General features: G+C 41.9%; 1 protein-coding gene across 1 annotated transcript; it reads right to left on the reverse strand.

Moving 5' to 3' along the window:
* Nucleotides 1-13,828: 13,828 nt before the first annotated feature.
* LOC115123508 (neuronal acetylcholine receptor subunit beta-2-like) lies at nucleotides 13,829-31,326 on the reverse strand. Its single transcript, XM_029652850.2, has 5 exons — nucleotides 30,908-31,326; nucleotides 21,989-22,134; nucleotides 21,695-21,849; nucleotides 14,438-15,446; nucleotides 13,829-14,216 (listed from the first exon to the last, which is right to left on the reverse strand). Exons 1-5 carry the CDS (start codon nucleotides 30,957-30,959, stop codon nucleotides 14,061-14,063), a joined length of 1,518 nt encoding a protein of 505 aa, XP_029508710.2. The 5' UTR covers nucleotides 30,960-31,326; the 3' UTR covers nucleotides 13,829-14,060.
* Nucleotides 31,327-72,089: the final 40,763 nt, after the last annotated feature.

Here is a 72,089-nt window from a genome sequence, read left to right on the forward strand (position 1 = left end):
AGATCTACACAAAATACTCAAAATACTCACAAAATACTATAATGTCAAAGTGGGAAAGAAATTTTACAAATTTGAGCAAATTAATACAAATGTTCTAACTAAAATATACAGTAGTTGTTTATAAAGTATTCACCCTTTTTGTTTAGGTCTAAATTAGTTCAGGAGTAAAATGTTGCTTAACAAATCACATAATAAGTTACATGGACTCACTCTGTGTGAAGTAATAGGGGCTGACGTGATTTCTGAATAACTAACCCTTCCTCTGTCCCCCCGTATGGACAATATCTGTAAGGTCCCTCAGTCAAGTACTGCATTTTGAGCACAGATTCAAGATGAAGGAGCTTTTCGAAAGCCTAATAAAGCAGGACAGTGATTGGTAGATGGGTAACAATAACCAATCAGACATTCAATATTCCTTTAAGCATGGCCAAGTTAATAATTAGGCTGTGGATGATGTATTTAACCAAGCAGGTACATGAAAGATGCAGTCTTCCTTCTGAACTGAGCTGCAGGACAGGAAGGAAACTGCTTGGGGATGTCACTTCCCACAGTGGTGTCAAGTTGGCTGGACGTCCTTTGGTTGGTGGACTATTCTTGATATACACAGGAAAATGTTGAGCCTGAAAAACCCAGCAGCTTTGCAGTTCTTGACACAAACCGGTGCGCCTTGCACCTACTACCATACCCTGTTCAAAGGCACTTGAATGTTTTGTCTTGCCCCTTCACCCTCTGAATGGCACATAAACACAATCCATGTCTCAAGGTTTACGAATCCTTCTTTAAAATGTCTCCTCCCCTTCATCTACACTGATTGAAGTGGATTTAACAAGTGACATCAATAAGGGATCCTAGCTTCCACCTGGATTCACCTGGTCAGTCTATGTCATGGAAATAGCAGCTGTTCATAATGTTTTGTACACTCGGCGTATATTAGTGTTTTCTTTTTCATTAATAAAATAAAATGTAACTTTGACATTATAGAACATTTTCTGTAGATCAATGACACAAAAAAAACACAATCGAATTAATTTCAATCCTACTTTGTGACGCAACAACGTGAACAAATATAGAGGGTGTGAGCACTTATGATACCTACACTCTTAGAAGAAAGGGTTCCAAAAGGGTTCTTTGCGGAGGGAAATGGTTCTACCAAGAACTGTTTTGATCTGAATAACCGATTTTGGAAGACAATGATTCTTTGTAAGGCAAATGGTTCTACCTAGAAGCTTTAACATCCTAAGAACCGCTTTTGGAAGAAAGAGTTCTGTCACGCCCTGACCTTGGAGATCCTTTTTACGTCTCTATTTTGGTTTGGTCAGGGCGTGAGTTGGGGTGGGCATTTCTATGTTTTGTGTTTCTACGATTTTCTCTCTCTATGTTTTGGCCGGGTATGGTTCTCAATCAGGGACAGCTGTCTATCGTTGTCTCTGATTGGGAACCATACTTAGATACCCTTTTTCCCACCTGTGTTTGTAGGAAGTTGACTTTCTTTATGACACTTATGGCCTTAAGCTTCAGGGTTTTGTTTTGTAGTGTGTATTGTTTTGTTCGGCGTCTTTTTCTTAATTAAAGAACATGTACGCTGACCACGCTGCACCTTGGTCCGCTCCTTTCATCAGCCGTGACAAGTTCTTGGATTATTCTTTGGAAGGCAAGAAGGGTTTCTTTGAAAAGCAAGAGGGGTTCTACATAGAACCTTATGTAATATTTCCCAGCATGCTCTATTGCAGAATTATTTTCAGAATTGTTGTTTTAATGTTTTTTTTTTTACATGTACATTGATTGGTTGATAGATTTCATGCTACACAAAGATACATAACAATATGTTTTTAACTAAACAAATCTGTTAGGAAATGCACCTGTTACTTATTACACCCATTACTGAGACAGTTTGAATACTGAGTCCAACCAATGACCACTTCCCTACCCTGGAAGTCATTCTGAATGCAGATTGTGGACGATAAAAAAATTCCACTGGTTGGAAATCCTGACTGTCTGGATTTGAATTACACTTAACTTTACACATCACTTTTATGGAGGTTTCTAGGTGAACCATATAAAGAGGGTTCTATGAAGAACCTTACATGGATGGTTCTAGATAGAGCCCTCTCCAAAGGGTTCTACCTGGCACCAAAAAGGGTTCCCCAATGGGAGAAAAACCAAAGAACCATATATGGTTAGAACTTGTGCATATATGGTTAGAAAGTGTACAATGTATATTCAGTGTGGGTCCGTGTGGGTCCGTGCGGGTCCGTGCGCGTCCGTGTGGTTCCGTGTGGTTCAGTGTGGGTCCGTGTGTGGCAGCTGGTATCAGGATACTACGCGAGGTGACATCCCAATGCTTCTATTTTCATACGGCGAAGCCCGAGAAAACACACACTCTACCTCTCCCTCTGCACACACAGCCGGGCCCACACTCCACTATTGAAAAACAAATAACAGGCGTCACCTTAGACAGCTCAGACGCAGCAGAAAGACCCCGAGGGCAAGGGTGCGAGGGTGGGCAGAGATGGATAGAGAGGGAAAAGGGCAAAGGCATTTAGAGCAAGGAGCCTCACTGACAGGACTGTCCACACAAATATACACATCAGCACTCTGTCACGCCCTGACCTTAGAGAGCTTTTTATGTCTCTATTTTGGTTTGGTCAGGGTGTGATTTGGGTGGGCATTCTATGTTCCTTTTTCTATGTGTTTGTATTTCTTTGTTTTGGCTGGGTGTGGTTCTCAATCAGGGACAGCTGTCTATTGTTGTCTCTGATTGGGAACCATACTTAGGTAGCTTTTTCTCACATGGTTTTCGTGGGTAGTTGTTTTCTGTTTAGTGTTTTGCACCTGACAGGACTGTTTCGGGTTCGGTTATTCACTTGTTATTTTTGTCTAGTGTTCAGTTTAAATAAAAAGTCATGAACACTTACCACGCTGCGCTTTGGTCTGATTCCTCTTCATCCGACGACGACACCCGTTACAGAACTACCCACCACCAACGGACCAAGCAGCGTGGTATGGAGGAGCAGAGGGTTCAGACCTCCTGGACATGGGAGGAGATACTGGACAGAAAGGGACCCTGGAGACAGGCTGGTGAATATTGCCGCCCGAAAAAGGAGCTGGAGGCAGCTAAAGCTGAGAGGCGGCGATATGAGGCAAGGCAGCGCAGCAGGCACGACAGGCAGCCCCCCCAAAAAAATGTTGGGGGACACACGGGGAGATTGGCGGAGTCAGGCGATAGACCTGAGCCAACTCCCCGTGCTTACCGGAAGCAGCGTGGTACTGGTCAGGCACCGTGTTATGCGGAAAAGCGCACGATGTCTCCCGTGCGCGCTCATAGCCCGGAGCACTATATGCCAGCCCTCCGCAAGTGCCATGCGAGAGTGGGCATCCAGCCAATGGCGGATTGTGGCAGCTCAGCAAGCTTGGTCTCCGGTGCGCCGTTTCAGCATAGGGTATCCTGCGCCGGCTCTGCGCACTGTGTCTCTGGTGCGCTGGGACTGGTCAGTTCATCCTATGCCTGCGCTCCGCCCGTGCCAGGCTAAAGTGGGCATTGAGCCAAAGGGAGAGGTGTGAGTGGTAAGCACTAGATCTCCAGTGCTCCCCCACAGCCTGGTTAATCCGGTGCCTCCTCTACGCACCAGGCCTCCTGTAGGTCTCCCCAGCCTGGTGGGCCCTGTGGCAGCCCCACGCACCAGGCTGTCTCTGCGTCTCCTCCCTCCAGTCCAGACCCTCCAGCGACGCCCTCCAGTCCGGAGCCTCCAGTGTCGCCCTCCAGTCCGGAGCCTCGAGAGGCGCCCTTTAGTCCGCATAAATCAGGTGTGATATTGTGTACATTCAACAAGGACGCATGGCAAATAAAAGCATACTCGACCAAACAAGGGTGCCCAGTCCGGGGCCCGCTACGAGGGTCCCCAGTCCAGGGTCGGCGGCGAGGGTCCCCCCTCTAGAGGCGCCACCTAAGTGGGCCAAGCCAGAGGTGGAGCGGGGTCTACGTCCCTCACCAGAGCCGCCAACGCTGAGAAATGCCCACCCAGACCCTCCCCTATAGGTTCAGGTTTTGCGTCCAGAGTCCGCACCTTTGGGGGGTGTACTGTCACGCCCTGACCTTAGAGAGCTTTTTATGTCTCTATTCTGGTTTGGTCAGGGTGTGATTTGGGTGGGCATTCTATGTTCCTTTTTCTATGTTTTTGTATTTCTTTGTTTTGGGCCGGGTATGGTTCTCAATCAGGGACAGCTGTCTATCGTTGTCTCTGATTGGGAACCATACTTAGGTAGCTTTTTCCGACATGGTTTTTGTGGGTAGTTGTTTTCTGTTTAGTGTTTTGCACCTGCCGGGACTGTTTCGGTTTCAGTTATTCACTTTGTTATTTTTGTCCAGTGTTCAGTTTAAATAAAAAGTCATGAACACTTACCACGATTCCTCTTCATCCGACGACAAAATGAAAAATGGAAATAGAAATCCCTGTCCTACACAGGAAAATACACAGAGTGCACAAAACATGAACACAAAATATTTAAGTGCCTTTGAAAGGGGTATGGTAGTAGGTGCCAGGCGCACCGGTTTGTGTCAAGGACTGCAACACTGCTGGGTTTTTCACTCTCAACAGGTTCCAATGTGTATCAAGACTTGTCCACCACCCTAAGGACATAAAGCCAACATGACACAACTGTGGGAAGCATCGGAGTCAACATGTAATATTAGGAAGGTGTTCCTAATGTTTTGTACACTCAGTGTAGTCTCCATGTTTATTCTCTAGAAGTACACTGGGAACCTCAAGACTCATTACTTTATTGTACACAGTGAGTGGACAGCAAAGAGACGGAAGAGTGGCGCAAAACAAAGAATAGAAAGAAGAAGGGAAGAGATTAAAAAGCAGAAGATGGGGTGAGGTTAGCGGAAGACGATTGGGAGAAGACAACGGGAATAGAATTCCCCTGCAGCTGAAATATTCATACTCTTCCTATAATCTTGTAATGGGTATTATCTTCTATTTCCGTTACACCTACAATCACACACACACACACACACACACACACACACACACACACACACACACACACGTTTCCTGTCCCTCCTTACATCCAAGGCCAGTATTGGCTAAATTTGGATTCCTTCTTAAATAAGGCGATAACCGGGGGGAAAAATCGAGTTGCCCAGCGATACGCTTCCAGGCTGCTTCTCTCCAAAAATATCCCTCCATCTCTGGAGTGTTGCAACTATCTGCAGCCTAGTGCTGCCTAGTAATGTTAGCACATGAATAATATCTACAGCCTAGTGCTGCTGGGATCCAGCTAGGGTCCGCTCTAATCACACTCAAAAGACGCAACACAACTTACAAATGAAAGCCACCAAAGTAAAAAAGGCCATCGTGTTACATCAAGGCCCGAAATTGTAATGAAAGAAATCGTCTTAACAAGCTGACCTGTAAATGCAAACACCGACAGACACATCAACAGAATACATTGAGATGAAAGGCATAAATCAGGTGTGATATTGCGTACATTCAACAAGGACGCATGGCAAATAAAAGCATACTCGACCAAACAATGGCAAAATGAGGAAGTACAAAGTACTCTCTCCCACCCCCTTGGCCTCCACTGCCACCCCACAGCCCAACCAGCCAGCCTGTCACTCACATGCAGATCAGAGACCAGTGTTTATTCCCCAGTTATAACGCCTATAATGCTGAGCCATGCTGTTATGCGGCCTGCCTGTTGCCCACCAGCAAACAATGCAAATCCCTGGCTGTTCAAACCAGAGTTACCTGATAAAAGCCATCGCTGCTAATTATACTGCTTTTTTCCTCTCTTTCACACACAACACTCCTCCTCTTCCCTCGCTCCTCTCCTTTTCTCTTTCTCTCTTTCTCTGTTGCCTCTCTCTCGTTCTATCATATCTGTCTCGCTCACTCACCCTTTTCTCTCCCAACACTCCTCCAGCCTGTCTTTGCCCTTCTCTTCATGGCACTTACCCTCTCTCCCTCCTTCTCTCGTGGTGTGTTGTGTATCCTCTCCGTCCCCCAGTCTCACCTCCGGGACGATGTCATGGCTGATGTGACCACTAGTTGGCAGTAGTAGATGTTCAATCTGTTAAAAAGTCAAAGTGCACCCTATGTATATTTGGTCATGTATATTTGGTCAGTGCTGTAGGATTGTACAGAACACGCCTTACCAGCAATAAAAATGTATTTGTGTTTGAGGCCATGGAGCGATCCCTCTCTCCCTCTCTCCCCAAGTCTCACCGTGATGGGAGATGGCAGGAAGGCAGAGGTAGATCGATGCCTGTTGGCCCCAGCCGCTCAGCAGTTACACATGCAGTAATGCAGTAATGTACTTCATAAATATCGTCTCGAGAGCCGGAATGACGGATATAAATTATCCAACCATGTCTAGTAGAGGAGGAGGAGTTCAACGAGGGTCATTGGGGCCCATCGTTGTGGCTGTGAGTTACTCTTTACAGCAGGGGTGTCAAACTCATTCCATGGAGGGCCTAGAGTGTCTGCTGTTTTTTGGTTGTTCCTTTCAATTGAGACAGACCACCAGGTGAGGGGTGTTCTTTACTAATTAGTGACCTTAATTCATCAGTCAAGTAGAAGGGAGCAACGAAAAGCTGCAGGGTTCAAGATGGGACATTTTGGTGTCAAGGTAAGAGAACTTTGTGCACTGAATAAAATGGATAGAACCAAATACAATGCAATAAGAGTGTGTGTGCCTGAGTGAGTGTTTGTGTGTTTGTGAACCTACAGCTGTGGAGTATTGATCTCTGAGCAGAGTGAAATGGCCTGTGATACTCATTGGTTGGTTGGAGATGCAATGGACTAAGGGCCTCTAGTCTTTATGACTCTTCTCATCTCCGCCGTCACGCTTACTGCTCATCTCTAGGCTCAAGACCGTAAAGTGTGTGTGTGTGTGTGTGTGTGTGTGTGTGTGTGTGTGTGTGTGTGTGTGTGTGTGTGTGTGTGTGTGTGTTGTTTGTGTGCGTGCATGTGTGTGAGTGTGTGGGTACCCTGTCCTTTTTTTCTCTAAATAAATAGAAATGAGAAAACTGAATTAACGAATCAAATGCAGATCTATTTTATATGTAATTTTGAATAGGTTCAGATTTCAAATGGAAGGCTGTAAGCTTACTGTAAGCTAATGCACAAACTTCAATTACTGATTCAAATATTTGGAGTATGTGTTTTGGAAAACCCATTAGATAACCCATTAGATAACCCATTAGATAACCCATTGATCCCCCCCCCAGCCACTCAGTTAATGGGAAGGCATGTAGACGTCACTCGGTTTCATTTACGAGTCGTACTAATGTGTGTGGTATTTATGGGAACAGGCCAACTTCATACAGAGACATAGGAAGAGACAGAGACGTATCGAGGCCTACATACAAATGTCATCTACATCTGCGTTGCTTGCTGTTTGGGGTTTTAGGCTGGGTTTCTGTATAAGCACTTTGTGACATCGGCTGATGAAAATAGGGCTTTATAAATACATTTGATTGATTGATTGAAATAGTTAAGCACTGGCCTCCCGAGTGGCGCAGTGGTCTATGGCACTGCATCGCAGTGCTAGCTGTGCCATTAGAGAATCTGGGTTCGAGTCCAGGCTCTGTCGCAGCCGGCCGCAACTGGGAGACCAATGGGGCGGTGGACAATTGGCCCAGCGTCGTCCGGGTTAGGGAGGGTTTGGCCGGCAGGGATATCCTTGTCTCATTATGCACTAGCGACTCCTGTGGCGGGCCGGGCGCAGTGCACGCTGACATGGTCGCCAGGTGTATGGTGTTTCCTCCGACACATTGGTGCGGCTGGCTTCTGGTTTGGATGCGCATTGTGTCAAGAAGCAGTTTGGGTTGTGTTTCGGGGGACGCATGGCTCTCGACCTTTGCCTCTCCTGAGTCCATACGGGAGTTGCAGTGATGAGACAAGACTGTAACTACTACCAATTGGATACCATGAAATTGGGGAGAAAAAAAGGGGTGACTTTTTAAAAATGAAAATAAATAGTTAAGCACTGAATTAGTGACTTCCTCTCCAGAACAGAGAAACTTTGACAGATCCTTTAAAGATCAAATCTAACATTATACCAGCTGCTGCTTCCATCTTGCTGTGCTCCCGGAAGGGGGATTTTGAGTTGTTTCTCATTGTTAAGCGATTTTAAGGTAAAGAGTATTGTTTGTTGTGTGGTGTGGCAACATGGTGACCAACACATTGTGTTTGGAATGCATTTTGTGCTGTGTACTCTTAAAGCGGAAGGCTACGTTTTATATTTGCCTAGAGCTTTAGTATTTAATAGTTGTACATATTGTGATTAACTTTACAACTTTTTTGACGCTTCCTCACGCTTCCTCACGTTTGTTGTGCTAGTTTGCTGTGTATCACGCATCACCGGGGGCAAACTGCCCTCCAGGACACCTACACCACCCGATGTCACAGGAAGGCCAAAAAGATCATCAAGGACAACAACCACCCGAGCCATTGCCTGTTCACCCCGCTATCATCCAGAAGGCGAGGTCAGTACAGGTGCATCAAAGCAGGGACCGAGAGACTGAAAAACAGCTTCTATCTCAAGGCCATCAGACTGTTAAACAGCCACCACTAACATTGAGTGGCTGCTGCCAACATACTGACTCAACTCCAGCTACTTTAATAATGGAAAAATGTATCACTAGCCACTTTAAACAATGCCACTTTTATATGTTTACATACCCTACATTACTCTCATATGTATATACTGTACTCAATACCATCTACTGCATCTTGCCTATGCCGTTCTGTGCCATCACTCATTAATATATCTTTATGTTCATATTCTTCATCCCTTCACACGTGTGTATAAGGTAGTTGTTGTGAAATTGTTAGGTTAGATTACTCGTTGGTTATTACTGCATTGTCGGAACTAGAAGCACAAGCATTTCATGACACTCGCATTAACATCTGCTAACCATGTGTATGTGACAAATAAAATCTGATTTGATTTGTATTCACTGAACCTAACCTGTGTTGTGTATTCACTGAACCTAACCTGAGTGCTGTGTATTCACTGAACCTAGCCTGAGTGCTGTGTATTCACTGAGACTAACCTGAGTGTTGTGTATTCACTGAACCTAACCTGAGTGCTGTGTATTCACTGGAACTCTAGAAGTGTGCTGTGTATTCACTGAACCTAACCTAAGTGCTGTGTATTCACTGAACCTAACCTGAGTGCTGTGTATTCACTGGAACTCTAGAAGTGTGCTGTGTATTCACTGGAACTCTAGAAGTGTGCTGTGTATTCACTGAACCTAACCTGAGTGCTGTGTATTCACTGAACCTAACCTGAGTGCTGTGTATTCACTGGAACTCTAGAAGTGTGCTGTGTATTCACTGGAACTCTAGAAGTGTGCTGCGTATTCACTGAACCTAACCTGAGTGCTGTGTATTCACTGAACCTAACCTGAGTGCTGTGTATTCACTGGGCCTAACCTGAGTGCTGTGTATTCACTGAACCTAACCTAAGTGATGTGTATTCACTGAACCTAACCTGAGTGCTGTGTATTCACTGAACCTAACCTAAGTGCTGTGTATTCACTGAACCTAACCTGAGTGCTGTGTATTCACTGAACCTAACCTGAGTGCTGTGTATTCACTGAACCTAACCTGAGTGCTGTGTATTCACTGAACCTAACCTGAGTGCTGTATATTCTGGAACTCTAGAACTGTGTATTCACTGAACTCTAGAAGTGTGCTGTGTATTCACTGAACCTAACCTGAGTGCTGTGTATTCACTAAACCTAACATGAGTGCTGTGTATTCACTTGAACTCTAGAAGTGTGCTGTGTATTCACTGAACCTAACCTAAGTGCTGTGTATTCACTGAACCTAACCTGAGTGCTGTGTATTCACTGAACCTAACCTGAGTGCTGTGTATTCACTGAACCTAACCTGAGTGCTGTGTATTCACTGAACCTAACCTGAGTGCTGTATATTCACTGGAACTCTAGAAGTGTGCTGTGTATTCACTGGAACTCTAGAAGTGTGCTGTGTATTCACTGAACCTAACCTGAGTGCTGTGTATTCACTAAACCTAACATGAGTGCTGTGTATTCACTTGAACTCTAGAAGTGTGCTGTGTATTCACTGAACCTAACCTAAGTGCTGTGTATTCACTGGAACTCTAGAAGTGTGCTGTGTATTCACTGGAACTCTAGAAGTGTGCTGTGTATTCACTGAACCTAACCTGAGTGCTGTGTATTCACTGAACCTAACCTGAGTGCTGTGTATTCACTGGAACTCTAGAAGTGTGCTGTGTATTCACTGAACCTAACCTAAGTGCTGTGTATTCACTGAACCTAACATGAGTGCTGTGTATTCACTGAACTCTAATTCACTGAACCTAACCTAAGTGCTGTGTATTCACTGGAACTCTAGAAGTGTGCTGTGTATTCACTGGAACTCTAGAAGTGTGCTGTGTATTCACTGAACCTAACCTGAGTGCTGTGTATTCACTGAATCTAACCTGAGTGCTGTGTATTCACTGGAACTCTAGAAGTGTGCTGTGTATTCACTGAACCTAACCTAAGTGCTGTGTATTCACTGAACCTAACCTGAGTGCTGTGTTTTCACTGGAACTCTAGAAGTGTGCTGTGTATTCACTGACCCTAACCTAAGTGCTGTGTATTCACTGAACCTAACCTGAGTGCTGTGTTTTCACTGGAACTCTAGAAGTGTGCTGTGTTATACCTATTTTATTTTGTGTATTTGACCCACGCGACTTAAATGCGATATGTCTACTTGTGCATAGCAATTTTGGGCTCCTGCTTCCTTTTTATTAAAACTGTAATAACCGTGTAATAACGTGTAATAGCCGTGTAATAAACTATATATTTCGTAATTGTGTGATTCCATGGCCTCGTGCCCAGTTCAAGTCTACATTGGCTCTGCCGTACCCTTGCAACCTGTGGGCATAACGTGTGTAAGCATCAGTTAGGCAGAGAGTCTCATCCCTGCCATCTTAACCAAACATGAAGGGTCGTGACCCCAGAGAATACTTTCTAATGAAGTCTTTATCCCGAGCCCCGGACAATTCAGAGAAGAGACAAGCCACCCACAGCTATGCATTCCAGAAACGTACTGCCTTCCGTCTGACGACATCGAAGATGCCAACTGCTCGGAGAATTTGCTTAATTCTGTGAGTCATCAATCGGAAAATAAAGCCACTGAGGTTCATTTCGGAGAAAGAAATACCTCGAGGATATTGTTTGTCATATGGTCTGTCAGCTTCGATGAGGTTGTAAGTCCAATGCATGTTAACAAACTAGCCATATCTTTGGTCATAATGTTTTGTAAAAACCCTGGTGAGAAAAGGGTAAACAGCAGTATGTGACGTTATGTGAAACATAATTATTATTTTCTTTAAATAGGCCAGGGGTACTCAAATACAATTTTTTATTTTTTATTGAACCTTTATTTAACCTTTATTTAACCTTTCTTTAACCTTTCTTTAACCTTTCTTTAACCTTTATTTAACTAGGCAAGTCTATTTGAGAAGGTCCGGTCACACAAATGTCCTAGGAGGCAAAGGTCTGGATGGATAATATCATTTATCGGCGTAGTAACAAACCCCTATCTCGCAACTCATGCGACACCAAACTGTTCACACCCCTCTTGTTGGCAGAGAGAGAACAAAAATCCCACAAATGCCACAGAGCAACGGGAAACGTTGGCCGTTTTGAAGCTCATTTCCTGCTAGTCGACACGTTGTCCATGTCTTACGTGTGTTCATATGATCGTAGGAGCCGAATCCCGACCCCGATCGCCATGCTTGCCATGCTCTACCAACTGAGCCACACAGAACCACATCCCAGAATCCCGACCCCGATCGCCATGCTTGCCATGCTCTACCAACTGAGCCACACAGAACCACATCCCAGAATCCCGACCCCGATCGCCATGCTTGCCATGCTCTACCAACTGAGCCACACAGAACCACATCCCAGAATCCCGACCCCGAGCGCCATGCTTGCCATGCTCTACCAACTGAGCCACACAGAACCACATCCCAGAATCCCGACCCCGAGCGCCATGCTTGCCATGCTCTACCAACTGAGCCACACAGAACCACATCCCAGAATCCCGACCCGAGCGCCATGCTTGCCATGCTCTACCAACTGAGCCACACAGAACCACATCCCAGAATCCCGACCCCGAGCGCCATGCTTGCCATGCTCTACCAACTGAGCCACACAGAACCACATCCCAGAATCTCATCCCGTTATTTCCTTTTATTGACCCCTTTGACACGACATCAGCATCGTCACTTCCTGTAATTAAGCGAAACAGGTCACATAACTGGCCAGTGGGAATAAAAATACATGTCCCCTTCTTTTCACTGATGAAAATAAATACATGAAATGAGAACGGAACTTGCGCTTAACTTGAAATGTGTAAAGTCCGCCTTCCATTGGCTAGCAGTGACAGAGTGGGCATATACTGTATGACCGTGACAACAAAGAGTTTCACAGACTTGGGTAGATTTCTGAAGAATACAAAGCAATGTTTACACAACCGCTCTGGAAAATTGCTAGTGCAGAGCCAAACGCTGTTCAGTTTGACCGGTTTGTTTATGGGGTATCTGTGTATAAAATACTGTACATATTGCTGCTGGTTCCCTGGCAACCGTTGTGCGATTGAACACTGCTTTGACAAAACCAGCGTACTGTACCTTTTAAGAGATGCAAACCTGAGGGACAACAATTGTATGGTAATTTTGGGTTTACTTTACAGCTAGCTTTCCATTGGTCCCTCCCTCCTTCCAAACATAAGAACAACCATTTTGAACATAACATAAACCGGACAGTTTAAAAGGAAATTAAATCGCTTTGAAAGTCCAAGTGACTGACCACCTGGGGCCAGAAACAGTCCCAAATACTGTACAGTAGTACTCACTCAACACATTGTAGCGTGAGGGGAGACAGTCAAGGCTTCCCCTTTCACAGCAAACTAACAAGCCTGCTGGCGTTCCTGTCTAAAGAAATGTGTCTCTCCGTCTCTGTCTGAAGGCGTAATGTAATGTACGTGTGTCTGTCTGTGCTGGATGAGGACACACGGAGAGACTAGCGGCTTTGTTGACGTCTTCGTGCCAGTGTCAGACTCGTCGTGTGTGCATGTGTGTGTGTGTGTGTGTGTGTGTGTGTGTGTGTGCGCGTATCTTTGGGCTCAGCAAATGATTCAGGAACAGTGCAGAAAATATTGTCTCCTCTCCTTATCAAATGAAATACAGATAGAAAATAAAAAACAAAATACCCTTATTCGGCATGCGAGGCCCGACACCGTCTGGTTGCAACAACCAATGAGTTGTGAATGAATTAAACTCAGGCTGAACTAGAAAAAGTTGAACGAGTTGTAAAGGAGGGATTTGAATCAAAGCAAAACAGAGGAAGAAGGAGAGTCCTATCCTGAGTGGTTCCTGTCCTTTTGACCTTCTGTGGGTGACAGAGGGGGAGGAGAGGATAGAGGGATGGACTGATGTGGGGATGACGGTATGAGGGGTGGGGTCGCTTTGTTTCATAGACGATGTTATAGTTCATTCAATTTACAAAATGACATATTGATGTCCTTACCCTGTAAACAGTCTATGGACAAGGTATGACAGCAATCCATGCTTTGGTTTAATTCCAATGGCACTGTTTCTAAAGGCTAATGTTTTAGCATTTGTAGCACAAATCCTAATATCGGTACCATGACTTGAATGGGATTTGTGCTACAAATGCTAAATTATTAGCATTTAGAAACAGTGCCAATTGAAACTAAACCAAAGAATGGATTGCTGTCATACCTTGTCCACAGACTGTTTACAAGGTAAGGAAACCAATGTGTCATTTTGTAATTTGGATGAACTATCCCTTTAAGAGGGAGGATGAGGGGTGTTGGTTGGTGTTGTGGGGGCGGGTATGCTGTATGCGTACAGTATGTGAGTGTGTCAAAATGACACAGTTCTGTTTCAAGGTGTTGGTAAGTAGCTGTTTCCCTCGAGGTGGTTTTTCCCCATGAGGGTGTTGGGGGGGCGTCAGGGTCATGTTTCAGGTCAAAGGTCGTAGGTCAGTTCTGCTCCAGGTCATCTGCCGTGGGTGTGTTGTAGCTCTGAAAGAGGGGCTGCATGAACAGCCCCAACGTCCCGGTGATGCACACAAACACAAATATCCACAGGAACAGCCGGTCTATCACCATGGCAACGTACTTCCAGTCCTCGATGACCTGTGGCAGGAAACAAAAAGAGCGGTCCACGATTTCAGATTTGGAAGACAACAGAAGCACAACAATATTCTGTCAAAACTATTGAAAGGGCTCCGAGTGAATAGACATACAAACTGTCAGAGATACGACGTGATGTACTATATCCGCTGTAAATGTCACCTCAGCTCATATCATCTCAAGGCTATTGCTCCTCACACACACACACACACACACACACTCACCCCCTCATCGTTATCCTCGATCTTCATCTTCTCGGCGACGTAGCGCACCCCGTCCACTGCCTCCTCCACATCTGCGTGACACTTCACCGTCATCCTCTTCCTGAACTCTGTATTCTCTGACAGGTCACTGATCTTCCAGCCGTACCGCTTGGCCGACTCCTCATTCACATAGAAGGAGTCAGCGCTACCCATCCCAGACCCCCCTGCCACCCCCATCCCCCCCGCGGCCACCGCCACCGCCCCGTCTCTCAGCTTCAGGTCGGAGTAGGAACGCCGCTGGTGCTTCTGGCGGAACCTCTCCCGGATGTTGGAGCTGCCCGGCCGACGCATGAACAGGAAGGAGGGGAGGCGGTGCAGGAAGAGGCGTTTAACCCAGCGGGGCATGGTGTGTGTGGAGGGCGTGCGGTGGTGCACGTTGAGCACACACACACTGGTGACGATGGAGAAGGTGACCAGCACCATGGCAAACATCAGATACTTCCCGATGAGAGGGACAGCCAGGGACGTAGGCGGAACGATCTTGGAGATCAGCAGCAGGAACACAGTGAGGGCCAGGAGGACTGAGATACAGAGAGTCATCTTCTCTCCACAGTCAGACGGCAGGTAGAACACCAGGATGGCCAGAGAGGTGATGAGGACACAGGGGATGATGAGGTTGATGGTGTAGAACAGAGGCTTGCGCTTGATGATGAAGTCATAGGTAATGTCCAGGTAGGTGATGTCAGAGGGGTCTTCGTTCTTGCGTCCCGGAAGAGACACGATGTCCCACTCGCCGCTGGGCTTGAAGTCGTCGCGGCTGGCGAAGTCGCTGAGCAGGATCAGGTCGATCTCCGTGTGGTCGTAGGTCCAGGACCGGAACTTGAGCGTGCAGTTCTGCTGGTCGAAGGGGAAGTCGCGGACCTCGATCTTGCAGGCCGACTTGTAGATGGCGGGGGGCAGCCAGTACACCTCTCCATTGTTGGAGACCAACGCGTTGGAGTAGAATGACACCTCGTAGTTCCCATCCGCACTGAGGTGAAGACGAGACAGAAAGGAGTCAGAAGCAGCACATGTACACAGACACATATTAGAAGGATACTTTTTTTTTAAATACACTTAACTTGCACTTGACGCCCCCACCTCCCCTCCTAGCTCTGACTCTACTGACAGCTACGTTATTGAGGAAAAATTTACTTTCTATGCGGTTGTCCCACCTAGCTATCTTAAGATGAACGCACCAACCGTAAGTCGCTCTGGATACGAGTGTCTGCTAAATGACCAAAGTGACAATGTGAAATGAGACCTGGTAGTTCCTATCAGCGTTTACAAGACAGGAGAGCACGGGGAGAGAGAGAGGAGAGGAGTCAGAGACACCGCACAGATACATGCGTAGAAGTCGTCCGTTCAACACACACGATGAAACACACGTGAACAGTACCCACTATAACACAGACCACTCAAAAAGACAAAGGAACAGAAAGTTGAGAGACAACGGGTGGGAGGGTGGATGCCAGCGTTACATTAAGACACACACAGGAAGAGAGATGTTAAGTGGTGTTGTCGACTGGGCATTTGGGTTGTTGTGCTTGGGGACAAGGGACAGAGGCGGGGACAGGGGGGCACTGCGTCAGACAAACCCCCTGTCACAGGACAGGCCAGAATCTGCGGAGGTTTCGATTTTAGATTCTCACCAGGCTGCAGGTGTTGCATTATACATTAAAGTGTTGTCAATTATAGAGCAGGTCAGGAGGAATCCAGCCATCACACTGCTCTGCTCCTAACAACACACACACACACACACACACACACACACACACACAAACCCGATACTCCTCTATAGTCTCCGCGTGTTCTAAATATGCAGCTGCGTAAAAGTCTCTATATAGCTCTATATACAAACAACTATAGCTCTATACCAAAACAACTATAGCTCTATAAACACACAATTATAGCTGTATACACAAACAACTATAGCGCTATACCCAAACAACTATAGCTCTATAAACACACAACTATAGCTGTATACACAAACAACTATAGCTCTATACCCAAACAACTATAGCTCTATACCAAAACAACTATCTCTACACCCAAACAACTGTAGCTCTATACCCAAACAACTATAGCTCTATACACAAACAACTATAGCTCTATACCAAAACAACTATAGCTCTCTACTCAAACAACTATAGCTCTATACACAAACAACTATAGCTATATACCCAAACAACTGTAGCTCTATACCCAAACAACTGTAGCGCTACACCCAAACAACTATCTCTACACCCAAACAACTGTAGCTCTATACCCAAATAACTATAGCTCTATACCCAAACCACCTGACCTGGCCCGTGATCACACTCATCACACAGGCATTTCATAATCCAAATCTCCTCTGTACAGATTTCACAGTGCACATCTGTCCCCTCTCTCTAAGCCCTCATATCTGTCTCCTATTCCCGCCCTTCAAACTGTTATAGTAAGCACATCTTTACTTTAGCTGCTGCTATTACCACCTCCACCTTTCTCATGATGGGACTATAAGCCCACACTTCAATCAAGGTGTTACCAAGCTTTTCCTTTCACTCATTATCCTGATGCCAAGTGACAAGTAGGAGGAGATTATTCAGGGACGACATCACTTCAATGATTGCTAGATAGTTTGTGCCTATGTATTTATATGTAGGCTACGTGTGCCTTTTTCAAATGGATGTAGTTCTGTCCTTGAGCTGTCCTTGTCTATTAACGTTCTGTATTTGTCACACCCTGATCTGTTTCACCTGTCTTTGTGCTTGTCTCCATCCCCCTCCAGGTGTCGCCCATCCCCCTCCCCTGTGTATTTATACCTGTGTTCTCTGTTTGTCTGTTGCCAGTTCATTTTGTTTCGTGAAACCTACCAGCGTTAGGTCCCCTGCTCCTGTCTGTTCTTGCTCCTGTTTTCTAGTCCTTCCCGGTTTTGACCGTCCTGCCTGCCCTGACCCTGACCCTGCCTGCCGTTCTATACCTTGCCCCGCCTCACTGGATTATTGACCCCTGCCTGCCCTGACCCTGAACCTGCCTGCCGTTCTATACCTTGCCCCGCCTCACTGGATTATTGACCCCTGCCTGCCCTGACCCTGAACCTGCCTGCCGTTCTATACCTTGCCCCGCCTCACTGGATTATTGACCCCTGCCTGCCCTGACCCTGAACCTGCCTGCCGTTCTATACCTTGCCCCGCCTCACTGGATTATTGACCCCTGCCTGCCCTGACCCTGAACCTGCCTGCAGTTCTATACCTTGCCCCGCATCACTGGATTATTGACCCCTGCCTGCCCTGACCCTGAGACTGCATGCCATTCTGGACCTTTTGCACACTCTCTGGATTACTGACCTCTGCCTGCTTTTGACCTGTCTTTTGCCTGTCCCTGTACTAGAAATAAATGTTTGTTTCTTCGACACTGTCTGCATTTGGGTCATACTTGAAACCTGATAGTACAAACTGGCCCTGACGGACTCCAGCACACTCGGACCAGCTCCGCAACGCCCTCTCCTCCCAAGGAGCCACCATTGGAAGGCACAGGGAGCTGCTTTGTGGTCTCATGGAAGGGTTCCAGACCTTGGCCAAACGATATGACCGAGCGTTTAACACATTGCTGGAGCAATTCCGTGGGTTGTCGGTTGTGATCTCCCAGCCTACCCCAGTTTCCCGAGAATCCCGCTTACCTCCTCCGGTACGCTACGCTGGGGATTACAGAACCTGCCAGGATTTTCTCTCCCAGTGCTCCCTCATTTTTGAGCTGCAGCCCTCTTCGTTCCCCTCGGAGCACTCGAGGATAGCGTACATCATAACGCTGATGTCCGGGAGGGCACTCGCGTGGGCCACGGCAGTATGGGAGCAACAATCCACCATCTGCCTCAGTCTGGAGGAGTTTGTGGAGGAGGTTCAGAAGGTGTTTGATTTTCCATTGTCCTGCTCGCAAGCTGCTCCAGCTATGTCAAGACTCCCATAGTGTGGCAGACTACGCAGTGGATTTCCGCATGTTGGCAGCGGAGAGTGCTTGGAACCCAGAAGCGCTATTCTACATGTTCCTACGCAGAGTATCGGTGGAAGTAAAGGACGGAGCTTGCAGCCAGGGAACTACCAACGGATCTCGACTCGCTCATCACCTTTACCATTCGGATCGATGGGCGACTATGGGAACGAAGGAAAGAGAGGAGATTCGATTTCAATCGCTAGTACAAGGATTCCACCTCACCTTCGAGGTATACCGGAAGTCCCCGACGGCTCCGTTGCCGAGAGTACCCGAGGCTGTCTCCAGCTGAATGGCTATAAAAGTTTCACACTAAGAGCTGACTGTACTGAGCGACTACTGGTCATTTCGTCTCCACCTGTCCACTAAAAGACCAGGCTCACCGGTAGGAGCGAGTACTCTGGTGGGCCATACAGAGAACTTTTCCTCTCCCCTTACTCGCATCCCTTTTCATGCCATGTTGCTGTGTTGGAACCAGTAGAAATCTCTTCGGGTACTCATCGACTCTGGGGCCGATGAGAGCTTTATGGATGCTACCCTGGCTTCCGAGCTGGATATCTCCACTCAGCCACTCTCCATTCCCATGGACATTAGAGCACTGGACGGGCGCTCTATAGGCCGGGTCACCCACAATACCATCCCTATCAACCTACGCCTGTCAGGGAACCACAGCGAGACGATTCAGTTCCTGCTCATTAATTCTCCTCAGGTTCCTGTGGAATTGGGATTCTCCTGGCTCCAGCGATACAATCCCCTCATTGACTGGTCTGCCGGTGCCATCATGGGCTGGAGCCCGTTCTGCCACGCCCATTGCCTGAATTCAGCGCAGCCTGCCCCGGGACTTCTTCCTGGGGGCTCTGAAGTTTCCCCGGACCCCTCCGCCATTCCGGCGAAGTACCAGGACCTCCAGGAGATGTTCAGGCCTGAGTCACCGCCGCACTGAACATCTCCTGGAGGTCCTGGTACTATGGGATTGACCTTCTCCCAGGCACCACTCCGCCCCGGGGACAACTGTACTCTCTGTCGGGTCCGGAGACCAAGGCTATGGAGACCTACTTTGAGGACGCCCAAGTTGCTGGGTTCATCCGTCCTTCTGCCTCCCCCGCTGGCGAAGGGGTCTTCTTTGTGGAGAAGAAGGACAAAACCCTGCGCCTGTGCATCAACTACCGAGGTCTCAACGACATCACAGTGAAGAACCGCTACCCGCTACCTCTCATCTCCTCACCCTTGAGCCACACCAGGGGGCCACCGTGTTTTCTAAGCTGGACCTACGGAATGCCTACCACCTGGTGCGGATACGGGAATGTTCTCCATGACATGTTGAACCGGTTTATCTTCATCTACCTTGATGACATCCTCGTCTTCTCCTGCTCCACCCAAGATCACGTGCTCCACGTCCGACAGGTTCTCCAATGCCTCCTGGAGAACCAGCTTTTTGTAAAAGCAGAGAAGTGCGAATTCCATTGCTCCACCATCCCCTTTCTGGGTCACATCATCGCTGCAGGGAGTGTACAGATGGATCCCGGGAAGATGAGAGCGGTGGGGGATTGGCCCCAGCCTACGTCCAGAGTGCAGCTGCAATGTTTCCTGGGCTTCTCCAACTTTTATTGCCGCCTTAACTGGGGCTACATCACCCTGGCTTCCCCCCTGTCTGCACTCACCTCTCCCAAAGTTCCGTTCACATGGTCCCCAGCTGCTGACCGGACATTTCTGGATCTCAAACACCGCTTCACCACTGCACCCATATTGGTTTCTTCCTGACCCGTCCCACCAGTTCGTTGTGGAGGCCGATGCTTCGGATGTCGGAGTGGCGGCTGTCCAGTCCCAGCGGTCTGCCCTGGACCTCAAGTTACATCCCTGCACCTTCTTCTCCCCCCGCCTCAACACTACGGAGAGGAACTACAATGTGAGGAATCGTGAGCTTCTCACGGTGAAGATGGCGTTGGAGGAGTGGGGGCACTGGCTGGAGAGGGCGGAACATCCTTTCATTATGTGGACCGACCACAAGAACCTGGAATATCGCAACGCCACGCGCCTCAATTCCAGGCAAGCTAGGTGGGCCCTACTGTTCACCCGGTTCAACTTCTCCCTCTCATATTGGCTGGGATCCAAGCATGTCAAGCTGGATGCACTGTCACGCCGCTATAGCCCCACGGCTACTACCCCGGAACCTGAGACCATCCTTCCCACCTCGTGCCTGGCGACGGCACTCAGCTGGGGAATAGGGAAGTAGGTTCGTGAGGCACAGCTTTCCCAGCAGAACCGCAGGGAGGGCCCAGATAACCGGATGTTCGTTCCTGATGCGGTCCGCTCCTCAGCTCCTTGCCTGCCACCCATGCTCCCGTTGGACCCTGGCTTTTGTGCGACAACGCTTTTGGTGGCCACCCATGATTCCTGATGTCTCTGCATTTGTTGCCGCTTGCACGGTCTGTGCACAGAACAAGACTCTTCTGCAAGCTCCGGCTGGTCTCCTCCAACATCTGCCTGTCCCTCACCGTCCCTAGTGTCACATCTCCCTGGACTTTGTCACGTGTCTCCCCCCCGTCTGATGGCAACACCGCCATCCTTACCGTAGTGGATCGGTTTTCCAAAGCCGCCCACTTCATTCCTCTCCCCAAGCTACCCTCTGTCAAAGAGACGGCCCAGCTCATGGTGCAGCATGTCGTCTGGATCCATGGACTGCCAGTGGACATGGTCTCTGACCGGGGTCCTCAGTTCTCATCCCGGTTCTGGTAGGCGTTCTGCACACTCATTAGGTCATCGGCCAGCCTGTCCTCCGGGTTCCACCCCCAGTCCAACGGCCAGTCGGAGTGAGCCAACCAGGAGCTAGAAACTACTCTGCGCTACCTGGTCTCCGCCAACCCCACCACCTGGAGCCAGCAGCTTGTGTGGGTCGAATACGCCCGCAACACCGTTCCGACCCTCCTCAAGACCACCTCCAGGTATCGATGACAAGCAGACCGCCATCCAAATTCCGTGTGTCCAGAGTTAAACCCATGTCTCACAGCGCTTTGTCTCCTGTTTCTAGGTCATACCCGAAACCTGATAGTATTATGTCATGTTTCATGTTTTGTGTGGACCCCAGGAAGAGTAGCTCCTGCTTTCCCAACAGCTAATGGGGATCCTAATAAAATACCAAAAAACAACACTTGTATTGAGCAATAGTTTGAGATGACTATAATATATAGTTTGCGATGACTATAAACACACCCATAGTGTCTGAACTATGGATATGGATCATATTCACATAGCACACAGCTCACTCACTTGTTGTAGAGGACGATGTCAGGCAGCCAGATGTGTTGAGACGGGAGGCGAACCTTCTTAATGCCCTCATACTCTTCTGGGTCCCACACCAACCTGTAGTCATTCCATACCTGAGTCAGCCAGCAGTTGGTGGTCATGATCTGTTCTCTTTCATTCTGTAACAAACACACAGACATGGAGAGAAAAGCATGAGAGAGAATGAGAGAGTGTGTGTGTGTGTGTGTGTGTGTGTGTGTGTGTGTGTGTGTGTGTGTGTGTGTGTGTGTGTGTGTGTGTGTGTGTGTGTGTGCTCACCACATTAATGAGCTGGGCTAGGGACACCTGTATATGGATGGTGACCTGTTGGCTCTTGTTGACAGCAGGTCTGATCAGTTTGTTGTAGCGCTCTGGAGACAGCAGGTGGGTCACCAGTCGCTCCTCTATCTCCGCACCCAAGGCAGCTACACATACACACACAGAGAGGGAGAGAGAGAAAAAACGATGTAACAACTGGCAGATAAGGCGTGCAAAAATAAACCTTTATTCAGACAACATGCCATGTTGTAGTGCCACACCCACATTTGATGCTCAGTGATTCAAGTGTCCCAGTCTGTGTCTGCCGGGTGAAAAAACACCATTGACAGTATATATTCCTACTGGCCTAATGTCATCATCACTGGTTTGTGTACAACTCATCAGATCACCATTATAGTACATCATCATATTGAACTAATGACCTCTCTATAAATACATACTGAAGACTTATTACCATTTCATTTTGCCCTATAAAACAAACCCTGCTAGTTCATATTCATACTCATAGTACATATTTAAACTGAGTGGACAAAACACTAGGAACACCTGCTCTTTCTATGACATAGACTGACCAGGTGAATCCATGTGAACGCTATGATCCCTTATTGATGTCACCTGTTAAATCCACTTCAATCAGTGTAGATGAAGGGGAGGAGCATTTTTAAGCCTTGAGACAATTGAGACATGGACTGTGTATATTGAACTTTAAAAACTCTTATATATTTCACTCTACAACTACCCTTCTACTTGATATTTGTACTACACTGAACTAAAATATAAACGCAACATGTAAAGTGTTGGTCCCATGTTTCATGAGCTGAAATAAAATATTCCAGAAATGTTCCATTCGCACAAAAAGCTTGTTTCTCTCAAATGTTGCCCACAAATTAGTTTACTTCCCTGTTAGTGAGCATTTCTCCTTTACCAAGATAATCCATCCACAGGACAGGTGTGGCATATCAAGAAGCTGATTAAACAGCATGATCATTACACAGGTGCACCTTGTGCTGGGGACAATAAAAGGCCACTCTAAAATGTGAAGTTTTGTCACACAACACAATACCAAACATGTCTCAAGTTTTGAAGGAGCATGCAATTAGAATGCTGACTGCAGGAATATCCAGCAGAGCTGTTGCCAGAGAATTGAATGTAACTTCTCTACCAAGAGCCGTCTCCAACGTAATTTTTAAGAATTTGGCAGTACGTCCAACCGACCTCACAACCGCAGACCATGTGTAACCACGCCAGCCCAGGACCTCCACATCCAGCTTCTTCACCTGCGTGATCGTCTGAGACCAGCCACCAGGACAGATTATGAAACTGAGGAGTATTTCAGTGTGTAATAAAGCCCTTTTGGTGTCCGGGTTAGGGAAGGTTTGGCCGGCAGGGATATCCTTGTCTCATTGTGCACTAGCGACTCCTGTGGCGGCCCGGGCGCAGTGCACACTGACACGGTCGCCAGGTGTACAGTGTTTCCTCCGACACATTGGTGCGGCTGGCTTCTGGGTTGGATGGGCATTGTGTCAAGAAGTAGTGTGGCTTGGTTGGGTTCTGTTTCGGAGGACGCATGGCTCTTCACCTTCACCTCTCCTGAGTTCGTACGGGAGTTGCAGCGATGAGACAAGACCGGAACTACTACCACGAAATTAGGTGAAAAAAATACAAAATAAAGCCCTTTTGTGAGGAAAAAATCATTATGATTGGCAGGGCCTAGCTCCCCAGTGGGTGGGCCTATGCCCTCCCAGCCCACCCATGGCTGAACCCCTGCCCAGTCATGTGAAATCCATAGATTAGGGCCTAATGAATTTATTTCAATGACCTGATTTCCTTATATGAACTGTAACTCGTTGAAATAGTAAAATTGTTGAAATAGTTGCATGTTGCGTTTATATTTTTGTTCATATCACCAAGTCCATATTCATAATGCCCTGGTATCATCCTGACTGTGCATATCTTTACATAACACAGCCTAACAGAATATGTATAAACCTTCCACAGAGGACTGTCATTTAGCAGTGAGCCAGTGAGCCACAACATTAGACGATGCAGTCCACAGCTGACTCACAGGGTTTCATGGGCTTGTGAACTAACTGCCTCTTGATTAGCATAATTGGATGCTTGATTAGTGGACACACACACAAACGCACCCTCGTACACAAAAACACACAAACACACATCAGACACGCACACATATACACACGCAGTGTTTAGTGAAGTGAGATTTCAATCTTGCACAGAGCGAAGATCCTTCTAATTTGGACTGCAGGGTCGTGGGATGTTCTCACCGCCTGTTGCCGCTGCAATGAGTATGCAATATGCAACATCCCCCCAGAGATGTGTGTGTACATTATATAGTCTCTGATCTGACAAACAGTTGTGACGTGACTGTGTCTTTACTGACGGTCCGATACACCCACCTACACACACACACACACACACACACACACACACACACACACACACACACACACCGTCTAAACCCCCACAGTCCAGTGGCTGCAGTATGATGGGGAGTTGAGGTTATGGTTTTCTCCAGTTGACTGGATTAGCCACATGGTTCACGTCAGCTCACTGTGTCCCACTCACCCGTTCCCCTCCATTAGGCTATTCTCACCCCTGTAATGCACTTCAAATGTTTGTGATTTACAGTAGCAGACGCTCTTATCCAGAGTGACTTGCAGTTAGTGCATTCTTCTTAAGGTAGCTAGTTGAAACAATCACGTCACAGTACTGGTGAGCAATAGTGAGGTTTAAAAAAAGACAAGTGCGGGGCGGCGGAGGAGGCATCTGAGAGGTGTTGACATGATGCTGATACACACAGGAGGCATCTGAGAGGTGTTGACATGATGCTGATACACACAGGAGGCATCTGAAAGGTGTTGACATGATGCTGATACACACAGGAGGCATCTGAGAGGTGGTGACATGATGCTGATACACACAGGAGGCATCTGAGAGGTGGTGACATGATGCTGATACACACAGGAGGCATCTGAGAGGTGTTGACATGATGCTGATACACACAGGAGGCATCTGAGAGGTGGTGACATGATGCTGATACACACAGGAGGCATCTGAGAGGTGGTGACATGATGCTGATACACACAGGAGGCATCTGAGAGGTGTTGACATGATGCTGATACACACAGGAGGCATCTGAGAGGTGGTGACATGATGCTGATACACACAGGAGGCATCTGAGAGGTGGTGACATGATGCTGATACACACAGGAGGCATCTGAGAGGTGTTGACATGATGCTGATACACACAGGAGGCATCTGAGAGGTGGTGACATGATGCTGATACACACAGGAGGCATCTGAGAGGTGGTGACATGATGCTGATACACACAGGAGGCATCTGAGAGGTGGTGACATGATGCTGATACACACAGGAGGCATCTGAGAGGTGGTGACATGATGCTGATACACACAGGAGGCATCTGAGAGGTGGTGACATGATGCTGATACACACAGGAGGTATCCTGAGAGAGGTGTGGTACTGTTGATGAACAATCAGCCAGGATTAGACAAACAGACAGAGAGAGAGAGAGAGAGATCTATATAGAGAGAGAGCGAGAGAGAGAGAGAGATCTATATAGAGAGAGAGCGAGAGAGAGAGAGAGAGATCTATAGAGAGAGAGATCTATATAGAGAGAGAGAGAGAGAGAGAGAGAGAGAGAGCAGTGAGCATTGAGGGGAATAGAGCTCAGTACAACATAGAGTTGAGATTTGGAGACACAGAGACATGGAAACAATGAGCAGATTAGGATAGTCATTTGATTGGATTATGTTGCCTTCGTTTACAGTCTCTTTCCAGGAACACCATTTGATTCGTAAGATTCAGTGAATCAGGATGAAAACCTGTTAACCTTTTCTCCGTTCAGCGAATTGAGCGGTGGGCAGTAACATCCATACTGCAGACCTCCAGGCAGTGAAGTAGGTTGTCAGGGACCTCAGATGACCTACTGATGAACACCTCCTCACTGAGACCAGCAAACTGGCACCCTATGTCCTACACTCTTTTGGCTGTCCCCATTAGGAGAACCCTTTTCTGTTCCAGTTAGAACTCTTTTGGGTTCCATGTAGAACCCCTTGTGGGAAGGAAACCAAAAGGGTAATACCTTTAGGGCTCTATAGGTTGAGATGCAGCCCAGACCACACATAAAATACTTCAGACTCTTACACACACACACAGGTCTTTACTTTAAACCTAAACAGGACACACAGGTCTTTATTTTAAACCTAAACAGGACACACAGGTCTTTATTTTAAACCTAAACAGGACACACAGGTCTTTATTTTAAACCTAAACAGGACATACAGGTCTTTACTTTAAACCTAAACAGGACACACAGGTCTTTATTTTAAACCTAAACAGGACACACAGGTCTTTATTTTAAACCTAAACAGGACACACAGGTCTTTACTTTAAACCTAAACAGGAAACACAGGTCTTCACTTTAAACCTAAACAGGACACACGGCTCTCTACATCTAAACAGAACACACAGCTTTTTAAACCTAAACAGGACACACAGCTCTCTAACCCCAATGATTCTTATAATCCTCCTCCTCCTCTTCCTCCACCTCCTCTTCCTCCTCCCCCCCTCTTCATCCACCCCCTCTTCTTTCTCCTCCTCCTCCTCCTCCACCTTGCTGCACTCTAACTGCTTCAATAATTCATCTGTACTCAAATAAAAACAGCATCATCTCACATGCAGAAAGCCTGAAACTCAAATCTTTTACTATGACTCTTTTATTTCCTACCGGGCAAAACAACAACAGTCTCTTCCGCAACGCACAAACATACAAACACACCTTGGTTATACTTCAGACAAATGATCAAAGTAAGATATTTTGGTTTAATGTGGGAAAAGACACCATCTCCCGCATAATCAGTTTCTTCATGGGCAGAAGAAGTATCCAGTGTGTAAATGATTTAATGACCCATGGTGGTGATATTGCCTTGTCAGGGTTAACCACTTCAGCCTTCCCTTCCACTGTGTCTGCCTCTACTCTGCACCTACATCTACCAGAATTCAGCTATATTCAGTATGAGACTCTGGTTATGATGTATAAGATACTATATCTGTAGCTGCCTATGGTGGCCTGTTTCGGTTAACCTTGTGTTTTGGCTGCTCTGACTGTGAATCTTGTCATGGTGGTAATTGTGCTGACTGTGATCATTGCTGTAGCTTTGCAGGCCGTGTTTGAACTCTGGTTGTTGCTGGTGGTGTGTGTGTGTGTGTGTGTGTGTGTGTGTGTGTGTGTGTGCGTGCGTGCGTGCGTGCGTGCGTGCATGCGTGCGTGCGTGCGTGCGTGTGTGTGTGTGCTCTGCTCCCAGTCTCAGGGGCACTTGTGTTCCAGCTGACAGGCAACATTACACTCCCACGCTGCGAATAACTACACCCTCACGGAACACCCTGCCGCACTTCTTCACATCAGCCCTCCTCCAGCCTGTTCTCCTCCCCCAACTCCCCTCCTCTCTTCCATTGCCCTCAGACACAAGTCTTTGTGACGTCGTGAAGTTCGCCACAACCCGCCCAGTCCTGTCCGTTGGTCTGCCCTGTGCAGAGATTGCATGCGCCCGGTTGTGCCTTTTTCCCAGTATGCCCTGTACAGAGATTGCGCGAGCCCAGTTTCCAAACATGCATGGCTTAAGTTGCGTTCACTGGTCCAGTGTGTGTAGCAGGCTACCTAATATCAACAGTATTGCCACAGCAGAATAACACTTGATTTCCATCATCAATATTGGGTCTGCTTGGCTGATACGCGCATCAGAGAGAGATGCAGAGTGACATAGAGATGGATCCAGCTCCATCCCTTCCTGTCGGGGGTTTCACATGTGTATCAGGGCAGCAGAAACACAGCTAGTCTAGACTCTAGCTAACCGCAGGCTATCAGCCAACCAGGCTGAATATATATGATGATGAAAATCTAGTGTTATCAAGTGTTGATCAAATGGTATGCTGCTGTGGCAGTACTGTTATCTTTAAACTACGACATGATCCACACAAGCCACTATCCAGACGTATACCAGTTAGAAGATGATTCATATTATATGTTTTAAAAGCATTGAAAACAAGTCACAATCGGTAAAAAATAAATGGGGTGTGCCGAGAGGTGCCCTTTTTTCATTTTGAGCACCTGCCCCCTGAATGGTCTGTGCACGGCCCTGTTTTTCCTCCTCCCATCTCCTCTCTTCCCTTGCTCTCCTCTCTCCTCCCCCTCCTCTCGTCCCTTGCTCTCCTCTCTCCTCCCCCTCCTCTCTTCCCTTGCTCTCCTCTCTCCTCCCCCTCCTCTCTTCCCTTGCTCTCCTCTCTCCTCCCCCTCCTCTCTTCCCTTGCTCTCCTCTCTCCTCCCCCTCCTCTCTTCCCTTGCTCCTCTCTCCTCCCCTCCTCTCTTCCCTTGCTCTCCGCTCTCCTCCCCCTCCTCTCTTCCCTTGCTCTCCTCTCTCCTCCCCCTCCTCTCTTCCCTTGCTCCTCTCTCCTCCCCCTCCTCTCTTCCCTTGCTCTCCTCTCTCCTCCCCCTCCTCTCTTCCCTTGCTCTCCGCTCTCCTCCCCCTCCTCTCTTCCCTTGCTCTCCTCTCTCCTCCCCCTCCTCTCTTCCCTTGCTCCTCTCTCCTCCCCCTCCTCTCTTCCCTTGCTCTTCCTCTCCTCTCTTTCTTTGTCCCCCTCTGCTCCGCTCTCCACTCTCGTTTCCAGCGACAGTAACAGGTTACAAGTGCAGGTCGAGCGGAACAAAGGCATGTGAGGGAGAGTGGTTTTCTTCTCTTCTCCTTTCCCTGTCTGTCATTCTCACATCAACTAATGTGGCCATGGGAAGGAGCGGGAGTAGAGCCTGGTTTCTAAAACCAACTGATGCAACTCCTGCTGCTGGCTCTCACAGAACGGCATCTACATAAGAGACCACTCTACTTCTCTCTCTCTTTCTCTTTCTCTTTCTCTCTTCCTCGCTCTCTCGTTCTCGATTTCTCTCTCTCTTCTCCCTCTATCGTATGTGTTTCTGCTCTCTGAAAATGGTCACCTGATTAACCAGGGAAGTATTCTATTCTTTGGGGTGGGTGTGCATGCGTGCATTAAGCTAAAGACTGCTAGCGTGTGATTCCCTCTCCTGCACTCCTGGGCATTGAGAACCAGTGAACAAACAAGAGATCTAATCAGAGTTAGCTTTAGCACGCGTTAGCACACCCGCACTATAGGCTACCACTACAGCATGCAGCTGCTACTGGGGGAGAGAGGGGTTAGAGGAGGAGGGAGGGAGTGAGAGAGAGAGAGAGAGAGAGAGAGAGAGAGAGAGAGAGAGCGAGAGAGAGAGGATGGAGGTAGAGACAGGCAGATGAAAAGAAAAGAGTATGTGAACGAGAGAGTTGCAGCCAGACAGAAAGATAGTGAGTAAAAGAGACTAATCTTTACAACCCTCCAAACTTTACAGGCACCCCCCTCCAAAAAAGAGAGAGAGAGAGTGCAAGACAGTGAGAGCACGAAGCTAAACTCTACAGAGGCGGTTGCCAGATTGAGTGGTTTCCAGACAGAGTGAGACAAGAGGTGACAGTGACACAGTCACGCTATGTTGTCTCCCGAGACAGCTCTCGGAGAACAGGCTGAGCATCCAGTCTGCAGGTGCTCACTACCCGTCCTCAGGAGGAAGATAAGGGAATTTGAGAAAACATTCACAGGGTGACCACTCATTAGGCTTATCTGAGAATCCAAGTATCTAATCTTGGGAGACTTGTGCTTTTGGAGTGAAACAGTATTTTCCAACAGCCCCAGTGTTCACCAACAGCTTAGAGTAGACTGAGTTGAATAGCATGACTAAACTGATTCAGCACCTTGGACAGCGTCTGTAAAAGTGGCCCTTATTCAGCACCTTGGACAGCGTCCTTAAAAGAGCCCGTATTCAGCACCTTGGATAGCGTTGGTAAAAGGGGCAGAAATTCAGCACCATGACTTCATTAGCATACTATTAAAGATGTGACGCACAGACATATCTACAATGTAGAGGTAAGTCAAAGGAACGTATATTAATTCCTCTTTGGGTTTGAGTAAAACGTATATATTCCAAATCAAGGGTGGCAAGGCACCTTAATGTCCCAATCATCATCAGCAGTGAACCATTAAGCACAATTATCCATTATGAAATCATAAAAGCCTAATCAAGCAGGTTTATTTGGCATTGTGTGTGTTCAATTAGACACAACATTTAAATGTCTGTCATAAAAGACCCATATTGTCAAAAGATTTCAAAGAAGTGTTATGATGAGTCAGTTTGATCATTTCTACAATTCGGCCAAAAGATTTCAACCTTAGGCCTATTAGCTTCAAGCCTAATAAAGATGAATACTGTGTGTGAAATTCGCAGACCTCTAATCTGGTCCTGTGTGTGTATGTCACACATTGCTGCGTAGTGCATAGCAGCCAGCGTGTATGTTGTGTAAAAAGCGAGCACGTTAGTTAACGGAGCCGTTAAAATCACGTGTCTAAACACAATCTGACGCACCGAACACCTGCAATACGTCCCCCCACTGGTCTGTCCGTTGAAAATATATAATGTTATCAAAGCAGGGAAATCATTTGAACATCATCCTAATTTACAACAGTAGGCTAGCCTCTCATAGAAACAACTATTAACATAACCCCCGTTACGCATAGCCTAGGTGCTATCCAGACAGGAATTCGAATATTTGTCTTTGACTTTTTGTGTCTTGATATTCAAACCAAATTATTAATAATTAGAATCGTTAAAAATAGGCTGCCCCCATCCTGTAAGGACTATGGATATGCAGGATGTGTCGCGGCCGAATCACAATATGAAGAGCCACGGTAAGCTATAGTTATCGTCCAGTCTAAGTATACCCAGGGTACCCCGGGGGTCCCGGTCCCGCACAGGGCCGAGTAGATTTAGAGAGATTACTCACTTGCCAAGGTGAGAACCAGGAGAGCGAGCGCTGCTGTCACCGGGTCTGCCATCGCCTCTCGCTCCCTCCACTGCGACCGACAACCCGAAAACTTGGAGATGTACGAGTTGTCTGTTTCCCTACTTTTCGCCCTCAGTGTGAAAATGACAAATAATACCAGAGACAGCAGACACCAGCGCGCGGTAAGAGGGTGACTTAAAGTGTCATTATAAATCGTTGGTATCCGACGATGTCCGTTGGTTTGATAAAGGGAGAGGCTTCAAATCTCGTTACTAGGCGAAGAGAAGATTGTTCACTCTTCCCAGATGCGGAGGCTTGTTTCTGTCACAACGCGTCTGAGTGGGGCTATGCGTCCGACCCCACCAGGAACTGTGAGCGCACAGCAAACCGGGGGCGCAGAAAAGGTTTCCCTAGTTTGACTTGAGTATTGAAACGTTATTTTCCCTGAAATATGGCGGCTATGGAGATGAATGACCAGTTACTGGAGATAGGGTGGTCCTGTAGATGAATGATTAAAGGGGTCGTCCTCACTTTGCCCTGCCCGCCTGGTGCGCTCTCCGTCGGGCGGCGATAGGTTCCGGTCTCCATATATCACTCAGTTTTGATCTACACGGTTGACATTTGTGACAACAAACATGAAGCAATTACAGTAGAGATCCCCGAGGCGATCGTTCGGGAAAGCCTTTCAGACATAGGCTGCATTTACTTATTTTAATTGAAGCGGGATTAATCGTTGGAAAAATAAATGTTGGTTTAAATTAAACCCCTTCTCCATGGGGCGCCACTCCAATAACACAAAATACGGCTTTTAATCTGACAAATAAAATAACAACTTTTTCTTTTCAGGCTTCCAAGCAGTCATCACCATAACGCATGATCATGACAGAGACAAAAAGTTGCCCCTAAAGATTTAAATAGAGCGAGATTGATAGCCCATGCAGAATAACTATGTGGGCACCATGATGCCCGATATCAACGTTATCTGCATTAAACATATTAGACCCGGCGAATGAGTGCGTCAAGGGGCAGGGCTTTGGCTTTGCGGAAGAATCATCAACCCGTCACAGAAATATCCGATACATTCATGAAGGGTTATCAACAAACAAAAAAACAAGTGGATATTCCAAGGGCCATTTAGAGTGTTGGTTGAAAAGTTGACTCTGGTCGAAATGTCAACTGCCACTTTGGACAAGGTCTGCATTGTAGTATATCACACAAGTGAATGTGCCCTAACCACGCTGCAAAGCATACAGTGACACATACACATTGGATATACCACACTTAATAATTATACTCAAAAATTGTCGGGCCCACTTCACTCAAGCCAATTATGAGTGTAGTGATGGCTGAACGCCTCATGACTGACTGAGTATGCTGTACGGCGAAGAGTGAGATGTCAATGCTGAAACCATGCGAAGCGTTTCAATTTCATTACCCGAGAATTAACACAACTTCAGCCTCGCACTGCGGCCTCAGCTGGTAAGGCACTAAGTAATAACTATGGAGTGAGATTATGCAATTAACTCTGCGTGAACTTAATTAAACACGGTTTAACCGAAACCCATGCTAAACCGTGCTAACTTCCCATGGATATTTCTGTAGAGTGGAAAGAAGGGAGGAGGAAGATGAATAGCTAGCGAGGAATTGAGAGAAGAGAAACAGCTACGAACCAACCCTAAACCCGCACAACACACACATTCACAGGACAACAGTATATATTTACGTTAAAGCAGTATATCTCAGCGCAACGTGAAGTGAGCATGACATAGAAGAGACACATCAAATTAGCATTTATCATTATACTTGCCCCCCTTCACTCCCGGTCACCCCGAGAGTGGAAAATAATAATAATGACCATTAGGCCTGCTCCTAAAAGCTGTGATGTGGTGGGTGTAGGGAGGGAGGGAGGTGGAGGGCTGAGGATGGAGGGTGGAGAGAGAGTGGAAAATGCATGAAATCTAATCAGAGCTACTTAGAGATCACTGATGGCTGTGCCACAGGACACTGAGACCAGGTCCCTGAGAGGAGCAGCCCCCAACTACAAGCAAACAAACAAAACACTCTAAATCCCTATCACTTTGTCCTCCTCACGGGATCAGCCATGACGTGTGGCAATGGCAATATAATGACCATTTATCTACACAGCTTCTACTAGTAGTTCAACACCAGCGCCAAAATCTCTCCTCAGCCACGTCGACACCTTACCCACCAACCTACCCATAGCAGTATCTACCTTCCTGTCTCTTGCCATTCTCCTCTCCCCCTGACTCACACCTCTCTCCTCTCCCCCTGACCCACACCTCTCTCCTCTCTTCTCCCCTGACTGACACCTCTCTCCTCTCCTCTCCTCTCCCCCTGACCCACACCTCTCTCCTCTCCTCTCCCCCTGACCCACACCTCTCCCCTCTCCTCTCCCCCTGACTCACACCTCTCTCCTCTCCCCCTGACTCACACCTCTCTCCACTCCTCTCCCTCTGACCCACACCTCTCTCCTCTCCTCTCCTCTCCCCCTGACCCACACCTCTCTCCTCTCCTCTCCCCCTGACCCACACCTCTCTCTTCTCCTCTCCCCCTGACCCACACGTCTCTCCTCTCCTCTCCCCCTGACTCACACCTCTCTCCTCTCCTCTCCCCCTGACCTACACCTCTCTCCTCTCCTCTCCCCCTGACCCACACCTCTCTCCTCTCCTCTCCCCCTGACTCACACCTCTCTCCTCTCCTCTCCTCTCCCCCTGACCCACACCTCTCTCCTCTCCTCTCCCCCTGACTCACACCCTCTCCTCTCCTCTCCCCCTGACCCACACCTCTCTCTTCTCCTCTCCCCCTGACCCACACGTCTCTCCTCTCCTCTCCCCCTGACTCACACCTCTCTCCTCTCCTCTCCCCTGACCCACACCTCTCTCCTCTCCTCTCCCCTGACCCCACCTCTCTCCTCTCCTCTCCCCCTGACCCACACGTCTCTCCTCTCCTCTCCCCCTGACTCACACCTCTCTCCTCTCTCTCCTCTCCCCCTGACCCACACCTCTCTCCTCTCCTCTCCCCCTGACTCACACCTCTCTCCTCTCTTCTCCCCAGATTCCATTCCCCTTTTAACCCACGCTTCTCTACCCATTCATTTGTCACACTGTTGGCTTGCTTGTAGGTTTCAGTCCTGTTTCTTTACCTTCATGTGCTCATCGACCAAGCCGTTGTGTAGGAGGCGATTCCCATTGAAATTCAGTTGGTGTATGCGTAATATAATAAATTCATATAACTGTGGGCATTTGTGTTCCCATATGACAGGCAGGGACAGGGCGTTCCCTAATTCCAGGCTGGTGGTCTGTCACAACCAGACACTGTCCTACTCTGATGACTACAATTCACCCTGATGGTTCAGTCTCTGGACAGGACCTCATACACTCAGTCCCCCTCCCCTGACAACTACTATACTCTTCTTCTCCTCTTTCTCTCCACTTCATGTATTTTCTCCCCCTCTGTCTTTTCTCCATCTCCCTTCCCCCTCTCTCCTCTGCAAATCTCACGCTCTCTCCTATCTCCTCTGCAAAGCACACCCTCTCTCCTATCTCCTCTCTCCTCTGCAAATCTCACCCTCTCTCCTCTCTCCTCTCTCCTCTGCATATCTCACACTCTCTCCTCTGCATATCTCACCCTCTCTCTTCTCTCCTCTGCAAATCTCACCCTCTCTCCTATCTCCTCTGCATATCTCACCCTCTCTCCTCTCTCCTCTGCATATCTCACCCTCTCTCCTCTGCATATCTCACACTCTCCCCTCTCTCCTCTGTATATCCCACACTCTCTCATCTCTCCTCTGCATATTTCCCCCTCTCTCCTATCTCCTCTGCATATCTCACCATCTCTCCTCTCTCCTCTGCATGTCTCCTCCTCTCTCCTCTCTCCTCTGCATATCTCCCCCTCTCTCCTCCCTCCTCTGCATATTTCCTCCTCTCTCCTCTGCATGTCTCCTCCTCTCTCTGCAAATCTCACCCTCTCTCCTATCTCCTATGCAAAGCTCACCCTCTCTCCTATCTCCTCTGCATATATCACCCTTCCCCCTCTCTCCTCTCTCCTCTGCATATCTCACCCTCTCTCCTCTCTCCTCTCTCCTCTGCATATCTCACACTCTCCCCTCTCTCCTCTGCATATATCACCCTCTCTCTTCTCTCCTCTGCAAATCTCACCCTCTCTCCTATCTCCTCTGCATATCTCACCCTCTCTCCTCTCTCCTCTGCATATCTCACCCTCTCTCCTCTGCATATCTCACACTCTCTCCTCTCTCCTCTGCATATCCCACACTCTCTCCTCTCTCCTCTGCATATTTCCCCCTCTCTCCTATCTCCTCTGCATATCTCACCATCTCTCCTCTCTCCTCTGCATGTCTCCTCCTCTCTCCTCTCTCCTCTGCATATCTCCCCCTCTCTCCTCCCTCCTCTGCATATTTCCCCCTCTCTCCTCTCTCCTCTGCATGTCTCCTCCTCTCTCCTCTGCAAATCTCACCCTCTCTCCTATCTCCTCTGCAAATCTCACCCTCTCTCCTATCTCCTCTGCATATATCACCCTTCCCCCTCTCTCCTCTGCATATCTCACCCTCTCTCCTCTCTCCTCTGCATATCTCACACTCTCTCCTCTCTCCTCTGCATATCTCACCCTCTCTCCTCTCTCCTCTCTCCTCTGCATATCTCACACTCTCTCCTCTCTCCTCTGCATATCTCACCCTCTCTCCTCTCTCCTCTGCATATCTCACCCTCTCTCCTCTCTCCTCTCTCATCTGCATATCTCACACTCTCTCCTCTCTCCTCTGCATATCTCACCCTCTCTCCTCTCTCCTCTGCATATCTCACACTCTCTCCTCTCTCCTCTGCATATCTCACCCTCTCTCCTCTCTCCTCTGCATATCTCACCCTCTCTTCTCTCTCCGCTGCATATATCACCCTCTCTCCTCTGCATATCTCCCCCTCTCTCCTCTCTCCTCTGCATATCTCACCATCTCTCCTCTCTCCTCTGCATGTCTCCTCCTCTCTCCTCTCTCCTCTGCATATCTCCCCCTCTCTCCTCCCTCCTCTGCATATTTCCTCCTCTCTCCTCTGCATGTCTCCTCCTCTCTCTGCATATCTCCCCCTCTCTCCTCTCTCCTCTGCATATCTCACCATCTCTCCTCTCTCCTCTGCATGTCTCCTCCTCTCTCCTCTCTCCTCTGCATATCTCCCCCTCTCTCCTCCCTCCTCTGCATATTTCCTCCTCTCTCCTCTGCATGTCTCCTCCTCTCTCTGCAAATCTCACCCTCTCTCCTATCTCCTATGCAAAGCTCACCCTCTCTCATATCTCCTCTGCATATATCACCCTTCCCCCTCTCCTCTCTCCTCTGCATATCTCACCCTCTCTCCTCTCTCCTCTCTCCTCTGCATATCTCACACTCTCCCCTCTCTCCTCTGCATATATCACCCTCTCTCTTCTCTCCTCTGCAAATCTCACCCTCTCTCCTATCTCCTCTGCATATCTCACCCTCTCTCCTCTCTCCTCTGCATATCTCACCCTCTCTCCTCTGCATATCTCACCCTCTCTCCTATCTCCTCTGCATATCTCACCCTCTCTCCTCTCTCCTCTGCATATCTCACCCTCTCTCCTCTGCATATCTCACACTCTCTCCTCTCTCCTCTGCATATCCCACACTCTCTCCTCTCTCCTCTCTCCTCTGCATATCTCACACTCTCTCCTCTCTCCTCTGCATATCTCACCCTCTCTCCTCTCTCCTCTGCATATCTCACCCCTCTCCTCTCTCTCCTCTCTCCTCTGCATATCTCACACTCTCTCCTCTCTCCTCTGCATATCTCACCCTCTCTCCTCTCTCCTCTGCATATCTCACCCTCTCTCCTCTCTCCTCTCTCATCTGCATATCTCACACTCTCTCCTCTCTCCTCTGCATATCTCACCCTCTCTCCTCCTCTCCTCTGCATATCTCACACTCTCTCCTCTCTCCTCTGCATATCTCACCCTCTCTCCTCTCTCCTCTGCATATCTCACACTCTCTCCTCTCTCCTCTGCATATCTCACCCTCTCTCCTCTCTCCTCTGCATATCTCACCCTCTCTTCTCTCTCCGCTGCATATATCACCCTCTCTCCTCTGCATATCTCCCCCTCTCTCCTCTCTCCTCTGCATATTTCCCCCTCTCTCCTATCTCCTCTGCATATCTCACCATCTCTCCTCCCTCCTCTGCACATTTCCCCCTCTCTCCTCTCTCTTCTGCATGTCTCCTCCTCTGCATATATCACCCTCTCTCCTCTCTCCTCTGCATATATCACCCTCTCTCCTCTCTCCTCTCTCCTCTGCATATATCACCCTCTCTTCTCTTTCCTCTGCATATCTCCTCTGCATATATCACCCTCTCGCCTCTCTCCTCTCTCCTATCTCCTCTGAATATATCCTCCTCTCTCCTCTCTCCTCTGCATATATCACCCTCTCTCCTCTCTCCTCTCTCCTCTGTATATATCACCCTCTCTCCTCTCCCTCTCTCCTCTGCATATATCACCCTCTCTTCTCTCTCCTCTGCATATCTCACCCTCTCTCCTCTCTCCTCTGCAAATCTCACCCTCTCTCCTATCTCCTCTGCAAATCTCACCCTCTCTCCTATCTCCTCTGCATATATCACCCTCTCTCCTCTCTCTTCTGCATGTCTCCTCCTCTGCATATATCACCCTCTCTCCTCTCTCCTCTGCATATATCACCCTCTATCCTCTCTCCTCTCTCCTCTGCATATATCACCCTCTCTTCTCTTTCCTCTGCATATCTCCTCTGCATATATCACCCTCTCGCCTCTCTCCTCTCTCCTATCTCCTCTGAATATATCCTCCTCTCTCCTCTCTCCTCTCTCCTCTCTCCTCTGCATATATCACCCTCTCTCCTCTCTCCTCTCTCCTCTCTCCTCTGCATATATCACCCTCTCTCCTCTCCCTCTCTCCTCTGCATATATCACCCTCTCTTCTCTCTCCTCTGCATATCTCACCCTCTCTCCTCTCTCCTCTGCATATCTCACCCTCTCTCCTCTGCATATATCACCCTCTCTTCTGTCTCCTCTGCATATCTCACCCTCTCTCCTCTGCATGTCTCCTCCTCTCTCCTCTCTCCTCTAAATATTTCACCCTCTCACCCTTCCCACTCTATCCTCTGCATATATCACCCTCTATTCTCTCTCCTCTGCATACAGTGGGGCAAAAAAGTATTTAGTCAGCCACCAATTGTGCAAGTTCTCCCACTTAAAAAGATGAGAGAGGCCTTTAATTTTCATCATAGGTACACTTCAACTATGACAGACAAAATGAGAAGAAAAAAACCCAGAAAATCGCATTGAAGGATTTTTTATTTATTTATTTTCAAATGATGGTGGAAAATAAGTAAGTGTCCAGGCCTGTATAGAAACATTAATGGGTTGTCCAGGCCGGTATAGTATAGAAACATGAATGTGTTGTCCAGGCCTGTATAGTATAGAAACATTAATGTGTTGTTTAGGCCTGTATAGTATAAAAACATTGTGTTGTCCAGGTCTGTATAGTATAGAAACATTAATGTGTTGTCCAGGCCTGTATAGTATAGAAACATTAATGTGTTGTTTAGGCCTGTATAGTATAGAAACATTAATGTGTTGTTTAGGCCTGTATAGTATAGAAACATTAATGTGTTGTTTAGGCCTGTATAGTATAGAAACATTAATGTGTTGTTTAGGCCTGTATAGTATAGAAACATTAATGTGTTGTTTAGGCCTGTATAGTACAGAAACATTAATGTGTTGTTTAGGCCTGTATAGTACAGAAACATGAATGTGTTGTCCAGGCCTGTATAGTACAGAAACATTAATGTGTTGTTTAGGCCTGTATAGTATAGAAACATTAATGTGTTGTTTAGGCCTGTATAGTATAGAAACATTAATGTGTTGTTTAGGCCTGTATAGTATAGAAACATTAATGTGTTGTTTAGGCCTGTATAGTATAGAAACATTAATGTGTTGTCCAGGCCTGTATAGTATAGAAACATTAATGTGTTGTCCAGGCCTGTATAGTATAGAAACATTAATGTGTTGTCCAGGCCTGTATAGTATAGAAACATTAATGTGTTGTTTAGGCTTGTATAGAAACATGAATGTGTTGTCCAGGCCTGTATAGTATAAAAACATTGTGTTGTTTAGGCCTGTATAGTATAGAAACATTAATGTGTTGTTTAGGCCTGTATAGCATAGAAACATTAATGTGTTGTTTAGGCCTGTATAGTACAGAAACATTAATGTGTTGTTTAGGCCTGTATAGTACAGAAACATGAATGTGTTGTCCAGGCCTGTATAGTACAGAAACATTAATGTGTTGTTTAGGCCTGTATAGTATAGAAACATTAATGTGTTGTTTAGGCCTGTATAGTATAGAAACATTAATGTGTTGTCCAGGCCTGTATAGTATAGAAACATTAATGTGTTGTCCAGGCCTGTATAGTATAGAAACATTAATGTGTTGTTTAGGCCTGTATAGTATAAAAACATTGTGTTGTCCAGGTCTGTATAGTATAGAAACATTCATGTGTTGTTTAGGCTTGTATAGAAACATGAATGTGTTGTCCAGGCCTGTATAGTATAAAAACATTGTGTTGTCCAGGCCTGTATAGTATAGAAACATTAATGTGTTGTTTACATTAATGGCCTGTATAGCATAGAAACATTAATGTGTTGTTTAGGCCTGTATAGTACAGAAACATTAATGTGTTGTCCAGGCCTGTATAGTATAGAAACATTAATGTGTTGTTTAGGCCTGTATAGTACAGAAACATTAATGTGTTGTCCAGGCCTGTATAGTATAGAAACATTAATGTGTTGTCCAGGCCTGTATAGTATAGAAACATTAATGTGTTGTTTAGGCCTGTATAGTATAGAAACATTAATGTGTTGTTTAGGCCTGTATAGTACAGAAACATTCATGTGTTGTCCAGGCCTGTATGGTACAGAAACATGAATGTGTTGTCCAGGCCTGTATAGTATAGAAACATTAATGTGTTGTTTAGGCCTGTATAGTACAGAAACATGAATGTGTTGTCCAGGCCTGTATAGTACAGAAACATTAATGTGTTATTTAGGCCTGTATAGTACAGAAACATTAATGTGTTGTTTAGGCCTGTATAGTATAGAAACATTAATGTGTTGTCCAGGCCTGTATAGTACAGAAACATTAATGTGTTGTTTAGGCCTGTATAGTATAGAAACATTAATGTGTTGTCCAGGCCTGTATAGTATAGAAACATTAATGTGTTGTCCAGGCCTGTATAGTATAGAAACATTAATGTGTTGTCCAGGCCTGTATAGTATAGAAACATTAATGTGTTGTTTAGGCCTGTATAGTATAGAAACATTAATGTGTTGTTTAGGCCTGTATAGTATAGAAACATAATGTGTTGTCCAGGCCTGTATAGTATAGAAACATTAATGTGTTGTCTAGGCCTGTATAGTATAGAAACATTAATGTGTTGTTTAGGCCTGTATAGTACAGAAACATTAATGTGTTGTTTAGGCCTGTATAGAAACATTAATGTGTTGTTTAGGCCTGTGAATGTGTTGTTTAGGCCTGTATAGTACAGAAAACATGAATGTGTTGTCCAGGCCTGTATAGTACAGAAACATGAATGTGTTGTCCAGGCCTGTATAGTATAGAAACATTAATGTGTTGTTTAGGCCTGTATAGTATAGAAACATTAATGTGTTGTTTAGGCCTGTATAGTATAGAAACATTAATGTGTTGTCCAGGCCTGTATAGTACAGAAACATTAATGTGTTGTCCAGGCCTAGTATAGAAACATGAATGTGTTGTTTAGGCCTGTATAGTTAGAAACATTAATGTGTTGTTTAGGCCTGTTTATAGTACAGAAACATGAATGTGTTGTCCAGGCCTGTATAGTACAGAAACATAAATGTGTTGTCCAGGCCTGTATAGTACAGAAACATTAATGTGTTGTTTAGGCCTGTAGAAACATGAATGTGTTGTAGGCCTGTATAGAAACATTAATGTGTTGTTTAGGCCTGTATAGTATAGAAACATTAATGTGTTGTTTAGGCCTGTATAGTACAGAAACATTAATGTGTTGTTTAGGCCTGTATAGTACAGAAACATTAATGTGTTGTCCAGGCCTGTATAGTATAGAAACATTAATGTGTTGTTTAGGCCTGTATAGTACAGAAACATTAATGTGTTGTCCAGGCCTGTATAGTATAGAAACATTAATGTGTTGTTTAGGCCTGTATAGTACAGAAACATTAATGTGTTGTCCAGGCCTGTATAGTATAGAAACATTCATGTGTTGTTTAGACCTATATAGTACAGAAACATGAATGTGTTGTCCAGGCCTGTATAGTATAGAAACATTAATGTGTTGTTTAGGCCTGTATAGTATAGAAACATTCATGTGTTGTTTAGGCCTGTATAGTACAGAAACATTCATGTGTTGTCCAGGCCTGTATGGTACAGAAACATGAATGTGTTGTCCAGGCCTGTATAGTATAGAAACATTAATGTGTTGTTTAGGCCTGTATAGTACAGAAACATGAATGTGTTGTCCAGGCCTGTATAGTACAGAAACATTAATGTGTTATTTAGGCCTGTATAGTACAGAAACATTAATGTGTTGTTTAGGCCTGTATAGTACAGAATCATGAATGTGTTGTCCAGGCCTGTATAGTACAGAAACATTAATGTGTTGTTTAGGCCTGTATAGAAACATGAATGTGTTGTCCAGGCCTGTATAGTAAAGAAACATTCATGTGTTGTCCAGGCCTGTATAGTATAGAAACATTAATGTGTTGTCCAGGCCTGTATAGTATAGAAACATTAATGTGTTGTCTAGGCCTGTATAGTTTAGAAACATTAATGTGTTGTTTAGGCCTGTATAGAAACATTCATGTGTTGTCCAGGCCTGTATAGTACAGAAACATGAATGTGTTGTCCAGGCCTGTATAGTATAGAAACATTAATGTGTTGTTTAGGCCTGTATAGAAACATTAATGTGTTGTCCAGGCCTGTATAGTATAGAAACATTAATGTGTTGTCCAGGCCTGTATAGTATAGAAACATTAATGTGTTGTTTAGGCCTGTATAGTATAGAAACATGAATGTGTTGTTTAGGCCTGTATAGTATAGAAACATTAATGTGAGGTTTAGGCCTGTATAGAAACATTAATGTGTTGTTTAGGCCTGTATAGTATAGAAACATGAATGTGTTGTCCAGGCCTGTATAGTACAGAAACATTAATGTGTTATTTAGGCCTGTATAGTATAGAAACATTCATGTGTTGTCCAGGCCTGTATAGTACAGAAACATGAATGTGTTGTCCAGGCCTGTATAGTATAGAAACATTAATGTGTTGTTTAGGCCTGTATAGAAACATTCATGTGTTGTCCAGGCCTGTATAGTATAGAAACATGAATGTGTTGTCCAGGCCTGTATAGTATAGAAACATTAATGTGTTGTTTAGGCCTGTATAGAAACATGAATGTGTTGTTTAGGCCTGTATAGTATAGAAACATTAATGTGAGGTTTAGGCCTGTATAGAAACATTAATGTGTTGTTTAGGCCTGTATAGTATAGAAACATGAATGTGTTGTCCAGGCCTGTATAGTATAGAAACATTAATGTGTTGTTTAGGCCTGTATAGAAACATTAATGTGTTGTTTAGGCCTGTATAGTACAGAAACATGAATGTGTTGTCCAGGCCTGTATAGTATAGAAACATTAATGTGTTGTTTAGGCCTGTATAGTACAGAAACATGAATGTGTTGTCCAGGCCTGTATAGCATAGAAACATGAATGTGGTGTTTAGGCCTGTATAGTATAGAAACATGAATGTGTTGTTTAGGCCTGTATAGAAACATTAATGTGTTGTTTAGGCCTGTATAGTACAGAATCATGAATGTGTTGTCCAGGCCTTTATAGTATAGAAACATTAATGTGTTGTTTAGGCCTGTATAGTACAGAAACATTCATGTGTTGTCCAGGTCTGTATAGTATAGAAACATTCATGTGTTGTTTAGGCCTGTATAGTTTAGAAACATTAATGTGTTGTTTAGGCCTGTATAGAAACATTCATGTGTTGTCCAGGCCTGTATAGTACAGAAACATAAATGTGTTGTCCAGGCCTGTATAGTACAGAAACATTCATGTGTTGTTTAGGCCTGTATAGAAACATGAATGTGTTGTTTAGGCCTGTATAGTATAGAAACATTAATGTGTTGTTTAGGCCTAGATAGAAACATTAATGTGTTGTTTAGGCCTGTATAGTACAGAAACATTAATGTGTTATTTAGGCCTGTATAGTATAGAAACATTAATGTGTTGTCCAGGCCTGTATAGTATAGAAACATTAATGTGTTGTTTAGGCCCTTATAGTACAGAAACATTAATGTGTTGTCCAGGCCTGTATAGTATAGAAACATTAATGTGTTGTTTAGGCCTGTATAGTACAGAAACATGAATGTGTTGTCCAGGCCTGTATAGCATAGAAACATTCATGTGTTGTTTAGACCTATATAGTACAGAAACATGAATGTGTTGTCCAGGCCTGTATAGTATAGAAACATTAATGTGTTGTTTAGGCCTGTATAGAAACATTAATGTGTTGTTTAGGCCTGTATAGTACAGAAACATTCATGTGTTGTCCAGGCCTGTATAGTACAGAAACATTAATGTGTTGTTTAGGCCTGTATAGTATAGAAACATTAATGTGTTGTTTAAGCCTGTATAGTACATAAACATGAATGTGTTGTCCAGGCCTGTATAGCATAGAAACATGAATGTGTTGTTTAGGCCTGTATAGTGCAGAAACATGAATGTGTTGTCCAGGCCTGTATAGTACAGAAACATGAATGTGTTGTCCAGGCCTGTATAGTATAGAAACATTAATGTGTTGTTTAGGCCTGTATAGAAACATTAATGTGTTGTTTAGGCCTGTATAGTACAGAAACATGAATGTGTTGTCCAGGCCTGTATAGTATAGAAACATTAATGTGTTGTTTAGGCCTGTATAGTACAGAAACATGAATGTGTTGTCCAGGCCTGTATAGCATAGAAACATGAATGTGTTGTTTAGGCCTGTATAGTATAGAAACATGAATGTGTTGTTTAGGCCTGTATAGAAACATTAATGTGTTGTTTAGGCCTGTATAGTACAGAAACATTAATGTGTTGTTTAGGCCTGTATAGAAACATTAATGTGTTGTTTAGGCCTGTATAGTACAGAAACATTAATGTGTTGTCCAGGCCTGTATAGTATAGAAACATTAATGTGTTGTTTAGGCCTGTATAGTACAGAATCATGAATGTGTTGTCCAGGCCTTTATAGTATAGAAACATTAATGTGTTGTTTAGGCCTGTATAGTACAGAAACATTAATGTGTTGTCCAGGTCTGTATAGTATAGAAACATTCATGTGTTGTTTAGGCCTGTATAGTACAGTAATAGTATAGAAACATTATGTGTTGTCCAGGCCTGTATAGTATTGAAACATTAATGTGTTGTCCAGGCCTGTATAGTATAGAAACATTCATGTGTTGTTTAGGCCTGTATAGAAACATGAATGTGTTGTTTAGGCCTGTATAGTATAGAAACATTAATGTGTTGTTTAGGCCTAGATAGAAACATTAATGTGTTGTTTAGGCCTGTATAGTACAGAAACATTAATGTGTTATTTAGGCCTGTATAGTATAGAAACATTAATGTGTTGTCCAGGCCTGTATAGTATAGAAACATTAATGTGTTGTTTAGGCCCTTATAGTACAGAAACATGAATGTGTTGTCCAGGCCTGTATAGTATAGAAACATTAATGTGTTGTTTAGGCCTGTATAGTACAGAAACATGAATGTGTTGTCCAGGCCTGTATAGCATAGAAACATTAATGTGTTGTTTAGGCCTGTATAGAAACATTAATGTGTTGTTTAGGCCTGTATAGTACAGAAACATTCATGTGTTGTCCAGGCCTGTATAGTACAGAAACATTAATGTGTTGTTTAGGCCTGTATAGTATAGAAACATTAATGTGTTGTTTAAGCCTGTATAGTACAGAAACATGAATGTGTTGTCCAGGCCTGTATAGCATAGAAACATGAATGTGTTGTTTAGGCCTGTATAGTGCAGAAACATGAATGTGTTGTCCAGGCCTGTATAGTACAGAAACATGAATGTGTTGTCCAGGCCTGTAAAGTATAGAAACATTAATGTGTTGTTTAGGCCTGTATAGAAACATTAATGTGTTGTTTAGGCCTGTATAGTACAGAAACATGAATGTGTTGTCCAGGCCTGTATAGTACAGAAACATGAATGTGTTGTCCAGGCCTGTATAGCATAGAAACATGAATGTGTTGTTTAGGCCTGTATAGTATAGAAACATTAATGTGTTGTTTAGGCCTGTATAGAAACATTAATGTGTTGTTTAGGCCTGTATAGTACAGAAACATGAATGTGTTGTTTAGGCCTGTATAGTACAGAAACATGAATGTGTTGTTTAGGCCTGTATAGAAACATTAATGTGTTGTTTAGGCCTGTATAGTACAGAAACATGAATGTGTTGTCCAGGTCTGTATAGTACAGAAACATTAATGTGTTGTTTAGGCCTGTATAGTACAGAAACATGAATGTGTTGTCCAGGCCTGTATAGTATAGAAACATTAATGTGTTGTTTAGGCCTGTATAGTACAGAAACATGAATGTGTTGTCCAGGCCTGTATAGTATAGAAACATTAATGTGTTGTTTAGGCCTGTATAGTATAGAAACATTAATGTGTTGTTTAGGCCTGTATAGTATAGAAACATTAATGTGTTGTCCAGGCCTGTATAGTATAGAAACATTAATGTGTTGTCCAGGCCTGTATAGTATAGAAACATTAATGTGTTGTTTAGGCCTGTATAGTATAGAAACATTAATGTGTTGTCCAGGCCTGTATAGTATAGAAACATTAATGTGTTGTCCAGGCCTGTAGTACAGAAACATGAATGTGTTTAGTATAGTATAGAAACATTAATGTGTTGTCCAGGCCTGTATAGTATAGAAACATGAATGTGTTTCCAGGCCTGTATAGTACAGAAACATTAATGTGTTGTCCAGGCCTGTATAGTATAGAAACATTAATGTGTTGTTTAGGCCTGTTGTATTAATGTGTTGTTTAGGCCTGTATAGAAACATTAATGTGTTGTTTAGGCCGGTATAGTACAGAAACATGAATGTGTTGTCCAAGCCTGTATAGTACAGAAACATGAATGTGTTGTCCAGGCCTGTATAGTACAGAAACATTAATGTGTTGTTTAGGCCTGTATAGTACAGAAACATTAATGTGTTGTTTAGGCCTGTATAGTACAGAAACAATAATGTGTTGTCCAGGCCTGTATAGTATAGAAACATTAATGTGTTGTTTAGGCCTGTATAGTACAGAATCATGAATGTGTTGTCCAGGCCTTTATAGTATAGAAACATTAATGTGTTGTTTAGGCCTGTATAGTACAGAAACAATAATGTGTTGTCCAGGCCTGTATAGTATAGAAACATTCATGTGTTGGTTAGGCCTGTATAGTACAGAAACATTAATGTGTTGTCCAGGCCTGTATAGTATAGAAACATGAATGTGTTGTTTAGGCCTGTATAGAAACATTAATGTGTTGTTTAGGCCTGTATAGTACAGAAACATGAATGTGTTGTCCAGGCCTGTATAGTACAGAAACATGAATGTGTTGTCCAGGCCTGTATAGTACAGAAACATTAATGTGTTGTTTAGGCCTGTATAGTATAGAAACATTAATTTGTTGTTTAGGCCTGTATAGTATAGAAACATTAATGTGTTGTTTAGGCCTGTATAGTACAGAAACAATAATGTGTTGTCCAGGCCTGTATAGTATAGAAACATTAATGTGTTGTTTAGGCCTGTATAGTACAGAAACATTAATGTGTTGTCCAGGCCTGTATAGTATAGAAACATTAAAAGAAACATTAATGTGTTGTTTAGGCCTGTATAGAAACATTAATGTGTTGTCCAGGCCTGTATAGTACAGAAACATGAATGTGTTGTCCAGGCCTGTATAGTATAGAAACATTAATGTGTTGTTTAGGCCTGTATAGTATAGAAACATTAATGTGTTGTCCAGGCCTGTATAGTATAGAAACATTAATGTGTTGTCCAGGCCTGTATAGTATAGAAACATTAATGTGTTGTTTAGGCCTGTATAGTACAGAAACATTAATGTGTTGTCCAGGCCTGTATAGTATAGAAACATTAATGTGTTGTCCAGGCCTGTATAGTATAGAAACATTAATGTGTTGTTTAGGCCTGTATAGTACAGAAACATGAATGTGTTGTCCAGGCCTGTATAGTATAGAAACATTAATGTGTTGTCCAGGCCTGTATAGTATAGAAACATTAATGTGTTGTGTTTATAGGCCTGTATAGTACAGAAACATGAATGTGTTGTCCAGGCCTGTATAGTATAGAAACATGAAAGGCCTGTATAGTACAGAAACATAATGTGTTGTTCCAGGCCTGTATAGTATAGAAACATTAATGTGTTGTCCAGGCCTTATAGTATAGAAACATTAATGTGTTGTTTAGGCCTGTATAGTACAGAAACATGAATGTGTTGTCCAGGCCTGTATAGAAACATTAATGTGTTGTCCAGGCCTGTATAGTATAGAAACATTAATGTGTTGTTTAGGCCTGTATAGTACAGAAACATGAATGTGTTGTCCAGGCCTGTATAGTATAGAAACATTAATGTGTTGTCCAGGCCTGTATAGTATAGAAACATTAATGTGTTGTCCAGGCCTTTATAGTATAAAAACATTAATGTGTTGTTTAGGCCTGTATAGTACAGAAACATTAATGTGTTGTCCAGGCCTGTATATATAGAAACATGAATGTTTAGGCCTGTATAGTATAGAAACATTAATGTGTTGTTTATGTATAGAAACATTAATGTGTTTCCAGGCCTGTATAGTATAGAAACATTAATGTGTTGTTTAGGCCTGTATAGTATAGAAACATTAATGTGTTGTCCAGGCCTTTATAGTATAAAAACATTAATGTGTTGTTTAGGCCTGTATAGTACAGAAACATGAATGTGTTGCCCAGGCCTGTATAGCATAGAAACATGAATGTGTTGTTTAGGCCTGTATAGTATAGAAACATTAATGTGTTGTTTAGGCCTGTATAGTAGAAACATTAATGTGTTGTTTAGGCCTGTACAGTACAGAAACATGAATGTGTTGTTTAGGCCTGTATAGTAAGAAACATGAATGTGTTGTCCAGGCCTGTATAGTATAGAAACATTAATGTGTTGTTTAGGCCTGTATAGTACAGAAACATGAATGTGTTTTCCAGGCCTGTATAGTATAGAAACATTAATATGTTGTTTAGGCCTGTATAGTACAGAAACAATAATGTGTTGTCCAGGCCTGTATAGTATAGAAACATTAATGTGTTGTTTAGGCCTGTATAGTACAGAAACATTAATGTGTTGTCCAGGCCTGTATAGTATAGAAACATGAATGTGTTGTTTAGGCCTGTATAGTATAGAAACATTAATGTGTTGTTTAGGCCTGTATAGTACAGAAACATGAATGTGTTGTCCAGGCCTGTATAGTATAGAAACATGAATGTGTTGTCCAGGCCTGTATAGTACAGAAACATTAATGTGTTGTTTAGGCCTGTATAGTATAGAAACATTAATGTGTTGTCCAGGCCTGTATAGTATAGAAACATTAATGTGTTGTTTAGGCCTGTATAGTATAGAAACATTAATGTGTTGTCCAGGCCTGTATAGTATAGAAACATTAATGTGTTGTTTAGGCCTGTATAGTACAGAAACATGAATGTGTTGTCCAGGCCTGTATAGTATAGAAACATTAATGTGTTGTCCAGGCCTGTATACTATAGAAACATTCATGTGTTGTTTAGGCCTGTATAGTACAGAAACATGAATGTGTTGTCCAGGCCTGTATAGTATAGAAACATTAATGTGTTGTTTGGGCCTGTATATTACAGAAACATTAATGTGTTGTCCAGGCCTGTATAGTACAGAAACATGAATGTGTTGTCCAGGCCTGTATAGTATAGAAACATTAATGTGTTGTTTAGGCCTGTATAGTACAGAAACATGAATGTGTTTTCCAGGCCTGTATAGTATAGAAACATTAATATGTTGTTTAGGCCTGTATAGTACAGAAACAATAATGTGTTGTCCAGGCCTGTATAGTATAGAAACATTAATGTGTTGTTTAGGCCTGTATAGTACAGAAACATGAATGTGTTTTCCAGGCCTGTATAGTATAGAAACATTAATATGTTGTTTAGGCCTGTATAGTACAGAAACATTAATGTGTTGTCCAGGCCTGTATAGTATAGAAACATTAATGTGTTGTTTAGGCCTGTATAGTACAGAAACATTAATGTGTTGTCCAGGCCTGTATAGTATAGAAACATTAATGTGTTGTTTAGGCCTGTATAGTACAGAAACATTCATGTGTTGTTTAGGCCTGTATAGTATAGAAACATGAATGTGTTGTTTAGGCCTGTATAGTATAGAAACATTAATGTGTTGTTCAGGCCTGTATAGAAACATTAATGTGTTGTTTAGGCCTGTATAGTACAGAAACATTAATGTGTTATTTAGACCTGTATAGTATAGAAACATTAATGTGTTGTCCAGGCCTGTATAGTATAGAAACATTAATGTGTTGTTTAGGCCCTTATAGTACAGAAACATGAATGTGTTGTCCAGGCCTGTATAGTATAGAAACATTAATGTGTTGTTTAGGCCTGTATAGTACAGAAACATGAATGTGTTGTCCAGGCCTGTATAGAAACATAGAAACCATGTGTTGTTTAGACCTATATAGTACAGAAACATGAATGTGTTGTCCAGGCCTGTATAGTATAGAAACATTAATGTGTTGTTTAGGCCTGTATAGAAACATTAATGTGTTGTTTAGGCCTGTATAGTACAGAAACATTCATGTGTTGTCCAGGCCTGTATAGTACAGAAACATTAATGTGTTGTTCCAGGCCTGTATAGTATAGAAACATTAATGTGTTGTTTAAGCCTGTATAGTACAGAAACATGAATGTGTTGTCCAGGCCTGTATAGCATAGAAACATGAATGTGTTGTTTAGGCCTGTATAGTGCAGAAACATGAATGTGTTGTCCAGGCCTGTATAGTACAGAAACATGAATGTGTTGTCCAGGCCTGTAAAGTATAGAAACATTAATGTGTTGTTTAGGCCTGTATAGAAACATTAATGTGTTGTTTAGGCCTGTATAGTACAGAAACATGAATGTGTTGTCCAGGCCTGTATAGTACAGAAACATGAATGTGTTGTCCAGGCCTGTATAGCATAGAAACATGAATGTGTTGTTTAGGCCTGTATAGTATAGAAACATTAATGTGTTGTTTAGGCCTGTATAGAAACATTAATGTGTTGTTTAGGCCTGTATAGTACAGAAACATGAATGTGTTGTTTAGGCCTTTATAGTACAGAAACATGAATGTGTTGTTTAGGCCTGTATAGTATAGAAACATTAATGTGTTGTCCAGGCCTGTATAGTATAGAAACATTAATGTGTTGTCCAGGCCTTTATAGTATAGAAACATTAATGTGTTGTTTAGGCCTGTATAGTACAGAAACAATAATGTGTTGTCCAGGCCTGTATAGTATAGAAACATTAATGTGTTGTTTAGGCCTGTATAGTACAGAAACATTCATGTGTTGTCCAGGCCTGTATAGTATAGAAACATGAATGTGTTGTCCAGGCCTGTATAGTACAGAAACATGAATGTGTTGTCCAGGCCTGTATAGTATAGAAACATTAATGTGTTGTTTAGGCCTGTATAGTACAGAAACATTCATGTGTTGTTTAGGCCTGTATAGAAACATTAATGTGTTGTTTAGGCCGGTATAGTACAGAAACATGAATGTGTTGTCCAAGCCTGTATAGTACAGAAACATGAATGTGTTGTCCAGGCCTGTATAGTACAGAAACATTAATGTGTTGTTTAGGCCTGTATAGTACAGAAACATTAATGTGTTGTTTAGGCCTGTATAGTACAGAAACAATAATGTGTTGTCCAGGCCTGTATAGTATAGAAACATTAATGTGTTGTTTAGGCCTGTATAGTACAGAATCATGAATGTGTTGTCCAGGCCTTTATAGTATAGAAACATTAATGTGTTGTTTAGGCCTGTATAGTACAGAAACAATAATGTGTTGTCCAGGCCTGTATAGTATAGAAACATTAATGTGTTGTTTAGGCCTGTATAGTACAGAAACATTAATGTGTTGTCCAGGCCTGTATAGTATAGAAACATGAATGTGTTGTTTAGTATAGAAACATTAATGTGTTGTTTAGGCCTGTATAGTACAGAAACATGAATGTGTTGTCCAGGCCTGTATAGTACAGAAACATGAATGTGTTGTCCAGGCCTGTATAGTACAGAAACATTAATGTGTTGTTTAGGCCTGTATAGTATAGAAACATTAATTTGTTGTTTAGGCCTGTATAGTATAGAAACATTAATGTGTTGTTTAGGCCTGTATAGTACAGAAACAATAATGTGTTGTCCAGGCCTGTATAGTATAGAAACATTAATGTGTTGTTTAGGCCTGTATAGTACAGAAACATTAATGTGTTGTCCAGGCCTGTATAGTATAGAAACATTAATGTGTTGTTTAGGCCTGTATAGTATAGAAACATTAATGTGTTGTTTAGGCCTGTATAGTACAGAAACATGAATGTGTTGTCCAGGCCTGTATAGTACAGAAACATGAATGTGTTGTCCAGGCCTGTATAGTACAGAAACATTAATGTGTTGTTTAGGCCTGTATAGTATAGAAACATTAATGTGTTGTCCAGGCCTGTATAGTATAGAAACATTAATGTGTTGTCCAGGCCTGTATAGTATAGAAACATTAATGTGTTGTTTAGGCCTGTATAGTACAGAAACATTAATATGTTGTCCAGGCCTGTATAGTATAGAAACATTAATGTGTTGTCCAGGCCTGTATACTATAGAAACATTCATGTGTTGTTTAGGCCTGTATAGTACAGAAACATGAATGTGTTGTCCAGGCCTGTATAGCATAGAAACATTAATGTGTTGTCCAGGCCTGTATAGTATAGAAACATTAATGTGTTGTCCAGGCCTTTATAGTATAAAAACATTAATGTGTTGTTTAGGCCTGTATAGTACAGAAACATGAATGTGTTGCCCAGGCCTGTATAGCATAGAAACATGAATGTGTTGTCCAGGCCTGTATAGTACAGAAACATGAATGTGTTGTCCAGGCCTTTATAGTATAGAAACATTAATGTGTTGTCCAGGCCTTTATAGTATAAAAACATTAATGTGTTGTTTAGGCCTGTATAGTACAGAAACATGAATGTGTTGTCCAGGCCTGTATAGTATAGAAACATTAATGTGTTGTCCAGGCCTGTATAGTATAGAAACATTAATGTGTTGTTTAGGCCTGTATAGTACAGAAACATGAATGTGTTGTCCAGGCCTGTATAGTATAGAAACATTAATGTGTTGTTTAGGCCTGTATAGTATAGAAACATTAATGTGTTGTCCAGGCCTGTATAGTATAGAAACATTAATGTGTTGTTTAGGCCTGTATAGTACAGAAACATGAATGTGTTGTCCAGGCCTGTATAGCATAGAAACATGAATGTGTTGTTTAGGCCTGTATAGTATAGAAACATTAATGTGTTGTTTAGGCCTGTATAGAAACATTAATGTGTTGTTTAGGCCTGTATAGTACAGAAACATGAATGTGTTGTTTAGGCCTGTATAGTATAGAAACATGAATGTGTTGTCCAGGCCTGTATAGTATAGAAACATTAATGTGTTGTATAGTACAGGCCTGTATAGTATAGTATAGAAACATTAATGTGTTGTCCAGGCCTGTATAGTATAGAAACATTAATGTGTTGTTTAGGCCTGTATAGTACAGAAACATTAATGTGTTGTCCAGGCCTGTATAGTATAGAAACATTAATGTGTTGTTTAGGCCTGTATAGTACAGAAACATTCATGTGTTGTCCAGGCCTGTATAGTATAGAAACATGAATGTGTTGTCCAGGCCTGTATAGTACAGAAACATGAATGTGTTGTCCAGGCCTGTATAGTACAGAAACATGAATGTGTTGTCCAGGCCTGTATAGTATAGAAACATTAATGTGTTGTTTAGGCCTGTATAGTACAGAAACATTCATGTGTTGTTTAGGCCTGTATAGAAACATTAATGTGTTGTTTAGGCCGGTATAGTACAGAAACATGAATGTGTTGTCCAAGCCTGTATAGTACAGAAACATGAATGTGTTGTCCAGGCCTGTATAGTACAGAAACATTAATGTGTTGTTTAGGCCTGTATAGTACAGAAACATTAATGTGTTGTTTAGGCCTGTATAGTACAGAAACAATAATGTGTTGTCCAGGCCTGTATAGTATAGAAACATTAATGTGTTGTTTAGGCCTGTATAGTACAGAATCATGAATGTGTTGTCCAGGCCTGTATAGTATAGAAACATTAATGTGTTGTTTAGGCCTGTATAGTACAGAAACATAATGTGTTGTCCAGGCCTGTATAGTATAGAAACATTCATGTGTTGGTTAGGCCTGTATAGTACAGAAACATTCATGTGTTGTCCAGGCCTGTATAGTATAGAAACATGAATGTGTTGTTTAGGCCTGTATAGAAACATTAATGTGTTGTTTAGGCCTGTATAGTACAGAAACATGAATGTGTTGTCCAGGCCTGTATAGTACAGAAACATGAATGTGTTGTCCAGGCCTGTATAGTACAGAAACATTAATGTGTTGTTTAGGCCTGTATAGTATAGAAACATTAATTTGTTGTTTAGGCCTGTATAGTATAGAAACATTAATGTGTTGTTTAGGCCTGTATAGTACAGAAACAATAATGTGTTGTCCAGGCCTGTATAGTATAGAAACATTAATGTGTTGTTTAGGCCTGTATAGTACAGAAACATTAATGTGTTGTCCAGGCCTGTATAGTATAGAAACATTAATGTGTTGTTTAGGCCTGTATAGAAACATTAATGTGTTGTTTAGGCCTGTATAGTACAGAAACATGAATGTGTTGTCCAGGCCTGTATAGTACAGAAACATGAATGTGTTGTCCAGGCCTGTATAGTACAGAAACATTAATGTGTTGTTTAGGCCTGTATAGTATAGAAACATTAATGTGTTGTCCAGGCCTGTATAGTATAGAAACATTAATGTGTTGTCCAGGCCTGTATAGTATAGAAACATTAATGTTGTAGGCCTGTATAGTACAGAAACATTAATGTGTTGTCCAGGCCTGTATAGTATAGAAACATTAATGTGTTGTTTAGGCCTGTATAGTACAGAAACACAGGCCTGTAAGTACAGAAACATGAATGTGTTGTCCAGGCCTGTATAGCATAGAAACATTAATGTGTTGTCCAGGCCTGTATAGTATAGAAACATTAATGTGTTGTCCAGGCCTTTATAGTATAAAAACATTAATGTGTTGTTTAGGCCTGTATAGTACAGAAACATGAATGTGTTGCCCAGGCCTGTATAGCATAGAAACATGAATGTGTTGTCCAGGCCTGTATAGTACAGAAACATGAATGTGTTGTCCAGGCCTTTATAGTATAGAAACATTAATGTGTTGTCCAGGCCTTTATAGTATAAAAACATTAATGTGTTGTTTAGGCCTGTATAGTACAGAAACATGAATGTGTTGTCCAGGCCTGTATAGTATAGAAACATTAATGTGTTGTCCAGGCCTGTATACTATAGAAACATTCATGTGTTGTTTAGGCCTGTATAGTACAGAAACATGAATGTGTTGTCCAGGCCTGTATAGCATAGAAACATTAATGTGTTGTTTAGGCCTGTATAGTATAGAAACATTAATGTGTTGTCCAGGCCTTTATAGTATAAAAACATTAATGTGTTGTTTAGGCCTGTATAGTACAGAAACATGAATGTGTTGCCCAGGCCTGTATAGCATAGAAACATGAATGTGTTGTTTAGGCCTGTATAGTATAGAAACATTAATGTGTTGTTTAGGCCTGTATAGAAACATTAATGTGTTGTTTAGGCCTGTACAGTACAGAAACATGAATGTGTTGTTTAGGCCTGTATAGTATAGAAACATGAATGTGTTGTCCAGGCCTGTATAGTATAGAAACATTAATGTGTTGTTTAGGCCTGTATAGTACAGAAACATGAATGTGTTTTCCAGGCCTGTATAGTATAGAAACATTAATATGTTGTTTAGGCCTGTATAGTACAGAAACAATAATGTGTTGTCCAGGCCTGTATAGTATAGAAACATTAATGTGTTGTTTAGGCCTGTATAGTACAGAAACATTAATGTGTTGTCCAGGCCTGTATAGTATAGAAACATGAATGTGTTGTTTAGGCCTGTATAGAAACATTAATGTGTTGTTTAGGCCTGTATAGTACAGAAACATGAATGTGTTGTCCAGGCCTGTATAGTACAGAAACATGAATGTGTTGTCCAGGCCTGTATAGTACAGAAACATTAATGTGTTGTTTAGGCCTGTATAGTATAGAAACATTAATGTGTTGTCCAGGCCTGTATAGTATAGAAACATTAATGTGTTGTTTAGGCCTGTATAGTATAGAAACATTAATGTGTTGTCCAGGCCTGTATAGTATAGAAACATTAATGTGTTGTTTAGGCCTGTATAGTACAGAAACATGAATGTGTTGTCCAGGCCTGTATAGTATAGAAACATTAATGTGTTGTCCAGGCCTGTATACTATAGAAACATTCATGTGTTGTTTAGGCCTGTATAGTACAGAAACATGAATGTGTTGTCCAGGCCTGTATAGTATAGAAACATTAATGTGTTGTTTGGGCCTGTATATTACAGAAACATTAATGTGTTGTCCAGGCCTGTATAGTACAGAAACATGAATGTGTTGTCCAGGCCTGTATAGTATAGAAACATTAATGTGTTGTCCAGGCCTGTATAGTATAGAAACATTAATGTGTTGTTTAGGCCTGTATAGTACAGAAACATTCATGTGTTGTTTAGGCCTGTATAGAAACATGAATGTGTTGTTTAGGCCTGTATAGTATAGAAACATTAATGTGTTGTTCAGGCCTGTATAGAAACATTAATGTGTTGTTTAGGCCTGTATAGTACAGAAACATTAATGTGTTATTTAGACCTGTATAGTATAGAAACATTAATGTGTTGTCCAGGACTGTATAGTATAGAAACATTAATGTGTTGTTTAGGCCCTTATAGTACAGAAACATGAATGTGTTGTCCAGGCCTGTATAGTATAGAAACATTAATGTGTTGTTTAGGCCTGTATAGTACAGAAACATGAATGTGTTGTCCAGGCCTGTATAGCATAGAAACATTAATGTGTTGTTTAGGCCTGTATAGTATAGAAACATTAATGTGTTGTCCAGGCCTGTATAGAAACATTAATGTGTTGTTTAGGCCTGTATAGTACAGAAACATGAATGTGTTGCCCAGGCCTGTATAGCATAGAAACATGAATGTGTTGTTTAGGCCTGTATAGTATAGAAACATTAATGTGTTGTTTAGGCCTGTATAGAAACATTAATGTGTTGTTTAGGCCTGTACAGTACAGAAACATGAATGTGTTGTTTAGGCCTGTATAGTATAGAAACATGAATGTGTTGTCCAGGCCTGTATAGTATAGAAACATTAATGTGTTGTTTAGGCCTGTATAGTACAGAAACATTAATGTGTTGTCCAGGCCTGTATAGTATAGAAACATATAGAAACATTAATGTGTTGTTTAGGCCTGTATAGTATAGAAAAGGCCTGTATAGTATAGAAACATTAATGTGTTGTCCAGGCCTGTATAGTATAGAAACATTAATGTGTTGTTTAGGCCTGTATAGTACAGAAACATGAATGTGTTGTCCAGGCCTGTATAGTATAGAAACATTAATGTGTTGTCCAGGCCTGTATAGTATAGAAACATTAATGTGTTGTTTAGGCCTGTATAGTACAGAAACATGAATGTGTTGTCCAGGCCTGTATAGTATAGAAACATTAATGTGTTGTTTAGGCCTACAGAAACATTAATGTGTTGTCCAGGCCTGTATAGTACAGAAACATGAATGTGTTGTCCAGGCCTGTATAGTATAGAAACATTAATGTGTTGTCCAGGCCTGTATAGTATAGAAACATTAATGTGTTGTTTAGGCCTGTATAGTACAGAAACATTAATGTGTTGTTTAGGCCTGTATAGAAACATTAATGTGTTGTTTAGGCCTGTATAGTATAGAAACATTAATGTGTTGTTCAGGCCTGTATAGAAACATTAATGTGTTGTTTAGGCCTGTATAGTATAGAAACATTAATGTGTTGTTTAGGCCTGTATAGTATAGAAACATTAATGTGTTGTCCAGGCCTGTATAGTATAGAAACATTAATGTGTTGTTTAGGCCCTTATAGTACAGAAACATGAATGTGTTGTCCAGGCCTGTATAGTATAGAAACATTAATGTGTTGTTTAGGCCTGTATAGTACAGAAACATGAATGTGTTGTCCAGGCCTGTATAGCATAGAAACATTAATGTGTTGTTTAGGCCTGTATAGTATAGAAACATTAATGTGTTGTCCAGGCCTTTATAGTATAAAAACATTAATGTGTTGTTTAGGCCTGTATAGTACAGAAACATGAATGTGTTGCCCAGGCCTGTATAGCATAGAAACATGAATGTGTTGTTTAGGCCTGTATAGTATAGAAACATTAATGTGTTGTTTAGGCCTGTATAGAAACATTAATGTGTTGTTTAGGCCTGTACAGTACAGAAACATTAATGTGTTGTTTAGGCCTGTATAGTATAGAAACATGAATGTGTTGTCCAGGCCTGTATAGTATAGAAACATTAATGTGTTGTTTAGGCCTGTATAGTACAGAAACATGAATGTGTTTTCCAGGCCTGTATAGTATAGAAACATTAATATGTTGTTTAGGCCTGTATAGTACAGAAACATTAATGTGTTGTCCAGGCCTGTATAGTATAGAAACATTAATGTGTTGTTTAGGCCTGTATAGTACAGAAACATTAATGTGTTGTCCAGGCCTGTATAGTATAGAAACATATAGAAACATTAATGTGTTGTTTAGGCCTGTATAGTACAGAAACATGAAGAAACAGAAACATAATGTGTTGTCCAGGCCTGTATAGTACAGAAACATTAATGTGTTGTTTAGGCCTGTATAGTATAGAAACATTAATGTGTTGTCCAGGCCTGTATAGTATAGAAACATTAATGTGTTGTCCAGGCCTGTATAGTATAGAAACATTAATGTGTTGTCCAGGCCTGTATAGTATAGAAACATTAATGTGTTGTTTAGGCCTGTATAGTACAGAAACATGAATGTGTTGTCCAGGCCTGTATAGTATAGAAACATTAATGTGTTGTCCAGGCCTGTATACTATAGAAACATTAATGTGTTGTTTAGGCCTGTATAGTACAGAAACATGAATGTGTTGTCCAGGCCTGTATAGTATAGAAACATTAATGTGTTGTTTAGGCCTGTATATTACAGAAACATTAATGTGTTGTCCAGGCCTGTATAGTACAGAAACATGAATGTGTTGTCCAGGCCTGTATAGTATAGAAACATTAATGTGTTGTTTAGGCCTGTATAGTACAGAAACATGAATGTGTTTTCCAGGCCTGTATAGTATAGAAACATTAATATGTTGTTTAGGCCTGTATAGTACAGAAACAATAATGTGTTGTCCAGGCCTGTATAGTATAGAAACATTAATGTGTTGTTTAGGCCTGTATAGTACAGAAACATGAATGTGTTTTCCAGGCCTGTATAGTATAGAAACATTAATATGTTGTTTAGGCCTGTATAGTACAGAAACAATAATGTGTTGTCCAGGCCTGTATAGTATAGAAACATTAATGTGTTGTTTAGGCCTGTATAGTACAGAAACATTAATGTGTTGTCCAGGCCTGTATAGTATAGAAACATTAATGTGTTGTTTAGGCCTGTATAGTACAGAAACATTCATGTGTTGTTTAGGCCTGTATAGAAACATGAATGTGTTGTTTAGGCCTGTATAGTATAGAAACATTAATGTGTTGTTCAGGCCTGTATAGAAACATTAATGTGTTGTTTAGGCCTGTATAGTACAGAAACATTAATGTGTTATTTAGACCTGTATAGTATAGAAACATTAATGTGTTGTCCAGGCCTGTATAGTATAGAAACATTAATGTGTTGTTTAGGCCTGTATAGTACAGAAACATGAATGTGTTGTCCAGGCCTGTATAGTATAGAAACATTAATGTGTTGTTTAGGCCTGTATAGTACAGAAACATGAATGTGTTGTCCAGGCCTGTATAGTATAGAAACATTAATGTGTTGTTTAGGCCTGTATAGAAACATTAATGTGTTGTTTAGGCCTGTATAGTACAGAAACATTAATGTGTTGTCCAGGCCTGTATAGTATAGAAACATTAATGTGTTGTTTAGGCCTGTATAGTACAGAAACATGAATGTGTTGTCCAGGCCTGTATAGTACAGAAACATGAATGTGTTGTCCAGGCCTGTATAGTATAGAAACATTAATGTGTTGTTTAGGCCTGTATAGTATAGAAACATTAATGTGTTGAAACATTAATGTTAGGCCTGTATAGTACAGAAACATTAATGTGTTGTTTAGGCCTTTATAGTACAGAAAGGCCTGTTTAGTATAGAAACATTAATGTGTTGTTTAGGCCTGTATAGTACAGAAACATGAATGTGTTGTCCAGGCCTGTATAGTATAGAAACATTAATGTGTTGTTTAGGCCTGTATAGTACAGAAACATGAAACTGTATAGTATAGAAACATTAATGTGTTGTCCAGGCCTGTATAGTATAGAAACATTAATGTGTTGTTTAGGCCTGTATATAGAAACATGAATGTGTTGTCCAGGCCTGTATAGTATAGAAACATTAATGTGTTGTTTAGGCCTGTATAGTATAGAAACATTAATGTGTTGTTTAGGCCTGTATAGTATAGAAACATTAATGTGTTGTTTAGGCCTGTATAGTACAGAAACATGAATGTGTTGTCCAGGCCTGTATAGTACAGAAACATTAATGTGTTGTTTAGGCCTGTATAGTACAGAAACATTAATGTGTTGTCCAGGCCTGTATAGTATAGAAACATTAATATGTTGTTTAGGCCTGTATAGTACAGAAACATTAATGTGTTGTCCAGGCCTGTATAGTATAGAAACATTAATGTGTTGTAGGCCTGTATAGTACAGAAACATTAATGTGTTTTTAGGCCTGTATAGTACAGAAACATTAATGTGTTGTCCAGGCCTGTATAGTATAGAAACATTAATGTGTTGTTCCAGGCCTGTATAGTATAGAAACATTAATGTGTTGTTTAGGCCTGTATAGTATAGAAACATTAATGTGTTGTCCAGGCCTGTATAGTATAGAAACATGAATGTTGTTTAGGCCTGTATTATAGAAACATTAATGTGTTGCCTGTATAGTATAGAAACATTAATGTGTTGTTTAGGCCTGTATAGTACAGAAACATGAATGTGTTGTACAGAAACATGAATGTGTTGTCCAGGCCTGTATAGTACAGAAACATTAATGTGTTGTTTAGGCCTGTATAGTATAGAAACATTAATGTGTTGTCCAGGCCTGTATAGTATAGAAACATTAATGTGTTGTTTAGGCCTGTATAGTACAGAAACATTAATGTGTTGTCCAGGCCTGTATAGTATAGAAACATTAATGTGTTGTTTAGGCCTGTATAGTACAGAAACATGAATGTGTTGTCCAGGCCTGTATAGTATAGAAACATTAATGTGTTGTCCAGGCCTGTATACTATAGAAACATTCATGTGTTGTTTAGGCCTGTATAGTACAGAAACATGAATGTGTTGTCCAGGCCTGTATAGTATAGAAACATTAATGTGTTGTTTGGGCCTGTATATTACAGAAACATTAATGTGTTGTCCAGGCCTGTATAGTACAGAAACATGAATGTGTTGTCCAGGCCTGTATAGTATAGAAACATTAATGTGTTGTCCAGGCCTGTATAGTATAGAAACATTAATGTGTTGTTTAGGCCTGTATAGTACAGAAACATAGAAAATGTGTTGTTTAGGCCTGTATAGTATAGAAACATTAATTCAGGCCCTGTATAGAAACATTAATGTGTTGTTTAGGCCTGTATAGTACAGAAACATTAATGTGTTATTTAGGCCTGTATAGTATGAAACATTAATGTGTTGTCCAGGCCTGTATAGTATAGAAACATTAATGTGTTGTTTAGGCCTGTATAGTACAGAAACATTAATGTGTTGTCCAGGCCTGTATAGTATAGAAACATTAATGTGTTGTTTAGGCCTGTATAGTATAGAAACATTAATGTGTTGTCCAGGCCTGTATAGTATAGAAACATTAATGTGTTGTTTAGGCCTGTATAGTACAGAAACATGAATGTGTTGTCCAGGCCTGTATAGTATAGAAACATTAATGTGTTGTTTAGGCCTGTATAGTATAGAAACATTAATGTGTTGTTTAGGCCTGTATAGTATAGAAACATTAATGTGTTGTTTAGGCCTGTATAGTATAGAAACATGAATATAGAAACATGAATGTGTTGTCCAGGCCTGTATAGTATAGAAACATTAATGTGTTGTTTAGGCCTGTATAGTACAGAAACATGAATGTGTTTTCCAGGCCTGTATAGTATAGAAACATTAATGTGTTGTTTAGGCCTGTATAGTACAGTTAATGTGTTGTCCAGGCCTGTATAGTATAGAAACATTAATGTGTTGTTTAGGCCTGTATAGTACAGAAACATTAATGTGTTGTCCAGGCCTGTATAGTATAGAAACATGAATGTGTTGTTTAGGCCTGTATAGAAACATTAATGTGTTGTTTAGGCCTGTATAGTACAGAAACATGAATGTGTTGTCCAGGCCTGTATAGTACAGAAACATGAATGTGTTGTCCAGGCCTGTATAGTATAGAAACATTAATGTGTTGTTTAGGCCTGTATAGTATAGAAACATTAATGTGTTGTCCAGGCCTGTATAGTATAGAAACATTAATGTGTTGTTTAGGCCTGTATAGTATAGAAACATTAATGTGTTGTCCAGGCCTGTATAGTATAGTACAGAAACATGAATGTGTTGTCCAGGCCTGTATAGTATAGAAACATTAATGTGTTGTCCAGGCCTGTATAGTATAGAAACATTAATGTGTTGTTTAGGCCTGTATAGTACAGAAACATGAATGTGTTGTCCAGGCCTGTATAGTATAGAAACATTAATGTTTGGGCCTGTATATTACAGAAACATTAATGTGTTGTCCAGGCCTGTATAGTACAGAAACATGAATGTGTTGTCCAGGCCTGTATAGTATAGAAACATTAATGTGTTGTTTAGGCCTGTATAGTACAGAAACATGAATGTGTTTTCCAGGCCTGTATAGTATAGAAACATTAATATGTTGTTTAGGCCTGTATAGTACAGAAACAATAATGTGTTGTCCAGGCCTGTATAGTATAGAAACATTAATGTGTTGTTTAGGCCTGTATAGTACAGAAACATTAATGTGTTGTCCAGGCCTGTATAGTATAGAAACATTAATGTGTTGTTTAGGCCTGTATAGTATAGAAACAAACATATAGTATAAAAACATTAATGTGTTGTTTAGGCCTGTATAGTACAGAAACATGAATGTGTTGCCCAGGCCTGTATAGCATAGAAACATGAATGTGTTGTTTAGGCCTGTATAGTATAGAAACATTAATGTGTTGTTTAGGCCTGTATAGAAACATTAATGTGTTGTTTAGGCCTGTACAGTACAGAAACATGAATGTGTTGTTTAGGCCTGTATAGTATAGAAACATGAATGTGTTGTCCAGGCCTGTATAGTATAGAAACATTAATGTGTTGTTTAGGCCTGTATAGTACAGAAACATGAATGTGTTTTCCAGGCCTGTATAGTATAGAAACATTAATATGTTGTTTAGGCCTGTATAGTACAGAAACAATAATGTGTTGTCCAGGCCTGTATAGTATAGAAACATTAATGTGTTGTTTAGGCCTGTATAGTACAGAAACATTAATGTGTTGTCCAGGCCTGTATAGTATAGAAACATGAATGTGTTGTTTAGGCCTGTATAGAAACATTAATGTGTTGTTTAGGCCTGTATAGTACAGAAACATGAATGTGTTGTCCAGGCCTGTATAGTACAGAAACATGAATGTGTTGTCCAGGCCTGTATAGTACAGAAACATTAATGTGTTGTTTAGGCCTGTATAGTATAGAAACATTAATGTGTTGTCCAGGCCTGTATAGTATAGAAACATTAATGTGTTGTTTAGGCCTGTATAGTATAGAAACATTAATGTGTTGTCCAGGCCTGTATAGTATAGAAACATTAAAGGCCTGTATAGTACAGAAACATAATGTGTTGTCCAGGCCTGTATAGTATAGAAACATTAATGTGTTGTCCAGGCCTGTATAGTATAGAAACATTAATGTGTTGTTTAGGCCTGTATAGTACAGAAACATTAATATGTTGTCCAGGCCTGTATAGTATAGAAACATTAATGTACAGAAACATTAATTGTTGTCCAGGCCTGTATAGTACAGAAACATTAATGTGTTGTCCAGGCATGAATGTGTTGTAGGCCTGTATAGTATAGAAACATTAATGTGTTGTTTAGGCCTGTATAGTACAGAAACATGAATGTGTTGTCCAGGCCTGTATAGTATAGAAACATTAATGTGTTGTTTAGGCCTGTATAGTACCATGAATGTGTTGTCCAGGCCTGTATAGTATAGAAACATTAATGAAACATTAATTGTTTAGGCCTGTATAGTACAGAAACATAACATTCATGTGTTGTCCAGGCCTGTATAGTACAGAAACATTAATGTGTTGTTTAGGCCTGTATAGTATAGAAACATTAATGTGTTGTTTAAGAAACAGAAACATAATGTGTTGTCCAGGCCTGTATAGTATAGAAACATGAATGTGTTGTTTAGGCCTGCAGAAACATGAATGTGTTGTATAGTACAGAAACATGAATGTGTTGTCCAGGCCTGTATAGTATAGAAACATTAATGTGTTGTTTAGGCCTGTATAGTATAGAAACATTAATGTGTTGTTTAGGCCTGTATAGTACAGAAACATGAATGTGTTGTCCAGGCCTGTATAGTACAGAAACATGAATGTGTTGTCCAGGCCTGTATAGTATAGAAACATTAATGTGTTGTTTAGGCCTGTATAGTATAGAAACATTAATGTGTTGTTTAGGCCTGTATAGAAACATTAATGTGTTGTTTAGGCCTGTATAGTACAGAAACATGAATGTGTTGTTTAGGCCTGTATAGTACAGAAACATAGAAACATTAATGTGTTGTTTAGGCCTACAGAAACATGAATCCAGGTCTGTATAGTACAGAAACATTAATGTGTTGTTTAGGCCTGTATAGTACAGAAACATGAATGTGTTGTCCAGGCCTGTATAGTATAGAAACATGTAATGAAACATGAATGTGTTTTCCAGGCCTGTATAGTATAGAAACATTAATGTGTTGTTTAGGCCTGTATGTATCCAGGCCTGTATAGTATAGAAACATTAATGTGTTGTTTAGGCCTGTATAGTACAGAAACATTAATGTGTTGTCCAGGCCTGTATAGTATAGAAACATTAATGTGTTGTTTAGGCCTGTATAGTACAGAAACATTCATGTGTTGTTTAGGCCTGTATAGAAACATGAATGTGTTGTTTAGGCCTGTATAGTATAGAAACATTAATGTGTTGTTCAGGCCTGTATAGAAACATTAATGTGTTGTTTAGGCCTGTATAGTACAGAAACATTAATGTGTTATTTAGACCTGTATAGTATAGAAACATTAATGTGTTGTCCAGGCCTGTATAGTATAGAAACATTAATGTGTTGTTTAGGCCCTTATAGTACAGAAACATGAATGTGTTGTCCAGGCCTGTATAGTATAGAAACATTAATGTGTTGTTTAGGCCTGTATAGTACAGAAACATGAATGTGTTGTCCAGGCCTGTATAGCATAGAAACATTCATGTGTTGTTTAGACCTATATAGTACAGAAACATGAATGTGTTGTCCAGGCCTGTATAGTATAGAAACATTAATGTGTTGTTTAGGCCTGTATAGAAACATTAATGTGTTGTTTAGGCCTGTATAGTACAGAAACATTCATGTGTTGTCCAGGCCTGTATAGTACAGAAACATTAATGTGTTGTTTAGGCCTGTATAGTATAGAAACATTAATGTGTTGTTTAAGCCTGTATAGTACAGAAACATGAATGTGTTGTCCAGGCCTGTATAGCATAGAAACATGAATGTGTTGTTTAGGCCTGTATAGTGCAGAAACATGAATGTGTTGTCCAGGCCTGTATAGTACAGAAACATGAATGTGTTGTCCAGGCCTGTATAGTATAGAAACATTAATGTGTTGTTTAGGCCTGTATAGTATAGAAACATTAATGTGTTGTTTAGGCCTGTATAGTACAGAAACATGAATGTGTTGTCCAGGCCTGTATAGTACAGAAACATGAATGTGTTGTCCAGGCCTGTATAGCATAGAAACATGAATGTGTTGTTTAGGCCTGTATAGTATAGAAACATTAATGTGTTGTTTAGGCCTGTATAGAAACATTAATGTGTTGTTTAGCCTGTATAGTACAGAAACATGAATGTGTTGTTTAGGCCTGTATAGTACAGAAACATGAATGTGTTGTTTAGGCCTGTATAGTACAGAAACATGAATGTGTTGTCCAGGTCTGTATAGTACAGAAACATTAATGTGTTGTTTAGGCCTGTATAGTACAGAAACATGAATGTGTTGTCCAGGCCTGTATAGTATAGAACCATTAATGGGTTGTCCAGGCCTGTATAGTATAGAAACATTAATGTGTTGTTTAGGCCTGTATAGTACAGAAACATGAATGTGTTGTCCAGGCCTGTATAGTATAGAAACATTAATGTGTTGTTTAGGCCTGTAGAAACATTAATGTGTTGTTTAGGCCTGTATAGTATAGAAACATTAATGTGTTGTTTAGGCCTGTATAGTACAGAAACATGAATGTGTTGTCCAGGCCTGTATAGTATAGAAACATTAATGTGTTGTTTAGGCCTGTATAGTACAGAAACATGAATGTGTTTTCCAGGCCTGTATAGTATAGAAACATTAATATGTTGTTTAGGCCTGTATAGTACAGAAACAATAATGTGTTGTCCAGGCCTGTATAGTATAGAAACATTAATGTGTTGTTTAGGCCTGTATAGTACAGAAACATTAATGTGTTGTCCAGGCCTGTATAGTATAGAAACATGAATGTGTTGTTTAGGCCTAGAAACATTAATGTGTTGTTTAGGCCTGTATAGTACAGAAACATGAATGTGTTGTCCAGGCCTGTATAGTACAGAAACATGAATGTGTTGTCCAGGCCTGTATAGTACAGAAACATTAATGTGTTGTTTAGGCCTGTATAGTATAGAAACATTAACAGGCCTGTATAGTATAGAAACATTAATGTGTTGTTTAGGCCTGTATAGTATAGAAACATTAATGTGTTGTCCAGGCCTGTATAGTATAGAAACATTAATGTGTTGTTTAGGCCTGTATAGTACAGAAACATGAATGTGTTGTCCAGGCCTGTATAGTATAGAAACATTAATGTGTTGTCCAGGCCTGTATAGGCCTGTATAGTATAGAAACATTAATGTGTTGTTTAGGCCTGTATAGTACAGAAACATGAATGTGTTGTCCAGGCCTGTATAGTATAGAAACATTAATGTGTTGTTTAGGCCTGTATAGTACAGAAACATTAATGTGTTGTCCAGGCCTGTATAGTACAGAAACATGAATGTGTTGTCCAGGCCTGTATAGTATAGAAACATTAATGTGTTGTTTAGGCCTGTATAGTATAGAAACATTAATGTGTTGTTTAGGCCTGTATAGTACAGAAACATGAATGTGTTGTTTAGGCCTGTATAGAAACATTAATGTGTTGTTTAGGCCTGTATAGTATAGAAACATTAATGTGTTGTTCAGGCCTGTATAGAAACATTAATGTGTTGTTTAGGCCTGTATAGTACAGAAACATTAATGTGTTATTTAGACCTGTATAGTATAGAAACATTAATGTGTTGTCCAGGACTGTATAGTATAGAAACATTAATGTGTTGTTTAGGCCCTTATAGTACAGAAACATGAATGTGTTGTCCAGGCCTGTATAGTATAGAAACATTAATGTGTTGTTTAGGCCTGTATAGTACAGAAACATGAATGTGTTGTCCAGCCCTGTATAGCATAGAAACATTCATGTGTTGTTTAGACCTATATAGTACAGAAACATGAATGTGTTGTCCAGGCCTGTATAGTATAGAAACATTAATGTGTTGTTTAGGCCTGTATAGAAACATTAATGTGTTGTTTAGGCCTGTATAGTACAGAAACATTCATGTGTTGTCCAGGCCTGTATAGTACAGAAACATTAATGTGTTGTTTAGGCCTGTATAGTATAGAAACATTAATGTGTTGTTTAGGCCTGTATAGTATAGAAACATTAATGTGTTGTTTAGGCCTGTATAGCATAGAAACAAATGTGTTATTTAGGCCTGTATAGTGCAGAAACATGAATGTGTTGTCCAGGCCATGAATGTGTTGTCCAGGCCTGTATAGTATAGAAACATTAATGTGTTGTTTCCAGGCCTGTATAGTATAGAAACATTAATGTGTTGTTTAGGCCTGTATGTATAGAAACATTAATGTGTTGTTTAGGCCTGTATAGTACAGAAACATGAATGTGTTGTCCAGGCCTGTATAGTACAGAAACATGAATGTGTTGTCCAGGCCTGTATAGTATAGAAACATGAATGTGTTGTTTAGGCCTGTATAGTATAGAAACATTAATGTGTTGTTTAGGCCTGTATAGTATTGAAACATTAATGTGTTGTTTAGGCCTGTATAGTATAGAAACATTAATGTGTTGTTTAGGCCTGTATAGTACAGAAACATGAATGTGTTGTTTAGGCCTGTAGAAACATAGGCCTGTATAGTACAGAAACATGAATGTGTTGTCCAGGCCTGTATAGTACAGAAACATTAATGTGTTGTTTAGGCCTGTATAGTACAGAAACATGAATGTGTTGTCCAGGCCTGTATAGTATAGAACCATTAAATGTATAGTATAGAAACATTAATGTGTTGTCCAGGCCTGTATAGTACAGAAACATTAATGTGTTGTTTAGGCCTGTATAGAAACATTAATGTGTTGTTTAGGCCTGTATAGTACAGAAACATGAATGTGTTGTCCAGGCCTGTATAGTATAGAAACATTAATGTGTTGTTTAGGCCTGTATAGTATAGAAACATTAATGTGTTGTTTAGGCCTGTATAGTATAGAAACATTAATGTGTTGTTTAGGCCTGTATAGTATAGAAACATTAATGTGTTGTCCAGGCCTGTATAGTATAGAAACATTAAAGGCCTGTATAGTAGAAACATTAATGTGTTGTCCAGGCCTGTATAGTATAGAAACATTAATGTGTTGTCCAGGCCTGTATAGTATAGAAACATTCATGTGTTGTCCAGGCTTTTATAGTATAGAAACATTAATGTGTTGTTTAGGCCTGTATAGTATAGAAACATTAATGTGTTGTCCAGGCCTGTATAGTATAGAAACATTAATGTGTTGTCCAGGCCTGTATAGTACAGAAACATTAATGTGTTGTTTAGGCCTGTATAGTATAGAAACATTAATGTGTTGTCCAGGCCTGTATAGTATAGAAACATTAATGTGTTGTTTATGTAGTTGTTTAGGCCTGTATAGTATAGAAACATTAAATGTGTTGTCCAGGCCTGTATAGTATAGAAACATTAATGTGTTGAATAGTACAGAAACAATGTGTTGTTTAGGCCTGTATAGTACAGAAACATGAATGTGTTGTCCAGGCCTGTATAGTATAGAAACATTAATGTGTTGTTTAGGCCTGTATAGTATAGAAACATTAATGTGTTGTCCAGGCCTGTATAGTACAGAAACATTAATGTGTTGTCCAGGCCTGTATAGTATAGAAACATTAATGTGTTGTTTAGGCCTGTATAGTACAGAAACATGAATGTGTTGTCCAGGCCTGTATATAGAAACATTAATGTTGTCCAGTATAGTATAGAAACATTAATGTGTTGTTTAGGCCTGTATAGTACAGAAAACATTAATGTGTTGTTTAGGCCTGTATAGTATAGAAACATTAATGTGTTGTCCAGGCCTGTATAGTATAGAAACATTAATGTGTTGTTTAGGCCTGTATAGTACAGAAACATTAATGTGTTGTCCAGGCCTGTATAGTATAGAAACATTAATGTGTTGTTTAGGCCTGTATAGTACAGAAACATTAATGTGTTGTTCCAGGCCTGTATAGTATAGAAACATTAATGTGTTGTTTAGGCCTGTATAGTACAGAAACATTAATGTGTTGTCCAGGCCTGTATAGTATAGAAACATTAATGTGTTGTTTAGGCCTGTATAGTACAGAAACATTAATGTGTTGTCCAGGCCTGTATAGTATAGAAACATGAATGTGTTATTTAGGCCTGTATAGAAACATTAATGTGTTGTTTAGGCCTGTATAGTACAGAAACATGAATGTGTTGTCCAGGCCTGTATAGTACAGAAACATGAATGTGTTGTCCAGGCCTGTATAGTACAGAAACATTAATGTGTTGTTTAGGCCTGTATAGTATAGAAACATTAATGTGTTGTCCAGGCCTGTATAGTATAGAAACATTAATGTGTTGTTTAGGCCTGTATAGTATAGAAACATTAATGTGTTGTCCAGGCCTGTATAGTATAGAAACATTAATGTGTTGTTTAGGCCTGTATAGTACAGAAACATGAATGTGTTGTCCAGGCCTGTATAGTATAGAAACATTAATGTGTTGTCCAGGCCTGTATACTATAGAAACATTAATGTGTTGTTTAGGCCTGTATAGTACAGAAACATGAATGTGTTGTCCAGGCCTGTATAGTATAGAAACATTAATGTGTTGTTTGGGCCTGTATATTACAGAAACATTAATGTGTTGTCCAGGCCTGTATAGTACAGAAACATGAATGTGTTGTCCAGGCCTGTATAGTATAGAAACATTAATGTGTTGTCCAGGCCTGTATAGTATAGAAACATTAATGTGTTGTTTAGGCCTGTATAGTACAGAAACATTCATGTGTTGTTTAGGCCTGTATAGAAACATGAATGTGTTGTTTAGGCCTGTATAGTATAGAAACATTAATGTGTTGTTCAGGCCTGTATAGAAACATTAATGTGTTGTTCAGGCCTGTATAGAAACATTAATGTGTTGTTTAGGCCTGTATAGTACAGAAACATTAATGTGTTGTCCCTGTATAGTATAGAAACATTAATGTGTTGTTTAGGCCTTATAGTACAGAAACATGAATGTGTTGTCCAGGCCTGTATAGTATAGAAACATTAATGTGTTAGTACAGAAACATCCAGGCCTGTATAGCATAGAAACATTCATGTGTTGTTTAGACCTATATAGTACAGAAACATGAATGTGTTGTCCAGGCCTGTATAGTATAGAAACATTAATGTGTTGTTTAGGCCTGTATAGTACAGTAACATTCATGTGTTGTCCAGGCCTGTATAGTACAGAAACATTAATGTGTTGTTTAGGCCTGTATAGTATAGAAACATTAATGTGTTGTTTAAGCCTGTATAGTACAGAAACATGAATGTGTTGTCCAGGCCTGTATAGCATAGAAACATGAATGTGTTGTTTAGGCCTGTATAGTGCAGAAACATGAATGTGTTGTCCAGGCCTGTATAGTACAGAAACATGAATGTGTTGTCCAGGCCTGTATAGTATAGAAACATTAATGTGTTGTTTAGGCCTGTATAGAAACATTAATGTGTTGTTTAGGCCTGTATAGTACAGAAACATGAATGTGTTGTCCAGGCCTGTATAGTACAGAAACATGAATGTGTTGTCCAGGCCTGTATAGCATAGAAACATGAATGTGTTGTTTAGGCCTGTATAGTATAGAAACATTAATGTGTTGTTTAGGCCTGTATAGAAACATTAATGTGTTGTTTAGGCCTGTATAGTACAGAAACATGAATGTGTTGTTTAGGCCTGTATAGTACAGAAACATGAATGTGTTGTTTAGGCCTGTATAGAAACATTAATGTGTTGTTTAGGCCTGTATAGTACAGAAACATGAATGTGTTGTCCAGGTCTGTATAGTACAGAAACATTAATGTGTTGTTTAGGCCTGTATAGTACAGAAACATGAATGTGTTGTCCAGGCCTGTATAGTATAGAACCATTAATGGGTTGTCCAGGCCTGTATAGTATAGAAACATTAATGTGTTGTTTAGGCCTGTATAGTACAGAAACATGAATGTGTTGTCCAGGCCTGTATAGTATAGAAACATTAATGTGTTGTTTAGGCCTGTATAGTATAGAAACATTAATGTGTTGTTTAGGCCTGTATAGTATAGAAACATTAATGTGTTGTTTAGGCCTGTATAGTACAGAAACATGAATGTGTTGTCCAGGCCTGTATAGTATAGAAACATTAATGTGTTGTTTAGGCCTGTATAGTACAGAAACATTAATGTGTTGTCCAGGCCTGTATAGTATAGAAACATTAATGTGTTGTTTAGGCCTGTATAGTACAGAAACATTAATGTTGTTGTATAGTATAGGCATTAATGTGTTGTTTAGTATAGAAACAAATTAATGTGTTGTTTAGGCCTGTATAGTACAGAAACATTAATGTGTTGTCCAGGCCTAGTATAGAAACATTAGGCCTGTATAGTATAGAAACATTAATGTGTTGTTTAGGCCTGTATAGTATAGAAACATTAATGTGTTGTTGTAGAAACATTAATGTGTTGTTTAGGCCTGTATAGTACAGAAACATGAATGTGTTGTCCAGGCCTGTATAGTATAGAAACATTAATGTGTTGTCCAGGCCTGTATACTATAGAAACATTAATGTGTTGTTTAGGCCTGTATAGTACAGAAACATGAATGTGTTG

Source organism: Oncorhynchus nerka, linkage group LG5, assembly GCF_034236695.1.
Source record: "Oncorhynchus nerka isolate Pitt River linkage group LG5, Oner_Uvic_2.0, whole genome shotgun sequence".
Classification (NCBI taxonomy): Eukaryota; Metazoa; Chordata; class Actinopteri; order Salmoniformes; family Salmonidae; genus Oncorhynchus; species Oncorhynchus nerka.

Coding starts and splice junctions, on each gene's coding strand:
- LOC115123508 (XM_029652850.2), bottom strand. CDS start 30,959: ATGGCAGACCCGGTGACAGCAGCGCTCGCTCTCCTGGTTCTCACCTTG. Junction 22,135..30,907: donor CCTGGTTCTCACCTTGGCAA/GTGAGTAATCTC, acceptor GTGTATGTGTAG/CTGCCTTGGGTGCGGAGATA. Junction 14,217..14,437: donor TCGAGGATAACGATGAGGGG/GTGAGTGTGTGT, acceptor TTCCTGCCACAG/GTCATCGAGGACTGGAAGTA.